General features: G+C 42.8%; 1 long non-coding RNA gene across 1 annotated transcript; it reads left to right on the plus strand.

The window, feature by feature from the left end:
* Window positions 1-18,575: 18,575 nt before the first annotated feature.
* On the plus strand, window positions 18,576-37,164 carry LOC140716679 (uncharacterized). The gene is made up of 3 exons (XR_012096344.1): window positions 18,576-18,732; window positions 31,123-31,233; window positions 36,654-37,164. It is a non-coding gene; the product is annotated as an uncharacterized lncRNA (long non-coding RNA).
* The last annotated feature ends 34,925 nt before the right edge of the window (window positions 37,165-72,089 follow it).

Below are 72,089 nucleotides of genomic sequence, written 5' to 3' on the forward strand. Positions count from 1 at the left end.
TTCCTCTTCTCAGAGAGAGGATGTTACTGACAATATCAGCAACAAAACTGCATCTGAACTGGTTTGTGTGACATTTGTATGCAGTTTTGGGCTTCTTATTTTGGAAAGGATATACTGACATTGGAGAGGGTTCAGAGAAGATTCACGAGAATGATTCCAGGAATGAAAGGGTTACCATATGAGGAACGTCTGGCAGCTCTCGGGGCTGTATTCCCTGGAGTTCAGGAGAATGAATGGGCATCTCATAGAAACATTCCAAATGTTAAAAGGCCTGAACAGATTAGATATGGCAAAGTTATTTCCCATGTTAGGGGATTCTAGGACAAGAGGGCATGACTTCAGGATTGAAGGACGTCCTTGATGCGGAGAAATTACTTTAGTCAGAGAGTGGTAAATCTGTGGAATTTGTTACCATGAACGGCTGTGGAGGCCAAGTCATTGGGTGTATTTAAGGCAGAGATAGATAGGTTCTTGATTAGCCAGGGCATCAAAGGGTAAGGGGAGAAGGCAGGGGAGTGGGGATGACTGGAAGAATTGGATCAGCTCATGATTGAATGGCGGAGTGGACTCGATGAGTCGAATGACCTACTTTTGCTCCTATATCTTATGGTCTTATGACGATTAAAGAAGGGTGCACAGAATCTATAGACCAGTGATGGCAGGACTCCTTCCATGGAGAAAGAAAGCACACAAGTGAAGTATATGGACTTTACTATATCCTGTAGTTTTGTGTCATCATTATCATAGATTCACAGGTGTATATACCATGGAAAAAGGCCCTTCAGCCCAACTTATCCATCCAGCCAGGACATCAACCTACGCTAATGCTATTTGCCTGTGCTTGGCCCATGTCCCTCTATACTAGTGGTCGCCAACCAGTCGATCTTTGAGACTTTCCCAGTAATCCTGAAAAAAAATGAAAAATAAATACACAAATACATTATGCCTGATAAACCTCTTGATGCAAGTATGTAGTAACTTCTACTTTGAAAAAGGACCACTTGACACTTCATGCCCAAAAGGAACAACTTTATCTAGGATGGTAAAACGATATTCGCATACAGAAGTTTTCACTAATACACACCGGACAGAAAAGACCGGAAGGAAAACCCCGCAACCCCGGAAACAATCTCACTTTACAAACAGTTTCTGTAGCGGGAGTATTGTTATATTACCATGATCCTAATTGGTATTAACTTATCTTTATAATACTCACATTACAACCCTTCTCCCCCTTTAAATTCCAACATTCCCCAAATGTACAAGAAATGGGAAACAAAGACAGTGGTGTCATTAGCTTGCGTATCCCTAGTGTCCCAATAAGTTTACCAACACCAGGAAAGTTGAGGAACTGAAATCGGGGTTGAAGGCCCAGCAAACATGCTGCTCAGAGGACATGGATCAACAAGTGTTAAAGGACTTGTCACTCTGTGAATAATTTTTCATGACAGTTCGATGAATCCCTGGATGTAACGCAAACAGCTCAGCTTGTTGTACTTGTCAGAATGGCTTTCCAGGATTTTACAACAGAGGACTTCCTCACTCTTTTGCACTTAAAGGAGAGAACGAGAGGTGAGGATATTTACAATGAGTTAAAAAAAAAGTCCGTGAAAAGGACATCCCCATTCATAAACTGGTGGCAATTACTACTGATGGTGCCCCAGCAATGTGCGGTGTGCGCGTTGGTTTTATAGCACTGTGCCGTAATGACCCTGATTTTCCTGACTTCCTGGATTATCACTGTGTGATTCATCAGCAGGCCATGGCTGGGAAGGTCGTGGACTTTTCTCATGTAATGACACTGGTGGTCAAACTGATAAACTTGATTCGAGCAAAAGCGCTTCAGCACCGCTTATTCAAGGCGTTGTTGGATGAGCTGGATGCCACTATGGCCTGTTCGATATGCTAGTTACAGTGTTTTATTGGTTAGATTAATTTGAAAGTTTGACAAAAGCATTTTATGTAATTCAAATACAATTATCCCAAATAAAGGGCCTCAAGTTGGAAGTACAATCTGAGCTGTTTTTTCTCTAAATGATTTAGTAGGTCGATCTTGCCTTTCACTAAGGTGGAGGTAGGGGATCTTGGGCTTAAAAACTACTCTATACCTTTTCTATCCATGTACCTATTCGAATGTTTATTAAATACTGTAATCTTACTCACCTCTATCACCTCCTCTGGTGACCACCTTCTATGTGAACAAGTTGCCTTTCAGACTTCCGTTAAATATCTCTCCTCTCACTCTGCCCATCTACACTACAGCCTAATAATCTTATAGACCTCTATATCAGGTCAGTTCAATGACCAGCTCTCAATGATGATACAGAAGATTCCAAGTCAGAAACAGCTGCTGTTACTTGGCAACTTCAACGCCAGAGTGGGCGCTGACCACGACTCCTGGCCAAACTGCCTTGAGCAGTATGGGATTGGCAGCATGAATGACAACGGGCAATGACTGTTGAGCTTTGTATGCTCCACGAACTGTGTGTCACCAACACCTACTTCCAGACCAAAGCTCAGCACAAGGTGTCTTGGTGACATCCCTGTTCCAAACTCTGGCACCAGCTAGACCTATTAATCACAAGATGCCGTCACCTGAGAAACATGCTCATGACTCACTCCTTTCAGAATGCTGACTGTGACACGGATCACTCTCTGATCACTCTGCTGCAAGATCAGACTTCGGCCAAAGAAGATGCACTACGCCAAGCCTCCACGCATGCAGCGCATCGATGCCAGTAAGACACAACAGCCAGACAAAGCGGCGGAGTTCATCAAGTCACTGGAGGATGCTTTCCTTGCAGACCCACCAGAAGGAGATGCTCAGCGGAGATGGGACTCTCTCAGGGACACTATCCACAGCACTGCGCTCAAGGCCTTTGGGAAGAAACGGGGCAAGACACAGGACTGGTTTGAAGTGAGCTCAAGTAAGCTCACTGCTGTCATCGGGGTAAAGTGTGGTGCATCACTCCACCCAGGCAACACTGCAAGCGCAAAGGACAGCAAGAAGCAAGGCCCAGGAAACAGCCAGACGCTGTGCAAATGACCACTGGCTACAACAATACGAAGGCACTCAGTCATCATTTGACACAGGCAACATCCGTGGAGTGTACGATCAAGAAAGCCATCGGTCCAACCCAGGGCAAGATAGCTCCACTGAAAACCATAACAGGCGAGACCATCAAAGGCAAATGCAAGCAGATGGAGAGATGGGTGGAGCATTACTCTGAACTCTTCTCCAGAGAAAACAGTATCTCGGACAGCGCGCTAGACGCCGTGGAAGGCCTGCCTGTCATGGAGGAACTGGATGCTTTGCTGACTGCCGAAGAGCTGAGTAAAGCCATCGACAGCCTGCCCACTGGGAAGGCACCAGGACTGGATGGCAGTCCACCAGAGGCCATCAAGTGTGCAAAGGGCGTCCTGCTAAACCACCTGCACGAACTACTGTGCCGGTGCTGGATAGAGGGAGCAGTGTCGCAAGACATGAAACACTGCAACATTGTCACCCTTTATCAGAACAAAGGGGACAGAAGCGACTGTAACAACTACAGGGGAATCTCCTTGCTGAGCATCATTGGAAAGGTCTTCGCCCATGCGGTCTTGAACAGACTGCAGAAAATAAGCAAAAGGGTATATCCCGAGTCTCAGTGCGGTTTCAGGTCAGAGCACTCCACAATCGACATGATCTTCTCCCTTCGACAGCTACAAGAGAAATGCAGAGAGCAAAGACAACCACTCTATGTCGCTTTCAATGACCTCACGAAGGCTTTCGACCTTGTGAGCAGAGACGGCCTGTTCAAAATCCTCGCCAGGATTGGTTGCCCCCCGAGGCTCCTCAGGGTGGTTCAGTCATTCCACACAGACATGAAGGGCATCGTTCAGTTTGACGGCTCTTCGGAGGCCTTCGACATCCACAGCGGTGTGAAGCAAGGCTGTGTGTTTGTCCCCACCCTGCTCGGCATCCTCTTCGCAGTCATGCTGAAGCACGCCTTTGGAACATCAACTGATGGTGTCCACCTCCACACCAGATTGGACGGGAGGCTGCTCAGTCTGTCCCGGCTGAGGGCAAAAACCAAAGTTCGTGAAGTACTCATCAGGGACGTGTTGTTTGCAGACGTCGCGGCACTGGCAACACACTCTGAGGAGCAACTGCAACGCCTCATGGACAGCTTCTCACGAGCCTGTCAGGACTTCAGCTTGACTATCAGCCTGAAGAAGACCAATGTGTTGGGCCAAGGCGTTGAGAACCCCCCCTGCTATTACTATCAACAACTATGAGCTGGAGGTAGTTCACGAGTTTCCATAGCTTGGCTCCACCATCATGGACAGTCACTTCCTAGACCCCGAGATCAACATACGAATTGGACGAGCAGCCTCATCATTCGCCAGGCTGACAAAGAGAGTCTGGGAGAACAGAAAGCTGACGACGCACACCAAGATTGCAGTCTACAGGCCCTGCGTCCTCAGCACAGTGCTTTACGGCAGCGAGACCTGGAGCCTCTACTCCAGACAAGAGCAGCGTCTCAACGCCTTCCACCTTCGCAGCCTGAGACGCATCCTGGACATCAAGTGGATTGACTGAGTCACCAACAATGAGGTCCTGGCCTGCACCCAGATACCCAGCCTCTTCACACTGCTCCAACAACGCCGTCTCCGCTGGCTGGGCCACGTACACCGCATGTCAGACGGGAGGATCCCGAAAGACCTGCTGTGAGGGGAACTGCCCTCTGGCAAGAGAGCACAAGGGCAACCCCATCTTCATTTCAAAGATGTCTGCAAGACGGGCATGAAGTCACTGAACATGAATATCGAGAGCTGGGAGGACATTGCAAGCGATCGCTCTCGCTGGAGGCTGGAACTACACAGAGGCCTAAATGGAGGAGAAGAGAAGCTGAGGCTTGTCACTGAAGAAAAGCACACTCGCCGAAAAAAACAGCACCAGGACAACACCGGAGGACAGCGCCTTCAAGTGCAGTTGCTGCGGCCGAGACTGTCACTCCCGTGTGGGCCTCTACAGCCACAACAGACGCTGCTCTACCAACACAGACTGAAGCAAGACTTTCCAGGCACAGATCCATGGTCTCGCCAGACTAACGGATGCCATCAATCAGGCCACTGCTCAGCCTCCTATGCTCAAATAAGAACAAAAATTTATCAAATCTTTTTTTATAACTGCAGCTCTCCATTCCAGGCAACAACTTGGCCAATCTTTTCTGCACCCCCTCTATTGCTACCATACCCTTCCTATAGTGTAGTGACCAGAAATCTAAGTGCAATCTAATCGGTGTTTTCTATAGCTGTAACATGGCATCCGAAATCTTTACTTCCTAGGGGACAGGTCCCATGCACGGTGTGTGTGTCTTACACACACCAACTCTCTCTGTGGTATATGCCCACACTAATTAATTACCAACTCTCCCTGAGTGATATGTCCAACACACAAACTCTTCCTGGGCGATGTGTCCCACACACACCATCTCTCCCTGGATATGTGTCCCTTGCATATTGGATCTTCTCAGGGACATTTTAGAGGATATGCTATATGGGAAACTATTGAAGTTGCGTTGTAATTACACCCTCCTACCCCCACTCCCCTGAAGAATATTTCCTTTCAGATCTCTTTTGAACACTAAGTTCAGATTCAGTTTCAGGTTTATTTATCACAAGTACATTGAAACATACAGTGAAATGCGTTGTTTGTGTTAACAACCAACACACACAAGGATGCTCTGGGGCAGTTTGCTAGTGTGATCACACATTCCAGCGCCAACACTACATCTCCACAATGTTCAGCAGAACAACACAAAGCAGTGACGACAACAACAGCAAAGTAAGCCCCCTTCCCATGCCAACACCAAACTGGTGTTTCAGAAAGGCTCACATGTCGTCCTTGCTCTTGTACTCTCTGTCTCCATTTCTAAAGCTCAGGATCCTTTTTGCTTTGTTTTTAACCGCTTTCTCTGAGTACTCTGCCATTTTCACTGCAAAATGCACACAAGACCCCTGATCACTCTGTTCTTATAACCTTCTATGAATTGTGACTATATTTATATTTCATCTTGTCATCGCTAATTGCAATACATCATATATCTCATTAAATGTCATCTGCACTTTCCAGATTCATTGAAATCCATGGCCATCCTCCTCACTACATCTCCACATTTTGAGCCACTTGCAAGTTTGGAAACTTAGCTTATCTGTTACCTCTATGAATATATTTCCTGTAAGATCTCTGATCGCCAACCCCCTCCCTTCCTCTCACAACTATTTCCTTTCCACATGCTGAAAGAACATCCTTGGATTCTCCGTTGTACTTACTGCCAGTCTCGTCTCATGCTCCTCTTCCCCTCACTACTTCCACAATATATTCTCTTGAGCTTTCTGTTATCAGCCTGGTTTTGATATGTTAGTAATGTGGCATCTGTCATATGTTTGTTTTTCTCTATTTTATTATCATTTTCATCATCCAGAGAGCTCTGGTTTTAATTTCCCTGATTTTTTTCTCTCTCATGGGAGACTGATGCATCCAGACTGTATCCATATCTAGACTGTAGCTGATGCATCTCAATCTCAAAGGCTCCCATTTTTGAAATATATTTTTATCTAGTCATCTTTGATTCCAATTTACACAGGCCAGGTTTATTATCATTTCCTTGGAACTGGCTCTGCTCCAATTCACTATTTTTACATGTAGTTGATTTCTCCTTTGCTATTCTCATAAGATATTATTCTTGTTGCTTCCTTAGTGCTTCTCCAGTGATTTTCCCTCCACTTGGCACATTTCCAAGAATCAATTCTAGCAATGTTACATTATCTCCAGCGTCCTTCAGAATTTCCTCCTTTTTGGTGCTTACAGTTTATGTCACTGTTATGGAGTTTATATTTGGATGGTTAAAACCCCTCATTTTTTCAATGGTTTTTGCACCCCTCAGTAATTTTCCTGCATATTATTTATTTATTCAGATCTGGGTGTCACTGAGAAAACCATTTATTTCTTATTCCTAATTGTTATGGTTTCTCACATCTGGAGGAGCAGCCACAGCTACCTCCAGCCAGAATGTTCTGATTTTGGACAGAATAATTTCTTGCTGTCCTAGAGCATTGGTTCTCCCTTCTGGTATTTGTCTCATTGATGGAGTGCCAAGTCTATCTTACTGAGAACTCTCTGCCATTCACTCATCTATGCCATCCTCTTCAGCTACCATTGGGCAGAAGGTACAGGAGCCTGAAGTCCCACACCACCAGATTCAAACACAGCTATGTTCTTTCAGCCACTCTTTGTGGTGAAATTGCAAATATCATGTCCAATCTATACACAAGAAAAGACTTTCACTGGTGCCCTCTCTTGCTACCTTGGACAACATTCTGCCAGTGACCTGGGCTAAACACTCTCAGTCTATTAGGTAATAATCTCCCAGTTACCTGGGTAATGCTTTCTAGGTGTCCTAAATTAATCAAAATTAATTTGAGATCCAGAATGTCTGAGACAAGAATTTGTTTTGTCTGGGATATGTGTGGCTCTAAAACGATCTGGCTGACATAAATGGCGATAACCACCAGTCCTAGATTACTATCTTCCAAGTGAGGCCAAATAATTCAACAGGACAGCAGATAATTTCTTTGCCCTCTGTGTGACCTGTTTCCTTTTCCCTCTGGTTTCCCAATCACATATCTTTGAGCATTCTCAGCCAGAACTTGCAGGAAACCACAAGCAGGGAATGTGGTGATCAACTTTAAACTCTTCAATTGCTCAAAAAACTACCCTGGATTTCCATTGTCATTATCTGGTTAGTCTCTGCTCACCGACATAAGGAAAACTCAATGTCCAAGAGATCCTCTTATGAAATTAGCAGTATGATAGTGGTATCTTTCTTGCTTCTGATTTCAAAGTACAAAGTTGTCCCATGGAGCCATCAAGCCATAGAGAACTACAGTATAGAAACAGGCCCACAGTCCATGCCAACCTGATCTTCCGCCTAGTCTCATCTACCTGCACCAGGATCATATCCCTCCATATCCCTCCTATCCATGTCCCTGTCAAAACTTCTCAAACATTACAATTGAACCTGCATCTGCCACTTCCGTGAGCATTTCATTCCACACTCGCACTGAGTGAAGATGTTTCCCCTCAGATTCCCTTTCACCTTTCGCCCAAAACCTATGTCCGCTAGTTCTAGCTTCATCCCTACAACCCTATCTGCCTGAGGCTCTACTTTGAAAGAATTATGGATCTGTATTCCCAGGTCCTTTTGTTCTATGGCACACTGCAGAGCTCCATCATTCACTGTGACAGTCTTAGCAACATGTACAAAACACTGGAGGAACTCAGCAGGCCGGGCAACATCTATGGAAAAAAGTACAGTCGATGTTCTGGCCTGGATTTCCAGCATCTGCGGAGTCCCCCTTGTTTGTGACAGTCTGACCCTGGTTTATCCTCCCAAGGTGCAACACCTCCCACTTGTCTGCATTAAATTCCATCTCCCATTTTTCAGCCCATCTTCCCAGCCGGTCAATATCACGCTGCAAGCTTTGATAGCCTTCCTCGCTGTCCATAATGCCTCAGGTCTTGGTGTCATCCACAAATTTACTGATCCAGTGTACCACGTTATAATCTGGCAGTTCATTTCAGTGATTAACGGAGGGATCGTGTACTGTTGTCTCTCAGGCGAGTCATAAACATGACACCACATCTGTCCACGGTGGTGAACTCTGAAGGTTCCACTGCTGATGCTCCATCCAATATTTAATCAACAACATAGCTTCATAGGCATAAACAGCATAGAAACAAGCCCTTCTGCCCAACCTGTCCATACTGACCAATTTGCTTACCTATGCTATTTGCATTTGCCTGCACATGGCCCATAACTATGTAAACCTCTGCTATCCCTGTTCCTGTCCAAATGTCTTTTACACCTTGTAATTGGTACTCACTTGAGCCTCCTCTTCTGGCAGCTCATTCCATACGTGCACCACCCTTTGTGTGAAAACTTGTCCATTGAATTGATGTATCTGGCCATTTACCTGTTGGCGGAGCTTGCTATGTGGGAATTGTCTGCAATGGTTCCTGCATTACATTGCACTTTATTGGCTGGTATGTTCTTTGATGGTGAAAGCCCTTATATAAAATGCGAGTCGCTACTGCCATACTTTCCGCTTCAGATCCTAGATAAACATTGGCCCCTGAATTGTTCACGCTTCGGAAAACTTTATTTCCTTACAGTGGTATGCATCTTTACAGATGTCCTGATTTAAAAATAAGGCAATTATTGTTTGCAGCATTAGTGGAGAGATGCTGATAAAGACTATGACTAAACAGAAACAGATGAAGCACTTGGGGCATGAAGACATGTCATGGAGCTCAGGAAACCACAGTGCAATTTAGGCACGGAGCAATAAGAGTAGAGCTGATGATGGGAGTTGATGCATGTGATGGCAGAGGTGAAGATGAATACTAAGCACTTCCCTATGACTGACAGACTCCAATGCTCAAGTGTTGCCTTATTAAGCATACTTGTTGATCACACTGACCCAGACTACCAGCTAAGAAAATAACCGATCAAAATCTTTTTGTTTCTCATGGTGGGGTATCAAAAATCAAAGCAAGAAGGCATGGGATTAAGGGGAGGGGAAGGACTTTCAAAAAGGAGTTGAGGGGTAAGTTTTTTACACAGGGAGTGGTTGATATCTGGAACTTGCTGCCGGAGGAGGTGATGGAATCAGGTTTAATTGTGTTTAAGAAACAATCAGACATTTAAATAAGCAGGGCAGAGAAGGATATGGTTGTATGTGGGCTAATAGGTTTAGAGTAGATGGGGAAAGGGTTAGCATGAATGCAGTGGGCTGAAGGGCCTGTTTCTGTGTTGTGCAATTCTATAATTCTACAAGACACTATGGCTAATGCAGTAGATCAAGCAGAAAGCAGCCAAGAAAATTAAATAGGTTCTATCATCAATGTTACTTGGCATGATTAACTTATTATTTAATTATTTATGGTTTTACATTGCTATATGTCTTCACTATTCTTGGTTGGTGCAACTGTAACAAAATCCAATTTCCCTCAGGATCAATAAAGTATGTCTGTCTGTCTGTCTGTCTGTCTGTTGATGCTATGACTGTACCAGGAGGACATTGAAGTTACTTCCAACTTTGTGAGTCACCTGCTCTTGGGCTACTGGCCAGCACCCATGCTCCATCCCTCATGGTGCACTAGAACTTCTCGATACTCAGTTATTTTTCCTCCATAATTAATAGTTTAGTCACTAATAAACTAAAGTATTTGAAGAGGATGAAAGCACACTGTATGTACTTGATAATGTACATAGAGATTTCAGAGTACAGGAACAATCACTTTGTCCTAGTGAGCACACACTAACCAGCAAACATGCATTATTTTATTTTCCCCATGTTCCCATCAATGCTTCCCAGACTCTAACACTTCCCCTTTGCATTAGGGGAAATTTGTAGTGATCAATTAATCTGCAAAATTGCAAATTCTGGGGACAAGGGAGAAAACTGCAGCATACGGAGGAAACCCATACGGTCACAGGGAGAAATTACCAACTCCACACAGATCGTACACGAGGTCAGAATTGAACCCAGCTCACTGGAGGTATGACGCAGCTGCTCTACCAGCTGCGTTGCCTTGCCATTCCTGGTGTGTCCCAGTGACTTTTCTACTGAGGTGCATATTGTAGTGACCAGGAGATTCATCTTTGACTCCTAGAGATTTCAAGGACAGCACTGAAAGATCGATAATTTCATCATGATTATGCTTGAGAGTTGGATTCTTCTGATTGACGTCTGCTTTAAGTCCACGCAGCAATCCTGATATAGGGTCGCAGACTGAAAACAGTAAAATAGTATGGGCTCTTACAGGCACCACCAATCAGCAGTGGAGTGTAAATAGAAATGAGAAAGTTGCATCACATTCTCTGAACTGTTACTATTGCTAAGGGAACATGCAGTTAAGTTACCGAGCAGTAAATTTGGATGGTGGTAAAATATTATCCTGCTTTCTCAAGGCTCTCTGCCTACTGACTGAGTCAGGTCCTGGAGCTCTCTCCTTCCATCCCATGCACTAAGCACCTATGTTATTGACCCTTTCACCGATCATTTGGCCCCTCAGTTTGAGAATGCAAAATCTGAAACTCTTGCAATTATCTTTTCTTCAACAATTCACCATAACCTCACTCTCCCCTCATTTCTGTAACGATCTCCAGCCTTGGACACGATTGAGATCTCTGCGCCTGGTAATTGTCCAAGGTCATTCCACCAATGGCGACCTTCAGTTGACCTGATTACATTTGTCTCTCTCTTTTTGTCTCCTCTTAGGTGTTTCCTGAGCCTATCTCCCTGTCTAAGTTTTAGTCCAATGTCCTAATATCTCCTCATGTGGTTGAGTTTAGTTTACATCCAACAACATTCTTTTACTTTTAGATGAATTGCAAGTTTTTGTCTACACTCATGAGACGGGGCTGTGGCTGCCCCACTCACATAATGAGGGTGAAAGTTAGGTTGCCACCAATAAAGGTGGGGAAAAAAATTTATTGCCCTGAGAGGTCCCAGAAATATGTTAAACATTGAGCCAATAATCCATTTTGCCTCTTTACTGCATCAAATAAAAATGACACTCACATATTTAGACAGGTTCAGGAATAGAAAATGTTTGGAGGGTTATGCAACAATGCAGGCACTTGGAACGAGCTCAGGAAGTAACAGGTCAGTAAGGACCAGTTGGGCTGAAGGGCCTGTTTCTGTGCTTTATAACTCTATGACACTTTGACTCTTTTTCCATGGGGTTCTGCTGAATACGTTCTGATTTAAACATCGTCTTTAATTGCTCCTGTCGCTGCTTTATTGTTTCTACAATTACATGGTGGAATTGAGTGACTTCTTTAAGTACTGCAAACTAAATCGATCAAAAGAAACAGGGGCCAAGGAATGCTTACTGTTGAAATAATGTTTGGAGAGGGGCAGCAGGTTTGCAGCCCCCAGTATTGTTGTGGGCCTCTTTTTCCCCCATCGAGCCTATAAATCTCTGCCCCACAAGGCTCTGATTAACATTTGACCCTGTGAAGTCATGCTATTGAAGTTTGGCAGTGGATTGGTACTATCAAACAGCCAGAACTACAGCCCGACAGGCACATGTAATGCCTGTGACCCCTTGAATTGGAAACAGATTTCTGTTCCTGTTTTCTCTGACATGTAAAGTCCAAATGAAGATTTAACCCTTTCTTTTGATGTCTCACTCCATTTAAGTTCTAGAGATAGAAATAGATTAATACAATTTCAAATAATTCTTGTTCCTCCCATTTATCCTGGGGAGATTGATTCCTTACAGAAGTGCAATCAACATGGAGAACTTTTCTGTTATTTTCTTGGAGTAATGGATTTGTCCCAAGTGGGATATGAGGGACATAATTACAAGGTAAAGGGTAACAATTTAAAACTGGGTTATGTAGGGATTTCTTCTCACTGGATGTGGTGAATCTCTGGAATAAACTACTCCAGAGGTACGAAAGGCTATGGAATTGAGGGCTAGCTGGAGCTGGCACAGAAGAGGAGTTGAGTCCTGGTTATATCAGCCATGATCATATAGAATGGGGAGGCAGGCTTGAGGAGTCCAGTGGCATATTCCTGCTGTGTACCACTGAGAGCATATCAAATGACCATTTGATACGGAGGTACCAATGTGTATGTTCAGAAGCGGCTTCCGAGCTCCATCACGGGCACAAGACCCCCCCCCCCCCACCAAAGTGATGCCTTAAGAAACTGGCATCTATCATTAAAAACCTTCACCACCCGGGGCATGAACTCTTCTCATTACTACCATCAGAGAGAAAGTACAGGAGTCGAAAAAGATCCAAACTCAATGTTTTAGGAGCAGCTTCTTCCCCTCTGTCATGAGACTTCTGTACAGTCCACGAACCCATGAACTATTCCTCTGCAGCCCGTGCGTGAAGCCAAATGATGAGCTGGCTCCATTTCACTCAGCGTCAAGAGAACCTTCAATTTTTATTTCACTTTTCATTAATTTCAGGATATGCAAAACCACTTTCTAGTGCAGTCACCATCAACGCTGCCCTCAGCCACATCTCTTCCATTTTGCACATGTATGCCCTCTCCCCATCCTCCTGCCACCCCACCAGGGATAGGGTTCCTCTTGTCCTCACCTACCACCCTACCAGCCTCTGTGTCTAGCACATAACTCTCCGAAACTTCTGCCACCTCCAATGGGATCCCACCACCAAACACCTGTTCCCCTCCCCCCCCTCCTGCTTTCCACAGGATCACTCCTTACGCGACTCCCTTGTCCATTTGTCCCTCCCCACCGATCTCCCTCCTGCCACTTACCCTTGCAAGTGGAATGAGTGCTCCACCTGCCCCTACACCACCTCCCGCACTACCATTCAGGGCCCCAAACTGTCCTTCCAGGTGAGGTGACACTTCACCTGTGAGTCTGTCGGAGTCATCTATTGTGTCCAGTGCTCCCAGTGTGGCCTCCTGTATATCGGTGAGACCTGACATAGATTGGGAGACCAGTTCGCCGAGCACCTACGCTCCGTCTACCAGAAAGAAAGGATCTCCTGATGACCACCCAGTTTAATTCCACTTCCCATTCCGGCATGCCAGTCCATGGCCTCCCCTACTGTCGTGATGAGGCCACACTTAGGTTGGAGGAGCAACACTTTATACTCCGTCTGGGTAGCCTCTAACCTGATGGTATGAACATCAGTTTCTTGAACTTCTGGTAATGCCCCCGCTTCACCATTTTCCATTCCCTTTTCCCTCTTTCACCTTATCTCTTTACCTGCCCATCGCCTCCCTCTGACCCTCCTCCCACTTTTCTTTCTTCTATGGCCTAATGTCCTCTGTAATCAGATTCCCCCTTCTCCAGCCCTTTATCTCCTTCCCCTCCCTTTTTCACCTACCTACCACCTTGCACTTCTTCCTCCCCTCCCCCCACCTTCTTAATCTGACTCCTCATCTTTTTTCTCCATTCCTGATGAAGTGTCTTGGCTTGAAACGTCCACATGGTTTCTTCTCCACAGATGCTGCCTGGCCTGCTGAGTTCCTCCACCATTTTGTGTGTGTTTCTAGTGCAGTCACCCTTGTAGAAGATGTAATGGCTGATGTGCATAGCAAGATCCCATAAAGAGTATCGCTTTGATTACCAGGTCATCTGTTTATTGATGCTTGGATGAGGTGTGGGGTCCACAGGGGGTAATGGGAGAAAGGGGATAGGATGGGTAATAGAAGAGGGGGTGGTGGTAGGAAGGGGTCTTCAGAGGAGAAAGGGGACAGAGAAGGGTAGAGGGTGGTGTTGAGTCTGGGGTGTGGGAAATAGTCACCTCTGTCTCCAGAGATGCTGCCTGGCCCACTGCATTCCTCCAGCAGTTTACTTCTTGCTCCAGACTCCAGCACCTGCAATCTATTTTGTGTCCTGTCTGTCTATTGATGTGATTGAACGATGACTATTGTTCAGATGTCTATTAAGAAGTCCCTTGAAATTGTGCCATAAAATCTTGCGGCTCCACCTAAGAGCAAATATCAAAAGACAGACATTGAAGACGTTCTTGGTGTTAGCTTTGACTCCCTGTTCACGCCTCAGGAATGGCATTTGAACAGACTACCTTGAGATTCAACAATGAGTTGGCCACACACTGAAGAACATCATTATACAGTGGCCATCCTGATGTAGCCCAGGCCGATCTCCTTTTATCTGGTCAAATGGTATGAGTTGAAATAGAACTCTTCCACAACTGGAATTAACTATCGCAATACAGAGCTGAAACTGGAGCTGGTCTGTGGAAGTCAGTCCACACTGAGCAACTCTGGGTTGAACCACATAACCAATGACTCAAGTAACCAATACTCTAACTTAATCCCGGTAGCAGAGAAACTTTGGTAGTGATCTTCTCAAATGATGGTTCAGCATCAATATGAGGAACTTGCTTAGTGAAATATATTCATATATGAAACCCATAGGCCTTACACATCCAGATTTAACATTCTTGGCTCTGACCTGTGTCCCTTTGAGTGTGGGGTTGCAGAATTGTCTATGAGGTTGGAATTCAGCATGCATTTGGGGTTCAGCCCTTCTGTTTGGGACCCTGTCATGCTAGGAATCTCAGTTAAGGATCCAGTCAGATTGGGACCCTCAGGCTGAGGTCCACAATTTGGGACTTCCATATTGAAATCTTCTCTGATTAGTGGCTACTCTGATCTCACCTGGCCCCCCAATAATTACTGATTAGATGGGACTCAGATGTTAGCTAGGGTGACATCAGGTTTGCACAAAAAAATGGTCAGTGAAGAAAGCCAAATTGATATTGTGGAGTAAATGTAAGCTGTAAAAGTAAGACAGAGATAGGGGCATAAGATCATAAGACATAGGAGCAGAATTGGCCATTCGGTCCATCGAGTCTGCTCTGTCATTCTATCATGGCTGCTTCTGGATCCCACTCAACCCCATACACCTGCCTTCTCGCCATATCCTTCGATGCCCCGACCAATCAGGAAACAATCAACTTAGATATATGCACAGACTAGAAGTTGTGGCAGTCAAGACACTTGTGGGATTTAAGAAGGGAGAGAGGCAGAAGCAAAGAAATTATAGGCCAGTTAGCCTGACTTCAGTGGCCTTTGCCAAGGTATCACTCGTGAGGCTGTTAAACAAGGTAATAGCCCATGATATTCCAGGAAAGATACAAACGTGGATAGAAGATTGGCTGGCTGGCTGGAGGTAAAGAGCAGGTATAAAAGGGGCTTATTCTGGTTGGCTGCCAGTAACTAGTGATGAGCCACAGGCGTCAATAATGGGACTGCTTCATTTCACGTTATATGTCAATGATTTGAATGATGGGATTGATAACTTTGTGGCCAAGTTTGCAGATGGCATAAAGATAGATGGAATGACAGGTAGTGTTGAAGAATCAGGGAGTCTGTAGAATGACTAGGACAGATTGGGAGAATGGGCAAAGAAGTGGCAGCTGTAATATCGTGTAGGGAAGTGTATGGCCATGCACTTTGGTAGAAAGGATAAAGGCATAGACTATTTTCTAAATGGGGAGAAAATTCAAAAATCAGAGGTGCAAAGGGTCTCCGAAGACCTTGTGTAGGATTCACTAAAGGTTAATTTGACGGTTGAGTTGGTGGTAAGGAAAGCAAATGCAATCTTATTCATTCCAAGAGGACTAGAATACAAAAGCAAGAATGTGATGCTGAGGCTTTATAAAGGCATTGGTCAGAACACACGGAGTATTGTGAGCAGTTTTGGGCCTCTTATCTAAGAAAAGATGTGCTGGCATTGGAGAGGCTCCAGAGGAGGCTCATGAGGATGATGCCATGAATGAAAGGGTTAATGTATGAGGAGTGTTTTTTGGCTCTGGGCCTGTACATACTGAAGTATAGAGGAAAAAGGAGGGATCTCATTGAAACCTATTGAATATTGAAAGGCCTAGACAGAGTTGATGTGGAGAGGATATTTCCTATGGTGGGTGAGTCTAGGAATAGAGGGCATGGCCTCAGAATAGAGGGATCTCCATTTAGAACAGAGATGAGGAGGAATTTCTTTATCCAGAGGGTGATGAACCTATGGAATTCATTGCCGTGGACAGCTGTGGGAGCCAAGTCATTGAGTATATTTAAAGCAGAGGTTGATAGGTTCTTTGTTAGTCAGGGTGTTAAAGGTTTTGCCAAGAAGGCAGGAGAATGGGGTTAAGAGGGTTAATAAATCAGCCAACACACACAAAATGCTAGTGGAATGCAGTAGGCCAGGCAACATCTATAGGAAGAAGTACAGTCGACGTTTTGGGCTAAGACTCTGTTCCACCAGCATTTTGTGTGTGTTGCTTGAATTTCCAGCAACGCAGATTTCCTCGTGTTTGCGTTTATAAATCAGCCATGATGGAATGGCGGAGCAGACTAAATGGGCCGAATGGCCTAAATCTACTCTTATGTCTTATGGTTTTATTTCATAGACAAAAGTAAATTGTCACTTAGTTTGAAACCAAATGAAGTTTATTTGAGTTAATTGATGTAAGTATCAGGGTATACCAGAAAGTTGTGAAAAATTGATGAGATGGGTAGCTTTGTATGGACTTTTGGGATTTATAATCCCAACTTTGGTCACGTGAAAAGCAACCTTAAAAGGTTTCGAAGTATTCCCATTGCTGATGGGGCATTAAGATCAGTGCACTTGGAATTCAGAACCGACTTTCAGCCTAATCAAATCAGTGTTCTGGCCAAAGTGAGATCTTTTATTCAAAATCACCACAACAATATAATTTTGCTACCTAGAAGAGTTCCTCTTGACAAGAGTCATTCTGTCACTTTACTGGTTCCTGTCAGAATCATCTTATTCACAGATATTCCTGCACCTATTGTCACTTTATGTACACAAGGTAATTTTATGTGTATATGACCACACTCAAACAGTTATTTGTGAATTGTGCTTTATAGGATTGTTTTTATAATTATATTTATTGTGCTTTTTTAAATTAATTTAAAAAAATTGAGATACAGCCTTCCAGCCTCTTGAGCTGCGCCACCTAGTAACCCCAAATTTAACCCTAGCCTAATCATGGGACAATTTACAATGACCAATTAACCTACCAACCGGTATGTCTTTAGACTGTGGGAGGAAACCAGAAAACCGGGAGGAAACCCATGCGGTTGTGGGGAGAATGTACAAACTCCTTACAGGCAGCTGCAGGAATTGAACCCGGGTCGTTGGAACTGTAAAGTATTGTGCTAACCACTATGCTTTTTTTTTATTGTATTCTTTAAGCTTATTGTTTTTTTACGCTCCATTGGATCTGGAGAAAGCAAGTTTTCATTCTCCTTTACATATGTGTACTATTGAATCATATTAAACAACCTTGAATCTTAAATCTATTGATATTTTGTGCCTGGACTTCTACATGGATGTAGAAGAGATTTTGTTTGGATTGCTATACCCAAAGAAGCTATGGAAGAAGCTTTTGAAATTAATTAAGGAGAGAGATAATTAGGTCTAGATGTTTAAAGGAAGTGTTGCTGAGCCAGTGACTGACAAATAAAAACAAAATGTTGAAATCACTCAGCTGGTCAGGCAGCATGTGTAGAAAGAGAAACTGGTAATGATTAAGGTCTGGAGTAGCTCAGACAAAATGCTGGAGGAACTCAGCAGTTCAGACTGCATTTGTGAAAAGGAATTAAAAAGTTAATGCTTTGGGCGGAGACCCTTCATCAGGATCTTGGCCCAAAATCTCAGCTCTTTGTTCCTTTCTGTCAATGCTTTCTGTCCTGCTGAGTTTCTCCAGCATTTTGTGTGTATTGCTCTGGATTTCCAGCATCTGTAGAATCTCTTGTGTTTAAGTTTAAGGTCTGGAACTCTTCATCAGATTTTTCTTTTAATGTTTATGTACAGTGCTCTAATTAGCGTGAGTGGAAAAAGAGACTTAGTCTTTGAATGGAATTTAAACTCAGCAATGAACCCATTCACAGAAAAGCACTTCTCAGGCAAAACATAGGGTGGAGAGTTGTCTCCGTGGATCACTCTGTGACTAACAAAACTAACTCATGTTAACTGAAGAGATCCCAGCCCTGAGTTCTTGCACAGTGGAGGCACAGTGACCCTGAATCAAAACTGAAGGTTCATCCTCCCTACATCATCACCCAATCATGTGCGTGCCAGTCTTCGAGGGGAGATTTTACTGTCGCCCGAGGTAGCTATAAATGCTTCTGCTGGTAAGAAAAGAAAAGTGGAGAAATTATCTCTGCTATTTTTTCCTCAGTAAACAATGCCAAAATGCTTGGTTGTGTGATTGCAGTTATCTAATTTTGCTGCCACAGTTCTGGCACTGTTACACTTTGACCGTTCCAAGAATGTGAAAGGCAGAGTGGAGACGCTGATTATTTTTTAACTGATCGCAGCTGCTAAGGGCTTAATGCACCAACCTCAGCACAAAGGCCACAGTGATTTTAAAAAGTGCCTCAACACCAGACTGACTGAGAGGAGTGGCGGATTGAGCGCTGAGGTGGGGTGCAAAGGGATGGGGAACAGAGGAGAGAAGTGCCAAGAAAGCAGAGGGTGTTGAAGTGGTGAATGAAGACTGATTATTGGAGGCAAAACTCCCTAACATGAACCACATGTTCTAAAATCACTTGCTATGTAGAAGAGTGGAGAGAGACATTACCATTAATGTGACTGAATATTGCCAGCAGCTCCTGGAATGTTATCCGGATTTTTCAAGCTGATAATCAAGGTATCATTCAGTGGAATTTTTAGCCAGATTCACATCAGCTCAATGAGCCATCTGGAAAAACTCTTCTGGTTTTGGTAAATGGCTCATTATTTGAGTGTCCAATGTCATTATGTGCTAGTATCATCAGGAGCTCAGACATACAGCCCGATTTAATCATCTGTGGCTTCCAGTCAATTTATGCAAAAGCCTTTCATTCACAGATTGAAAACAGGCCTTGTTTATTGGGCCATAAGTGGAGGATGTTGGGGCCTGGTTGTAAATAATCCCAAAGGCACTGGAGTTGCTTCTTACTTTACCTTGTTAACTGGTATAATCAGTTGGTGACTTACTAATAAAACACAGCCATGTGTCAGAACCACTTTGAAGAGTGGTGTTTGTGTGCTATGTATGTGGTGCGCTATGTGTCTGTGTACATGTGTGTATCCTTGTGTCGTGTATGTATATATGTGTGTCTGAGTGTGATTACAAGTGCATGCTTGTTTGCACGTGTGAATGGTGTGTATGTGTGAATGTGTGCATGTGTGGTGCACGTGTGTGTGTGCGGGGGGGAGTGCTGTGTGTGTTATTTGCAGAGCGTGTTCTGTGTAACACTTTCCGTGCCTCTACTTTCTTAGCAGTTTGCAAAGATTTGACATAACATTGAAAACTTTGACAAACTTCTATAGATGTGTGGTGGAGAGTATGAGGGGTGATTGATGGGTTCGTGGCCTAGGGTAGAAGGAGTCAATTTTAGAAAACCTAGCACATTTATTTTTCCTACATTTACACACTTAGTCCAGTGGTCGTGGAGCATACGGATCCCTTCTTTGTAGAAGTCGGTGTCTTGGACCTCTAGAAGTGGTCCACAGCGTGAGGTGATTGATAAGTTTGTGGCCCAAGGTGGAAGGAGATGAGTTATTAACTTCAAACTTTCTGCATTTTCACTCAAAGAGTTGAACTGCATGCACATGTAACGAGAGCTGAATAACTCATCTCCTTCCACCTTAGGCGATGAACTTATCAATCCCCCACTGTGAACCACCTGGAGGTCCAAGACACTCTCATTACATGCACATGCAGTTCAACTCTTTGAGTGGTTATGCAGAAAGTTTGAAGTTAATAACTCATCTCCTTCTACCTTAGGCCACAGACTTATCAATCACCCCTGCAGTGGACCACTTCTACAAAGAAGGGATCCGTATGCTCCACGACCGCTGGACTAAGTGTGTACATGTAGGAGGGGACTATGTTGGAAAATAAACGTGCTAGGTTTTCTAAAATTGACTCCTTCTACCTTAGGCCATGAACTTATCAATCACCCCTCGTATATTGACTGGCTGCATCATGGCCTGGTAAGGAAACATGAAAGCCCTTGAACGGAAAATCCTACAAAGTGGATATGGCCCAGTCCATCACGGGTAAAGCCCTCCCCACCATTGAGCACATTTAGGTGGAGCACTGTTGCAGGAAAGCATCATCTATCATCAGGGAACCCCACCACCCAGATCATGCTCTCTTCTTGCTGCTGTCATACAGGAAGAAGCTACAGGAGCCTCAGGACCCACACAACCAGGTTCAGGAATAGTTATTACCCCTCAACAATCAAGCTCCTGAACCAGAGGCAATAACTTGACTCAACTTCAATAACCCCATCACTGAAATGTTCCCACAACCTATGGACCCATTTTCAAGGACTCTTCATCTCATGTTCTTGGTATTTATTGTTTGCTTGTTTGTTTGTTTGTTTATTTATTTATTTTCTTTCTTTCTATTTCTATTTCTACTGTGTATTGTCTCTTGCACATTGGTTCTGTCCATCCTGTTGGGTGCAGTCTTTCATTGGTCCTATTGCGTTTCTTGTTCTTACTATGAATGCCTGCAAGAAAATGACATATATACTCTGATAACAAATGTGCTTTGAACTGTGAACTTTTTGAATGTATGTGTATTTGTGTGTGCGTGCATGTGTGTGGTATTTGAGTTCATGTGATTCTGTGTGTGGGGGGGGGGGTGTTGTGTGTGTGCAAGAGAGAGAGAGAGAGAGATTGGGAAGTTAAACCTCAGTCGTATCATTGGAGCACTGGAGGCACTCAGCCAGGCACACTGCAGCAGGAAAGGGGAGATTATCCCAGAACAGAAAAAGGTGAAGCCACATACTTCAGCTGTCTCACAAACTGGAAGCAGCGGAGGAACTAATGGGATACAGTTCTCAGTGGCTAATTCAACAGGACAATTCCTGAGGTTCGTCTCCAAGTTCTGCAGGGCTGGGCGGAATTATGAGACTGCTTGAATATGAAAGCTAACAGCTGGTGTCTGGGGACTGTTTGCTGCCTCACAACTCGAGCGATCCCAGTTCAATCCTCACCTCCGGTGCTGTCTTTGTGGTGTTTCCACATTCCTCCTGTGACTGTGTAGGTTTCCTCCAGGTATTCTCATTGCCTCGCACATCCCAAAAACATACAGGGGTGGTGGGTTAACAGGTTGCTGTGAATTGCCTCACGGTTTTAGGTTGGAGCAGGCCGATGGGATGTGGGCGGAATAAAGGAAGATTATGTGTAGGATTAGTGTAATTAATGATGGACTTGATGGGCCAAAGGGCCTGTGTTCCTACAGTAAAGTTATGACTTTATGACTGGGGATTAGAGCTTGTGAAGGAACTAGGATTCAGTCAGAGCTCCAGTTATTAGGCTTTGGTGAAAGACAAAGTAATTGATATGCGATCAAAGGTAGATCTGTTGCCAACTACTGGTGAATTTGTACTCATTTAAGGCCGTAAGAATGATATTTTATCACATTAAACATGCTACAAAATGAGCTTTGAGTCTCAAAGTGTGAGGGAGATGAATTCATTTAAACACTTGGGGAAAAATTGCCCAGAGTGTCCTGTTCAAAAGGAAACAAAAAAAAATCAAATCTGGTAACCAGCACAAGAGTGCTGGAAATCTGAAGCAACACACACACACAATGTTGGAGGAACTAAGTAGGTCAGGCAGCATCTATGGAGGGGAATAAAGAGTCAGTGTTTTGGGGGGAGGGTCTTGGCCCATAACAACAACTCTTTATTTCCCTCCATAGACACTGCCTGACTTACTGAGCTCCACCAGCATTTTGTGTGTTTTGATCAAATCTAGGAAACTGCTTCTCCATTGTAAACTAAAGTGATGGATGGTGTTCTCATCAGGTGATATTCTCCAGTAATCTCCCACTTTTTGTTTCAATGGGACTGCTCAGCTTCTGACCTCATAACAGAAGAGCTATACTTCAGGGGTGAAGTGAGAATGACTGTATTTAATTCCCAGCCAGAAACTGTTCTAGGGAGACACCAAAGACACCCAGTTCAAGAGCTTCCCCGCCAGGTCAGGAGTGACTCTGTTTGCTAATGCTTGCATTGCGTTTAGTTCCATTCACAGCTCTGCAGACAGTGAAGCAAGACCTGATAACACTTCGGCCCAGGACAGAAACTAGGAAGTCATATTTTTGCAACAAAATTTCCAGACAACGACCTGCAACAAGTATGATTCTAGAGCAGGGGTTCCCAACCTTTTCTATGCCATTAGCCAAAGGATCTATGCACCCTACATTGGGAAACCCCATTCTAGAGCATTTTGACACTCAGAGCAATTGCCAAGAACATCCTGAAATCAGAATTGCACTTGGACAAAGCACACCAAAACTCCAGCTACAAAAGCAGGTTAGAGGTGAAGTATCCTGCAGTAATCAACTCATCTCTTCTCGCCTCCAATGATTTATGGCTGTATACAAGATGAAAATCATGAATGGGTTTGAATGCTCTCCATTGAATCCAACCATATTGTACTTTCTCAGTACTTTTATATTTGTGTGCTGTAGCACTTACTTTTTATTCACAGTTATTTTGTAAATAGTAGTATTCTTTGCATTTCTGGTTAGATGCCAACTGTATTTCATTTGGCTTTGTATCTGTACTCGGCACAATGACAATAAAGTTGAATCTAATTTAATTTATCTCGATAAATGTTAGTCCAACAGAACACAAACATTTTAGCACATCTTGGAAAATGGAGCACATTTAATTGAAATTCCATTTGTCACTCATTTACTCCCTCCTCAACAATGTGAGTCAGTGTGGCCACAACTGTGGCCTCACTATGTACCATCTGCAGTATACTGTGGAGCAACTCACCAAAGGCTCCTCGAACAGCACATCTCGACAAAGGCAGCACATGAAGTCACCAGCTCCTTAAGATCCCCTCCAAGTCACAAACTCTTCTGAGCTGGAATAATACCATCATGCTTTCATTACCTCTGGGTCAGAATTCTGTTGCTCCCTGCTTAACACCAATTTGGGCATTCCTTTGATTCAAGGACAATTAGGGATCTGCAGTCATTGGTGGCCTTGCTAATAGCACCCATATCCAGGATTAAAAAATGCTTTTAAAAAATCAGTGCAAGAATTTGCTTGGCTTGAACAATGAGAAGATCAAAACCTCTTGCCATAAACTATTGGCACTGGTAGCATATTATTCAGGAAGGCTTGACAAGATGTACCCAGTGCCAAATTCTCAGTTTATTCGTCTTTTATTTTCTTTTGATATGGATGGATTAGTAAATAATACCTCCATTCAAGGTTCTCCGTCTGATACAGACAGATGGGAGCTCAGCAATCTGTTATGAAGTGACAAGTCAGGTTTAGTCTGTTGATTGCCCTAAGTTACAGAAAACTTCTGTGGGTGAACATTGTTTGGTGACAGGAAAATGCACCATGCCATTCGGGAGTACACTGAAGGGTGATTGGATCTCTCTTCCACCCATCCAAGATATTGCCAATGATCTCTCCCATCAGTCCAACAATCTCTTTGACCCTCTACCATCAGGCAGGAGGTGCTATAGCTTCAGGACAAGGACTGTTAGGATGACAAACGGCTTCTTCCCCAAGGCCGTAAGGCTACTGAGCTCCCTGCCACCACCTAGGTTTCACCATTTATGAAGCATCAGTGGTGTTATTCCATTTACTTTTTAACTTGTGTCATAAATGCACTTTATATTTTGTTAATTTGCTTGTGGTAATATTATTTCATGTGTTGTGTGTGAGTTATATGTACTGTGTTGTGCACCTTGGTCCGGAGGATCAAAGTTCAATGTAACTTTATTATCAAAGTACATATACAACCCTGAAATTTGATTACTTGCGGACTTAGTAAGTCCAAGAAACACAATAGAATCAGTGAAAGACCGCACCCAACAGGACAGACAAGCGTCTAATGTGCAAAAGACAACAACCTGAGCAAATGAAATAATATTAATAAATAAACAAGCAATAGGTATTGAGAACATGAGGTGAAAAGTCCTTGAAATTGAATCCATAGGTTGTGGGAACAGTTCAGAGATGGGACGAGTGAAGTTGAGTGAAGTTATCCCTTTTGGTTCGAGAACTTGATGGTTGAAGGGTGGTAACTGCTCCTGAACCAGGTGGTGTGGGTCCTGAGACTCCTGTACCTTCTTCCTGATAACAGCAGTGAGAAGGGAGCGTGGCCCGGATGATGGGGATCGCTGATGGTGGGTGCTGCTCTCCAGCGACAGTGCTCTGTGCAGATGTGCTCAATGGTGTTGAGGGCTTTACCCATGGGACATAAACAACATGAAAGGTAACAAGGGAATAGCATTTCTAAACTACAAGCAGAAGAATATTTTAGGTAACAAAAGCAGAGGAAATTCTGGGCTTAGATTTAGTTGAGCAGGTGGAAGTAATATCTGTGAGGAAACTTTTACGTGAGGCAGAGAGTGTGGATAGGGCTTTTAACACGAACTTTCTGAACACTTTTATAAAAGAAGTAGACAATGTCTATATTATAATTAAGGCAGATGAATGTGAAATATTGGATGAGATAAACATAGTTACAGTAGCATTAAGGGGTTTACTATCATTGAAAGGAGATGAGTTCCCAGGCTCAGATTAACTAGATACCAAGCTATTAAAGGAAGCAAGGTAGGACATTGAAGATAGTTGGGCAGCTACAGTATACTGCAGCTGTATCTGATGGAATAGTACCCGAAGGTTGAGGGACTGGTCATGTTGTACAATTACTTGAGAAAGGAGGAGTGAACAATCTAGACTGGTTAGCAACTTGGGCAGTTGACAAATAATTGGAATTCATTGAAAGAAGCAGCATTTATAAAGGTAAAATTATTCAGAGAATCAGCCTTGACCTACTGAGGGAAAACTGTGCTGAACTAACAAATTTGGCAAAGCCCAGGCAATTTTCAGCAAAGGTTTCGATGACCACTTCACAAACTAACTACTGAGGAAGTGGTGGCAAGGAAGGAGGGGTAGGAATGGAGAGTTATAGGGAGAGGAGAAAGAATGGGAGTCAAACAATGGAAGAGAGCAATGGGGAGACAGTGAAGTGGGAAAGGGAGAGAGAAGCAAAGAGTGCTACCCCTGTGCTTAAATGGAAAATGGGTTCCTTGCACAATAGCAGTTGAGGATGCTCACTTCTCAACATGAGCAGCAGCGAGTCGGGGTTGGGTTGAGAGTTGTGTGACTCCAGGCTTCCCCTGAGAGATGCAAGTGCCCAGGGTTGATAGGAGTGCTAAGGTGTCACTGAATTCAGTGAAACACGTTCCTTCCACTGTTTATCTCTGGAAAGTAGGATCTCATCCGGTCCCACCCACTAGCTACAGATGATACACACAGAGTGTCCTCTCTCAGACAAATATCTTCAGCATGAAAGCCTCAGGCTCACTCAGTCCAGATAGTTTGTAGTCCTGATATCAGACACGCTGTTCCAAGCTCTGTCACAGGAAGAAATCACCAAGTGTACAGAGAAAGACCTCTTGATGAAATGCAATAATCCGACTCCCAGGAATCCTAGGCCCATGACCTCTCAATGGAGTGGAAGTTAGAACCTCAAGTGCAGTGGAGCATGCAAATCCCTATATAAACACTTTCACTGTAACTATCACATTACATTCCGCATTCTGCTTTCCTTTTTACTGCCTCAATGTGCTAATGTGTGGAATGATCTGTGTGGATTGCACGTGAAACTGAAGCTTTTCACTACATCTTAGTACATGTGACAACAATAAACAAATACCATTGTGCTCATGAAGCTTAAACCATCATGAAATGTGTTATTTTGTGGCAGCAGTACAAGACATAAAAATCACTATAGGTTACCACAATAAATAAATAAATATATAGATTCTGCTGACAATAGTTGTCTCAATGGCGAATTTATAGATGGCATTTGAGCTGTGTCTAGCCACACAGTCATGAGTGTAGAGAGTAGAGCAGTGGCCCAAGCACATATCCCTGACGCCTATCTGTGTTGATTGTCAGCGAGGAAGAGATATTATTGTTGATCCACACTGATCGTGTTCTCCCGATGAGGAAGTCAAGGATCCACTTGCAGAGGGAGATACAGAAGCCTAGGCTTTGAAGCTTGTTGACTAGTACGGAAGGGACGATGGTGTTGAACACCAAGCTGTAAGTATGGACAGCAGCATGAAATAGACACTGCTATTGTCTAGGTGGTCCCAGGCCGAGTGGAGAGCCGGTGAGTTTGTGTCTGCTGTTGACCTGTTGGGCATGCAGATACACATAGAAACATGTGCTTTATGCTTTTATATCTTCTGCTCAATGGTAAAGGGGAGAAGGGGGAATGACTGGGGTGGGAGAGGGTCCTTGATTATGTTGTCTGTTTTCCCAAAGGCACTGGGAAGTGCAGACAGAATCACACTCCAGAATCCCTCAAGCAGTACATTCTAGTTTTCAACCACCTTCTGGGTGAAAAGAAGATCTCAGATCCTTTTGGAACCGCTTACCGTTCAACATAAGCCTAAGCCACCGCTTGGACTACCATGGACTTGTTTCTGATTGTGTTTTTTTCATTAATCTCTTGTTCTTTATTGGCTTATTTTTCTTCAGTCTTATATAATACATGTATATTTTATGTGTAAGTTATGTTAGCATGCTGTATGACCTGTTGCATCTCATTCATCATACTTGTACCTTATTCATTATATTTGACTTGATGCCTTTAGTTTCAGACAGCTCTGCTGTGAGGAAAGGTTTCCATCTATCTTCAATATCTTCTGTGTCTATGACCCTCATTGGGCAGTGTTCTCATAGTCTCACTTCTGAGTTTAGAAAATTTTCAACAAACACAACTTTCTCAAACAGCCTGCTTTCCCTTACCCCTGCACAGAGAATACAATTACAACAGGAACAGAAAACTCTTCCTCCTAATGCCTTCATGTTGTGCTTTATTGGCTTAAAATGATGGCGTGCACAGAGACTTTTCAGTCTGTATGGAGCTGCCCCATCCTTTCACCAGATCCACCTACCTCCGTATGTCCATTTAGAAAGTTTGCTAAGATTCTGCACAAGTCCTATGAGGACTGATGTCTTTTCACGGAAAATGAAAGCCAACAGTTATTGGGAGTAAATAAATGTGAAAGGAGTCCACGTCTGGCATGAGACGTTGCCTCTGTTTCTCTCTTCACAGATGCTACCTGACCTGCTGAGAATTTTCAGTACGTTCTGCTTTCCTTACATTTTCCAGCTTCTGCAGTTTATTTGATTTTCAAAGGTGAAAACAACTTTCATTTGAAGGTCATCGCACTGCAGAAGGACATTCCCCTTTTGTTTGCTTCATTTCCCCTCAGGTCCCCGAATCTTAGCGTCTCAGCAGGATGACTAGTTAAAGACTGACACCTTCTGATGTCCCCTCCTCCTATCAATGCCTATCTCCAACAGACTGTAATGTGTATAATATCACATTGCAAAACACAAGGGCAAGGATTTTCCACATGCTCCTACACTCCAGCTTCCAGCTCACCACAAATGCTATTCCAGCTCGATTCAATACAGCTTACTGGATGTTAACATATTAGATATCCTGTTCTTGGCCCAGCATATAGATGCAATCACAAGAAAGGAATGCCAGCATCTTTACTTTCTTAGAGGGCTAAGGAAGTTCAGCTTATCACCAAATACTTCAACAACATTCTGCAGATGTACTGTGGTTTCATCATGGTCTGGTTCGGAAATTCAAAAACACAGACAGCAGTGGAATCAGCTTTCCCACCACTATCTACTAATTATCTCCAGTAGAAGCTGCCTCAAGAAGGGAACATCCATCATCAAAGATTCCCACCATCCAGTCCATACCATTTTCTCGCAGCTACCATCAAGCAGGAGGTACAAAAGCCTGAAGTCCCACACTACCAGGGACAAGGACAGTTATTTTCCCTTCAACCATTTGGTCCTTGAACCAACTGGCAGTACCCTAATCCCTACAATTTACCAGCACTACGAGCACTTTGATCACTTTGCTGTACAACAAACTGTTTTCTTTGTTCTAATTGTGTTCTTTCTCATGTAATTTGCATAATTTATGTTTAAGTTACGTTTTTCTTGTGTCTGTAATGCTATGTGCCCGAGATGCCGATGCAGGTCAATCTTTCATTGCACCTGGCAAGGACCTGATGAGCTGAATGTTTGGTCAAGTTGGCACTGGGCTGCAGTCTCTGTAAGGGTCGTGGCTCAGACTTACAGGCCTGTGCAAAAGTCTTAGACTAGTATATATAGCTAGGGTGCCTAAGACTTTCCAAAGTTCAAAGTAAATTTATTATCAAAGTACATATATGTCACCATATATAACCCACAGATTCATTTCTTTCCGCTTCATGTATTGCAGTGTACTGCTGCCGTAAAAAAACACACATTTCATGACGTATGTGAGTGATGATAAACCTGATTCTGATATGGGTCTCTATTGTGGACTGAGAGTGGGAAGGGGCCATGGAGAGGGGAATCATGGTTGGGAAAAGGGGAAGGGAGAGGAGAGGGAGCGGGAAGCACCAGAGAGACGTTCTGTAATGATCAATAAACAAATTGTTTGGAATCAAATGACCTTGCCTGGTGTGTCAGGGTTGCGTGTGACTGCACCCTCACCACCCCTGCCCCTGGCACTCCTTCTCTGCCATCTGTCCTACGCCTCTCCTGCAGTGCTCCACATTTGCCATTCCCAACATCGTTTGCTTCTGCCATATTTACAAACTCGCTCTCATAAGAACATAAGAAATAGGAATAGGAGTCGGCCATCTGGCCCGTTGAGCCTGCTCCGCCATTCAATAAGATCATGGCTGATCTGGTCATCTCCACCTACCTGTCTTTTCCCCATAACCCTTAATTTCCCTAATATGCAAAAATATATCCAACCTTGTCTAATTATATTTACTGAGGTAGCCTCCACTGCTTCATTGGGCAGAGAATTCCACAGATTCACCACCCTTGGGGAAAAGCAGTTCCTCCTCATCTCCGTCCGAAATCTACTCCCCTGAATCTTGAGGCTATGATTCGTGTTGACAAGTACAATACTGAGCAAAAGTCTTAAACGCCTGAGCTACAGTATCTGTATGTGCCTAAGACTTTTGCACAATACTGCTGTTGTTTTTTAGGTTCATAAGGATGGTTTTGGGATCAAAGAGGGGATGTACGGGTCAGATTAGGGTTCAAGGACAGGTATGGGAGGGAATTAGAATTTAAGTTAGACCTAAGCCTCTGCTCCATGTTTTGTACTCGAATCCTGTGGATAGATATTGGGCCAGAAAGTGCTATGGATGATGACCAGCGATAATGAAGGCTGATGGACACCCCCACCCCCCACCACCATTAAGTCTGCGAGTATTTGAGTCTGAAGTCGGCAAGTCCGGAAGTCGTTGCTCAAAGGCCGAAGCCCTGGCTCTGTGAGTCTGTGAGTCCACTGAGGAAGTCACAGGCACAATGCTTGTGGGCCCACTGCAGGCTGGTGTCCCAAAGACGGCCTGTCCTGGAGTAGGAGGCCTGTCTGTGTGTGTCAGTGGGTGGCAGGGAAGGAAAGGGCTTGTCTTGCTGTTGCTATTTTATTGTTGTTCTGTTGTTTTTGTTGTTGCTGATGCTTGTGCTGCTCTGCTGAACGTTATGGGCATGCTATATTGACACTGGCAAGCTGCCCCTAGCACGTCCTTAGGTTGAGTTGGTTGTTAACGCAAGTAACACATCTCATTGTTTCGATGTGTATGTGATAGACAAATAAATAAATAGAGAGACAAATAATTAAAGAAATAAATCAAAAGATGCGGAGCAGGCTCGATGGGCCTCTGTCTTATGTCTTATAATTGGCTCTGATGTCTTTGGTGTTCCTCTAATCACAGCTGAATCTCTTATAGGCATAGAATGACACAGTTTATGAAGGTGAATCTTCTACCCGATGAGGCCCACATCTCCCTGGTCACTCTGCCTTGCATTTTCCTTTCAAATACTCACCCAATTCATCCTTTTTTTTCAAACCCTACATTTGGCACACATTTCCCTGTAACACCATCTACTGGTTGAGATAATAAACAAGTGCAGTCAGAATTCTGACCTCTGAACAGTCAAAAGCACTTTGCAGCCAATTAATTGCAGCGTGCTGTCCAAATGTACTGCAGACTGGGTGATCACTCTAAATATTTTCTCTGCAAACGCGACCTTGAGTTTCCAGCTTCTTGCCATCTTTCTTCTCCACTCCAATTCTGCTGTGACCTTTCTCTCCTTGACCTCCTATCATGTTCCAATGAAAATAACATATTCTACTTATTTTTCGATTCGATGTAATCAGCCCACTAGAGTTATCTCTACATTCAGCAATTTCAGAGAGACCCTGCTTTTCCCATTTGTTCCACTATCAGACACATACTTCATTTATTCCCTACCCCGTTCTGTCTCACACCATCACTTGTCACCCAATTTTTCTCACCTTCCATTCTGTTGCCTGCATTTTGCTCCTTTCTCTTTCCCCGACCATATCTCTGTTGTGCACCTGTTTACGACTTGTCAGTCTCTCATTTTTACAGCCAACAGTTTGAAATCTTTCTTCTTTCTCCTCAGGTTCTGCTGAATGTTAACTGGAGTGTGGTAACATTGTAGAAAACGTTTCAACCAACTGCATGTGCAATCTCCCACAAACAGCAATGCTCATTGGTTGATAACCACACCCAGGTGAGTGGCCTCTATGTCTTTGGGTGAACAATCCCATTCTCCCATTCCACACAGCACAAGTCAGAACTGAGTATAGAATGGCCCCTTTGAAGTAGAAGATGGCTTCACTGAAATTGGGCTGAACAGAGACACTCTGGGAAAGACCTGTAATTACTAACCTCTGGGCAAAGCAAGGAATCAGCTGCCTCATAGGAGCCGACAAGTCTTGGCAATTGAGAAGATGATTGAGAAGGAACCAACTAGTGTTTCAAAACAGTCATTTCCTTGAGTAAAAACAGAAAATGCTGGAAACACTCAGCAGGTCAGGTAGTATCTGTGGAAAAAGAAACAGAGTTAACGTTTCAGATCAATGAACAGCCTCAATGTTTCAGTTTGATGAAAGATCTTTGACCTAAATTGCTAGCTCTGTTTCTCTTCAGTCAGGTAACAGTGCAGGTCCCAAACCTCTTGCCAGGTTCTCATAACCTCATTTCAAATGTGCTTTGAGGTCAGAACATCGTGGAGCACAGCCAATGAGAAACAACTCCCTGCAATGGAAGCCCGGGCACTGGATCTGTGTCGCAGCTGAGTGATATAGGTTTAGCAATTCCCTTCATTGCCATGAAGAGGAATAACTCCAAGGGAGAGAAATAAGTTTCAAGCTCTTTGCGTTTTAAGAATTAATTACCTACAAATTAAAATACATTTTTGAAATAATATATTTAATTGTTCTGGTATTTTAAACATACTAAATTTCAGTGTCTTGCTTTAACTTAAAAATATGAATATTTAATATTTAAAACATTATTTTCAAGTAGTACTTTGATTATATCTTAAGAGTATTTGAGTATTTTTCTAATATTTATGGAACATTCCAAGCTCAGAACTCTATTGTGCTTGGCTTGGATGTCAAAGATTCGCTGAGGGCACTTAAGGTCAATGCCTCATGTATCGAAAGGAGCCTGACTGTCCAGGGCCTTGCTCCAGTTCCCTGTGGCTGTGAGAGCTTGCCTTTCCTAGAGGGGAACTGAACTGAATCATAACATGAGGGCATGAGGCCCAAAGGACACATTCTTTGCTATTGGTGGAGGAGGCTGGACATGAGTTTGAAGGAGAAACAAAATGATTGTTCAGATAATAAGAGCTGAAGGAGTGGTGCCAGGATGTGTAGGGTAAACACCCGAGTAGTTTGTGGACGATGTCAGCTAACTTTGATCTGAGCTCCACCCACAGATCTGATTGACAGCCCTACATTAGGGCCATGCACACAAATGCTGGAGGAGCTGAAGAAGGGTTTCAACACGTAACCTAGACTATTCATTTCCCTCCATAGATTCTGCGTGACCTGCTGACAGCATTTTGTGTATGTTGCTCCAAATTTTCAGCATCTGAACTCCCTCTTGTATCCATGTTTTGGCTAAAGTGGGAGAATGGATGAAATTTTGAGAAGGGAGAATAGAAAGAAAGATGAATATATATTCAGATGGCATCCTCCTTTTACTATATTTCAACCACTTTTGATGCTGAGCCACTGTTTGCTGCCGGAAATGCAGCAGTTAGTTTGTTGCTCAGCAACATCCCACAATGCAATGATATGGAAGTGGCAAGGCAGTTGTTCTGAATCTCCCTCTAATGGATTGCGTTGGATAGGTCATGTGGGATTGGGATGACTGACACTGGGCTTGTGGTTTACAGTTTGCTGCACTTGGCAATGGGCCAGCTTTTCATGGGTCCCATAAGTGTCTGCCTTTTGGGTTCTTGCCTTTTTTATACATATGACAGATTTACATTACTGTGCAAAAGTCTTTGGCACCCTTAGGCATGTGCCAAAGACCTTGGCACAGTATCGTGACAAAATCCCTGGTATAATGTAAGTTATTTGTGTAATATCGTATGGCTTATTTCAATACATCTAGCCCTTTTACTTCAATGCCCTTGACTTTTATTAGCCTCCAAAGGTACGTAGCAAAGCACAATTGTGTCAAGCCACTTCAAGAATCATGAGCTGGGCAGTAAGTTTCTTGCAGTACTTATTACCACAAAATTACATTATACTGTATATCAAGATGGATCATATGCAATTACTGACTACAGAATAATTCTTTCCATCATCCAATAAATGTTCAGGCCTTTTGAAGATGTTCGTTTGGAGATACAAGAAATTGCAGATGCTGGAATACATAAGATGCTGGAGGAACTTAGTGGGTCAGGCAGCATCTATACAGGGAAGTGGACAGTCAACGTTTTGGGTGATTGATGGATTGATCTAAAATTTCAGCTGTTCATTTGCCCTCATTGATACCGCCTGACCGTTGAGTTCCTCCAGCATCTTGTGAGATATTTATTTATTCCAATGCTGCAATGCACTGAGCAGGACAGACTCAGGGCCCATTCCCAGGACAGCATGCTTGGTTCAGGGGCACACCACAGTCAAATCCCCTAACACTTGTTCGTTCTGCATGTTTTTTGGGAATGGAGCCTAATCCCCTGACTTCTCCAAGGATGCAGCTGAGAGAATCTCTCTGATCTCTTAAGGTGCTGATTCGGGTAACGAGGCATCTAAAGAAAGAATCTTTAAGTTATTTATTGGATGGGGAGGCCTTTTGGGGTGTGTTAATCACATCAAACATCTCAGCAACCCGAAGACTCTCTCTCCAAGCAGAAAATTGACAGTCATCAGGAAGAGGGTGAATGTTAGTGAGGCATTCTTTGGTCTGCCAAGCTGATCTAATCTGTCTCCTCCCTGGAGGTTGCAAAACAATTGGAGAACTGTAGGCTTAGCCTGCCTCTGTCAGCAACACAGCTGTCATCTACCATAACAGAGCTCCAAGACACCGAAACACTTTGAGAAATGCACCAGGGCAAAATGTGCCCACAAAATAATCCCCTGCTTTAATCACGCATACTTTTGGACAAACTGATGAAACTATTTGGCCAGCATCCTGTTTGGAAATAATTTTGGGAGGGGGATGGGGTGGGAACAGGTGTAAGGTCTGGAAGCACTGGCCTCCATTACAAAGTGACACTTTATCCCAAGGCTCCGACCCAGCACGATATGTCACAATCACTCATTCTTTTCCCAGGGTTCGAGCTCTGGGGAGAAGGAGGCTCACTGTTAGCTTTCAGTGGTGGGCAGAATCCTTTCACACACTCCCCCGCTGTTTGCAATCAGATCACTTTACACACTGGCTGCCTGTGAGCAGAGAGCTCCAGCCCATGACTGTGAGACAGGACAGCCGTGCTTGGGCCTCTGGTTATTAATGGCAGCAGCTTGCTTCGTGATCTGGCCATTAACCCTTACTGCACAAACACTGCTAAGGTCCCAGTAGCAAGGCCAGCAATCTCTGCCGGGTAAGGCATGAAGAGAAACAGTCCGCTGCACCTCACACGGAGGGAGCTGATTACAGTGGGATCACAACATCTCTTAAAGAAACTTCTCTCAACAAGGATCACTGCATTGCTTTCCCTCCAGAAGGCAGATGAAAGTTAAATACACAGCAAAACTACTTAAAAATTCCAGGTTCAACCTATCAACCTGCAAATTAGACCATCCAGGTAATGTTTAAACACCACCAATGGATGGAAACATTTTTCTTTCAAATGGGAAAACCAAGAAAAACAACACCTCATCTACATTTGATGTGATTTGCACTTTCTGGCTCAACATTGAATGACACCACTGTAGGGAATTCATATTCTGTCGGGATCAGAACTGACCACTTCCATTCTCCATCCATGATACTGATTGGAACTTGCTCTCTGCATTAGCACAGTGTAATTAAATTAGATTAATTAATTATTACAACTTGCTTGGTCTGCATTTTACAGCATTTTATGCTTCTTCGTCTCAAGCACAACTTATCCCCTCTACAACCCTAGACTGACTCTGTCATTGACAATCCCTTTGTCCTATTCAACAATCCCACTGCCTCTTAAACCTAACACTTTTCCTTTCATTCTCAAATATGATGAAGGATCTTTGACCTGAAACATTAAGCCTGTCACTCTTCCAATAGATGCTGCTCAGCCTGCTGAGTGCTTGCAATATTTTTCACTTTTCTTTCTCCCTGTCCTGTTGACCCAGTGAGCTTCTGTGGCAGGTGAGGAAGTGGCTGATCCAATAATCTGTGCCCCGTCCATTTGGTGACTCTGACATGCAATGTCACAGGTGGATTTGTGCAAAATGGTCGGCAAGTGAGACAACACCCGTTGAGAGAGAAACACAGTCAATATTCCAGTTGATAACTTTTAACTAGAACAGTGCCTCTTTTATTTCTCCCTCTACAGATGTCACCTGGCATGATGAAAATTCCAGGGATTTTTCTGTTTTTGTTTTAATTTACAGAATCTGGAGTTTTTGCTCTCAGATTTCTGGACTTAAGAATTTATGTACGCTATATGGAAGTTCCCACAAAAACTGCTTTCATCCACTTTTGCATCTACAGTGATCATAATCACTTTTCCCAGAAATGGACTTGCAATCTGCACATGTATTCAGGTTCACCAAAGGCCCAGAGCTGATGGGAGCTCTGAGTAATTTAAGTCATAAAGTCAGAGTTATACAGCATGGAAACAAGCCCTTTGTCCCATCGTGACCATACTAAGCAAGGTTCTTAGCTAAGCTAGTTCTATCTGCCTAAGTTTGGTCTGTATCCCTCTAAACCTTGTGAGATCCATGCGAGGTTGTTAATATTATCTTCCTTCAGTGTCTTCCAACTGCTACTCATGCTCAGACACGACTAACAAACACTGCTTTTCTCTAACTGCTCCCAACTTGCTTAAAATGGGATAAACTTCAGTAACCTTTGTGCCTGCTTCAGATACCGGTTCTGCAGCATGGTGGAAATTCCCTGGATCTCCAAAGATAACACAATTATGGGTTTTGAATTCACGCCTTTTCCTGGAATCTGGTGTCAATCTCTCATCTTTCTATCTGTGCTGGACACCCAGAAAACAGCAGGGTCACTGCTTGTCATCGTAACAAATTATTCGGCAATGATCGAAAAGCTGCCAATCTGGTATAGTACCTATATGAAGGCTACCAATTGACAGGCAATTTATTCTCCACCTGTACACTACAGGTGTCTCTGAAGTACCCCTTGTAATCACTAAAAGTAACCCACTGGGGTTTGTGTTTCTCCAGAAACATAAATGTCTGACTGTACAGGTACTTGTGGAAGTTCATCACTCTGTAGATATTAGCCAAACTCTCGTCATAACTAAGGGACGGGTGAGTCCTGGGCTGGATGCCCTGCTCACTTAACCCACTCCTTTCTAGGTGTAGTGATCACTGCAGGACCACTGTTTGGCTATCCCAATTTTCCTGATTACCTTGGAGGGGCAGAGCGAAGCTATGATGGCGCTAAACAGCGACTCCTTTGCTTGCATCTTTGGAAACAGCTCTATTTCTATCTTTAATATCTTTTTTTTCCCTTTTCAAGGTTCTTTTGAAGACCCAGACCTGGATTTACACTCTGACTTTGGTTCTTTACGGGGATGGGACCCACTCTCAGGGCCTCACGACCGGCCGCTTTTTGATACCCCAAGGACGCGGCCTGGATGGCGAGCGCGCCTTCGGGGTTCCAGATTTTGTAGATCTGGAGACGGGCTGATTCCAGTCTGGTGCCCCCGACTGAGGCATCGCGGGAGAACACGAAACATCGGGAGCAGTGGGTTAGCTGCCAGGGGTTGTGTGTCCAGAGACCTGAGCCCTGGGTGACTCTGGGTCAGAGCTTGGGAAAAGCGCAGACTTTTAACATCGTAAATCAGTGAGTTGTTTGTTATGTCCCCCTCTCGTTGTGAAATGGGGACACCTTTTTTTCCCTTTATTAGGGAGAGAAAGCAAGCCTGTGGTATGTCAAATTACCGGGTGAACGAGTAGTTTTTGGTGTATTGCAAGTTTGTGTCTTTATTGATGCATTGCTGCATGCTTGACTTCTTAGTGGAGGGTGCTGTTGCTTTTTAGCTGGTGGGGGAGGGGACTTGTGCGTGGGAGGGGGGAGCTGGGGGGGCTTTGGGGTTCTAACATTTAACTGTCATTCATTCTTTGGGGAACTCCTCTGTTTTCATGGATGTTTGCGAAGAAAAAGAATTTCAGGATTATATTGTACGCATTTCTCTGACATTAAATGTACCTATGGAAATACCTTGTAGCCAGGAATCTTTCTTTTCACATCTGACCATCACCCATTCCCTCTCTTGAGCTGCGGGCTGACTATTTCCTGAAACGCGTGAGCCATGAAATAGCCAGTCTCACGGTTGGACGTACTGAAAGCAACTGCCTCTCAAACTTTAAAACCCAGAGCTTGGCCTCGTTCTCATGATGACATTTCCTCCATTTTTGGCTGTGAAGGACATGCAACGATTCCCAGAATCCCCAGCTGGCACAGAATGTGCATCCCACAGACCCGGGATAACCTACCTTAACTCTAGTTATTAGATTAACCTAATCAAGAGAGGAAGAGTATACGTAAAATTCTATCCCCGCTGAAGTATTTATTATTATTTTACTTACCTCAAACAAACAACACGAATTCCCATCTTTGCTTAAACTGAACACTCACGGTCTGCTCCAACGCTCCTTTTAAACTCGCTGATAATTGGGAATTAGTTTATTATTGTGACATGTACTAAGATACAGTATGTTTGCATGTCATCCAGTCAGATCATTCCATACTAAATAGATTGAAGTAGCACAAAAAGGAGAAAAAAAGGGCTCTTTTCATTTGAGAAAAAGAAATTTCCAATAACTGAAACAAAAGAGGAGCAGGAATATATCACTACCCCCAGACTCTGTCCTGCTGTTTAGTGAGATCATAGGTGGTCTGGCTTCTTGTTTGATCCTCTAATGTCTAAAAGTCCATTGATCTGAGCCATCAGTATAACCAATACCCGAGCATCCATAGTCTTAAGGCCAAGAATTTCGGAGATGTATGACTCACTGTGTAAAGAAATTGCTCCTCGGGCCACTTCTAAATGGCTGACCCGAGACATAGACTATCCACTGAAGAGGAAATAGCCACTGGCACATCTACTCTGTCAGTCTGTTTGGTATTGTGTATGCATCAGTGAGGTCAGGTCTCATTCAAATCTCATTCTGTGACAAGAGCTTTCCAATAGTACTTTTCATAAGATAGCCCCTTTATCTCTGGAATCAATCTTGCACATCAACTTCTTGTGAACTTAAAGGCCAGTTTATCCATCCCCAGGAACTAAAACTGCACTGAGTACTACAAAAAAAAACAAGTACAAAAGCTGAGATAGTGTGTTTTTTTTGTAAATATGAATATGAACAAGCAATTAGGAAGGCATATGATTTACTTCTCACACTTAAACCCAGCACACGAAGATGTCATTTTGTACAGTACTTCTTGGCATTTAAAATACATTCTGCTTTTTAATTCTATTTTCCAGAATGGACGCACCTTGCATTTTCCACCCGATACACCATCTGTCACTTTCTTGACCCTTGCTTTACGAGTCAGTGCCCTTTAGTGTCCTCCCCACAGCTCACATTCCACCTGGATTTCAATTGTCAGCAAATGTGGACATCCTACTTTCTACCTTTTCTTCTATGAATTTATTGCAATTTATGAACAACTAGAGCCAATTTTGATCCCTGTGCAAATCCTCATTAATAGGTCATGTAACCGGAAAAAGATACTTTAGCTCTTACTCTTTTTTGATGTTTTTAAACCTATCCACAATTGATGCTGATGTGTTATTCCAAATGCAGCGGGCCCTTATTTTACATTACCATTTTTTACAGGGTACCTGAGCAGTTTCCTTCTGGATATCTATACACAGTGGCCTTTTTACTTGTTACCTCCTGTACCTCATAAAGTGGCCACAGAGTTTATGTTTTCTGCTGCTGTAGCCCATCCACTTCAAGGTTCAATGTGCTTTGTGTTCAGAGATGCTCCACTGCTCACTACTGTTGTAACGTGTGGTTATTTGAGTTACCGTCGCCTTCCTGTCAGCTTGAACCAGTCTGGCCATTCTCCTCTGACCTCTCTCATTAACAAGGCGTTTTCACCCACAGAACTGCCGCTCACTGGGTGGTTTTTGCTTTTCGCACCACTTTCTGTAAATTTGAGAGTCTACTATGTGTCAAAATCCCAGGAGATGACCAGATTCTGAGTTTTTGATATACTCATATCACCCAGTCAAAGTCACTTAGATCACATTTCTGATGTTTGGTCAGAAGAACAATTGAACCTCTTGACCGTGTCTGCATGTTTTTATGCATTGAGTTGCTGCCACATGACTGGCTGATTAGATATTTGTATTAATGAGCAGGTGTACAGGTGTACCTAATAAAGTGGCCGCTGACTGATTGAGTTGCTCAGCAGGGAAACAGGGCCTTTGTCCCACCAAGTATGCATTGATCATCAATCACAAATCCCATTTTATTTTCCCATCAGCTGCTTCCAAATTCTATCACTGGCCACACTAGGAGAAATTTGTGCCCGCCAATTAGCCTACCAACCCACACATCTTTGAGATCTGTGAGAACAGAACATCCCAGGGGAACTTGGGTGCTTTGACACCTTAATTTTTCCACAGGTACCTTCACACATTTAAGGATGACCTCGACAAGAACTTGAACTGGCAAAGATACAGAATAAGTGCTGGCAAATGGGGATAGCAGTCCAAGTTGAGTTTATCATCTATGCTCATGCACACATATGCACAGGCACAATGAAAAACTTACTTGCATCAGTATTGCAGGCACATAGTCTCAGATATACAACATTCATTATACTTCACAGTATAGGTAGGTATGATGGTCAGCGTGGGTATGGGTCTGTGCTGTATGGTAATATGACTTTCTCTTTAGTGATCTTTTCTAAACAGGGAGGAAACTCAAAAATCTGATGTGCAAAGGGACTTGGGAGCCCTCGTGCAGGATTCCCTAAAGGTTAATTTGTAGGTTGTGTAAGTGATAAGGAAGGCCAATGCAATGTTAGTATTCATTCTGGGAGGACTATGATATAAAAACAAGACTGTAATGCTGAGGCCTTTTCAAGGCATCGGTCAGACCACACCTGGAGCATTGTGAGCTGTTCTGGGCCCCTTTATCTAAATGAGGATGTGCTGGCATTGGAGAAGTTCCAGAGGAGGTTCATGAGAATGATCCCAGGAATAAAGGGTTAACTTTTAAGCCCATTTGATGGCTTTGGGTCTGTACTTAGGGTGGATCTCAGTAAAATCTATCGAATATTGAAAGGCCTAGACAGAGTGGATATGGAGAGGGTGTTTCCTGTAGTGGGGGAGTGTAGGATCAGAGGGCACCGCCTCAGACTAGAGGGATGTCCCTGCAGACAGAGATGAAGAGGAATTTCTTTAGCCAGAGGGTGGTGAATCTGTGGAATTTATTGCCACAGACAGCTCTGGAGGTCAAGTAATTGAGTATATTTAAGGTGGAGGTTAATAGGATCTTGATTAGTAAGTTTACGGGGAGAAGGCAGGAAAATGGGGTTGAGAGGGATAACAAATCAGCTGTGATAGAATGGTGTAGCAGATTCAATGGGCTGAGTGGCCTAATTCTGCTCCTATGTCTTATGGTCTATATTACTTAACTTAAATTCTTCACTATGAGTGTGTCCTTCGAGTCATAGGGCTGTACAGCATAAAAGCAGGCCCAAGTCATCCATCCAGACCAAGATGCCCCATTTTCTAGTGTTTCACGATTATCCTTCTTGGTCTTTCCTATCTGTGTACCCGCCCAAATGTCTTTTAAACATTATAAATGTATCTGCTGCTACAGCTTCATCTGGCAGCTTGTTCCAGAGGATCTTTGTTTCAGGGATCTTGCAAATGAATTAATATGGTTTGAACGTTAGCAAGCACAGGGATGCATCCATAAACCTCCATGATGCGCGCATTCTGGATCCTCTATTTCCGATGTCTCAGTTAGGCTCAAAATTGGAAAAAAGCTAAGTATTTAACAGTTTATCAAATGTTCAAAGTACAAAGTAAATTTATTATGAAAGTACGTAGATGTTACCATAAACACCCTCAGATTCATTTTCTTGAGGGCATACTCAATAAATCCATAATAGAATAATAACATATAATAACATATGAAAGACCACACCAACTTGAGCGTTTAGCCAGTGTGCAAAAGACAACAAACTGTGCAAATAGAAAAGGAAAGTTAATAGTTAATAAATCATCAGGGTGATTGATAAGTTTGTGGCCCAAGGTAGAAGGAGCTGAGTTAATAACCTCAAACTTTCTGCATAATCACTCGAAGAGTTGAACTGCACGTGCATGTAACGAGAGCTGTATAACTCATCTCCTTCTACCTCAGGCCACAAACTTATCAATCACCCCTGCTGTGGACACTTTCTGGAGGTCCAAGATCTGTATGCTCCACGACCGCTGGACTAAGTGTGTAAATGTAGGAGGGGACTATGTTGAAAAATAAATGCGCTAGGTTTTCTAAAATTGACTCCTTCTACCTTAGGCCATGAACTTATCAATCACCCCTCGTATTCTGATGTGTTGTTCTGAGGTCATAAAAGGCACCATACAAACAGCATAGAGATGGCAATTTGTCCAATTGTGTTTATGCTGGAATATGTCCTTTCCTTTTCTTTTGTGTCCTACGGTGTTCTTGGGTAACATTCCTCAGTGCCTTTAATATATTACTGTATTAATGTTGCATTTGAAAAGACTCTGAGGCTCCTGCAGTTTCCCACAAAAGGGCTGAGTGACAATTTCATTCAACACCAGAATCCTACATTGGATCTGTGTCAGACCTGCTATTAACACAGTACATAGAACATAGAACATGGAACATAGAACAGTACAGCACAGTACATGCCTGTGATGTTGTGCTGATCTCTTAAACTATTCCAAGATCAATCTAATGCCTCCCCCCTGCATAGCCCTCCATTTTACTTTCTTCCAAGTGCCTGTCTAAAAATCTCTTAAATATTCCTAATGTATCAGCACCACTGGTAGTGCATTCCATGTATTCACCACTCACTGTGTATAAGTAAAACCTACCTCTGATATCACCCCTATATTTTTCTCCAATCACCTTAAAATTATGCCCTCTTATGTTAGCCATTTGTGCCCTGGGAAAAAGGCTGTCCACTCTATCTGTGCCTCTTATCATCTTGTACACCTCTATCTAGATAGACATTCTCCATCAAGGAATCCAAATATGACAATGAAATGTCCATATACTCATGACTACAAGGCCAGATTTTGGTCTAGCTTCATCTCTAAGTGCTCAGATGACACCACCTTTGTGGGCCGATTCTCAAACAATGATGAGATAGACTACAGGAAGGATATATAGAACATGGTGTCAAGACCCCCTTTCCCTCAATGTGATTAAACATAAGAGCTGGTCATTGACTTCTGGTGGAGCACAGTTGTATGTATCAATAATGCTGCGGCAGAGGTGGCTGAGAGCTTCCAGTTCCAATAGCTTGTCTTGGTCCAACAATGTAGATGCTATGGCAAAGAAAGCAAACCAGTACCTCAGAAGGCTAAGGGAAATTTGATATGTCCCCATTGAGCTTCTCCAATGTTTAGAGATGAACCATAGAAAGTATCCTATCTGGATGAATAGCAACTTCTCTGCTCAGGACTGATGCAGCTCAGTCCATTATGAAACCTAGCTTCCCCTCCATGGACTCCGTACATCTCCCTGCCTTGGGAAAGCAGTCAACATAATCACAGAATGCTCATGACCCAATCATTCTCTCTTCTCTTCCATTCTTTTGAGCAGAATATTCAAAACACGCACAAGCAGGCTTAAGGGCAGATTCTATCCAGCTGTTATGTGGCTCTTGAATGGATCTTGCATGATAACGGTGAACTCCTGCCCTCACAATCGTCATGACCCTTGCACCTTATTGCCTACTGCACTGCACTTTCTCTGTAATTGCAACTAACACCATATTCTGCATTCTGTATTACCTTGATGCGCTTCAGTTTTGAAATGATCTGGGTGGCTGGCATGCCAAACAAAGTTTTTCATTGTGTCTCAATATATGTGATATTAATCGCCAATTATCTATTACCAACAGAATACTGCACCTTGACATTGAACACAAAGTACACTGCAGGTGCTGTGGTCAAATCAAGACGTACAAACAAGCTGGATGAACTCAGCAGGTCAGGCAGCATCCGTTGAAAGGAGCAGTCAACGTTTTGGGCCAAGACCCTTCGTCAGGACTGACGAAGATCCCCACAGATCTCCCACCTAGTACTTATCCCTGCAAGCGTAAGTGCTACACCTGTCCCTGCACCTCATCTCTTACCACCATTCAGGGCCCCAAACAGTCCTTATGAGTCTGTTGGGGTAATCTATTGCATCCGGTGCTCCCGGTACGGCCTCCTCTACATCAGCGAGACCCGTCGCAGATTGGGGGACCGCTTCGTCGAGCACCTCCGCTCCTTCCGCCACAACAGACAGGATCTCCCGGTTGCCACCCACTTCAACTCTCCTTCACATTCCCATTCAGATATGTCCATACATGGCCTCCTCTACTGCCATGATGAGGCCAAACTCAGGTTGGAGGAGCAACACCTCATCTACCGTCTGGGTAGTCTCCAGCCCCTTGGTATGAACATCGAATTCTCCAGCTTGCGGTAATTCCCTCCCTCTCTCTTCACCATCCCACTTTCACTCTGCCTCCTCTTCCAGCTGCCTATCACCTCTCATGACTCTGCCTTCTTCTACTACCCATAGTGCTTTCCCTTTACATTCCTTCTTCACCTCTCCTGCCTATCCCCTCCCTGCTTCCCCTCCCCCACCCCTTGATCTTTCCTCTGATTGGTTTTCCACCCTCCCCCCACCTTCTTTATAGGTCACCTGCCCCCTCCTTCTTCAGTCCTGACGAAGGGTCTCAGCCCGAAACGTTGACTGCTCATTTCAACGGATGTTGCCCGACCTGCTGAGTTCACCCAGCTTGTTTGTACCTCGACATTGAAGTTCAGGTGAGCATGGTTCTGGAGGGGGGTCATGGGGTTTTGAATAACTTCCCATTGGCTCTGCAGATTATCTCCACTCCTGTTGGAGGTTTGTTGGAACTGTGATGCAACCTTGTGGCAAGAACATTCGAGCAGAATGTTGCGGTGATATCCTTTCAGTAATCACCATCAATTCTTTTAGAGCAAAGAGATAAACGGGTGCAAACATCCCACCCTTTCCCACAAGAAAGGTTGATTCCTCCCTTTGTCACACTCAGTGTTTGCTCTACAGTCAACATAATTAACTTTCTGGTCACTTAACAAGGTTCCATAAATGACATAATATTTGCAAAATGTAGCTGCTGTGTCTGTTTATTTAGTACCAGTGACTGCATTTCAAGCGTTATTAAATGGGTGCCTTCAAAATATGATGAATTGCAAAACGTCTTCTTCTGTGTCTAAATGGGCTATCTTTAAAATCTTTTAATAAAATATCTCCCCTTGCTCCCCTCCTTTACTAACAGGAATATTGTCATTCAGAAGTGCCAGTTCTAATGGATTTTATATGCGACAGTTTGGAACATACAGGGGAAGTGATATGGCCCTGTAAAACATTCTTTCCTTAATTGGCAGCCGCCCGACATTAATGGACACATATTCCCAGTTGATCCCATGCGTAATTTTGTCCTAAACTTCCTCAAAACACTAAATATTACTCTGAGTAAGTTGATTTTTATGTTGGGCTTTACTCTCCCACCAACCCATAGAAACAGTACTTTGGAGAGGCCAAGAAACATCAAATCCAGCATGCTCTTCAGTAATAGTGAATGCAATTTTCTGTGCATTGAGGTTATGCTGTGGGCTTTGACTCTCTACCAGTCTTTGCCTTGCTCCTCCGGCTGTGGCTGTCTCGTTGGTAGCTTTGGGTAGGAGGGAACTGGAGGAATGAGAAAGGGAGTTAATTCTGGCTTCTGACAGCAGGGGGCGCTGTGTCCAAACCTGGCCTCCCATCTGCACATCTGCCAAAGCAATTTCTGCACCTCTGATGCATAATGATGCCTGTGAATAATGGGATGAAATGGGAACTAGTTCATATCTGGGAGAAAACTGGGAAAATGTTGGTTCAGGAATGTTGGCAATTGTTTCAGCCCTGGATAAGTTTTAGTTTTCGTTTATCTTACTCTGGCAAAGCTATTTCACTGTGAAAATGAGTTTGCGTTGAGAACTTTTTACGATGTTTCCCGTTTTCCACAGTAATGACTGGGAGTTGATGGCTGGTTCAGAACAAATTCAACATTCTTCAAACACTGAATGGACACTCAGCCATCGTTTGCACCTGTTTTCCCAATACATTCCCATCGTTGCTCCCAGTGTCCAAGTGAGGCAGACTTGGATGGATGTAGCGGGCAAGTGATTTAGCTTCTCTTTCATTATCAGGTCCTGTAGTGAGTTGACAGAATGGCTCACTAACCCAGCATCATCTTGGCTTCTCCCTCCCAGTTATTCAAGAAGGTAGGATGGAGATAGATAAATACTTGAAAGATCGTGAGATTGAGGGGAACTGGCATAGAAGCAGAACAGAGGCCAGCGTGGATTATACTGAACAGTGGGACTGACCCCTGGGTCTAACTAGCACCTCCTTCTAGTTTCACTTCCATATGCCTTTTATACACCTTCTTATGGATAAGCTCATCGTCTCTTTCAATCCTACTCTAAGAAACTATACACCAGATCTTTAGCCTTACATTCAGTAAACCACCCCATCTCCAACCTCGCTTTCCCCTCCATAGCCCTTATACAGTTCATAGGCTCTGAAACCAGATATTCATCCTTCTAACTTTGGAGACAGTTTAGTCATTGAGTCAAGGCCAGCAATCAGAGCATTCCCAACTGTGCTATTCCCTAATTATGTTTCTGGAACCTATTTATTCTCACGTTCCTACAGATTGCCCCAAAACTACATACACTAGGAGCTATGAGGCAGCAGCAATAGCTGCTTCCATTTGCAGGCCTGTTTTACCCAGCAATAAAAGCAGAACATGCTGGAAGAACTCAGCCTGTCAAGCAGCCTCTGCGGAAGGAGAGCCAGTCAACATTTTGGATTATCGACCCTTCCACAGGACTGGAGGAGAACTCCAGTTGAGGTTCTGAAGAAGGGTCTCTGACCGGAAATGTTGGCCAGTTCACTTTCCACAGATGCTGCTTGACTGACTGAGTTCTTTTGGCATTTCTGCCTATTCTTCAGATTCCAGTATCTGTAGTTTTATTTGTTCTCCATTTTAGCCAGGTTAAAGTGCCAAACCAGCTCTAATCAAGTTACAAACAACATCCTAAGTTACTGTGACAAAGATGACCTTTCACCCTTCCCCACCACCTGACCCTCCTGACCTTTCTGAAGGCGATCGTGTCAAGCACCCTTGTTACCTGGTCTAGCAAGGTGACGCTGGTTCCATTCTTACCCATCCAACAGTCACAGAGAGTTAACATCAGAGGCCTATCTTGCTGTAGTTGAACTCAGTTGTGGAATTATAGAACCACATACCACAGAATCAGGTCCTTCAACCCATTATATTCTTGCCAACCATCAAGTACCCACCTGAACTGTTATCTGTCCATGTCAATCCTGTCCCAGCACTGCCATCTCTTGCTTGTCTGCCTGCCCTTGGTAAAACCATTCAGGACACAGCTTCGAGGAATGGTCATTGACCTGAAATTTTGGCTGTTTCTTCCTCTTCACATGCTACCTGACCTACTGTGTTTAATGCTTTCTGCTTTCTCCTTAGTATTATTTTTTTCATTCTGTATGTAATATGCAAACACAATCAGTATGTTTATCAGCATTTGTTATGCCACCAATTCAGTACCATCTCTTGAACGTGCAAAACCGCTCACTTTTCCTCTATAAACAGTGCACTCCTGTAGCATTTGAGAGACGTGCACGCCAGTGTTCTGGAGTATGTCAGTTAGGAAAATTCGCTTGCAGCTATCTCCTTACACTGAATACCAGCAAGCTTTAGATAGATAAAGTGTATCTTTCACCACATTAGTAATCTTCCAGAGCAGTTTATGTCTGTCTTGGTATACATTTCAGCAGGTGACCAAGGAGATTGATTAGGGTAATGCAGTGGATTTTAATAAACTGTTTAGCAAGGTCCCTCATGGTAGATTGATCAAGAAGATTAAGTTGCAAGAGATCCATGGTGACTTGACAGCTTAAATTCAGAATTGGCATGCCCATAGAAGACAGGGGATAGTGATGGAAGAGCGTTATTTTGGCCAGTGCAGTTCTGCAGGGTTCACTACAGGGACTTCTGTACAAAATAGAAACTAGTTCATATCTGGGAGAAAACTGGGGAAGTGTTGGTTTAGGAATGTTGGCAATTGCTTCAGTATTGTTTAGTATGTTTGCAGGTGACACAAAAGTTGGTGGAGTTGGGGTTAGTGCAACAGTATTATAGCTCAGGGCATCGGAGTTCAGAGTTCAATTCCAACACGGTCTCTGAGTCCTCGCTGTGGAACGCATAAGATATCTCCGGGTGCTCTAGTTTCCTTCCACAGTCCAAAAGCATACCACTGGGTAGGTTAATTGGTCAATGTAAATTGTCCCGTGGTTAGGTTAGGATTAGTTGGGGTTGTCAGGGGTTTGCTAGGGCAGTGTGGCTCAAAGGGCCGGAAAGACCTTCTCCGCACTGTATCGTTAAAATAAATAAACAAACAAATAAATAAATAATGAACAAGGTCACCAAAAGATATAGTAGGAGATATGTATATCAGTTACAATTATGGCCAGAGAAATGACAGATGGAGTTTAATTTGGGTGAGTGTCAGCTGTTGCGCTTTGCAAGGTCAAGTGCAGGGGAAAATCTTCTTCCTCTTCGTGCAGGATCCTTAACTGTGTTGATATACAGAGGGATTTTGAGGTCCAATTCTGAGGCTTCCTAAAAGCGCCAATGCAAACAGATAGAATGGTAAAGAAGGTAAACAGCAGCCTTGTTTTCATCAGGAAGTCATGATGCAGCTTTATAAAACTAACTTAGCACACACTTGGAATATTGTGTACACTTCTAGGTACCCCATTACAGAAAAGATGTTAGAGACTGGAAAGTCTTTTACCAGAATGCTGCCCAGATTAGAATGTAATAGCTATAAAGAAGGTTGGACAGACTTCAATTGTTTTTTTTCCAGCAAGGTCAGAGACTGAGGGAAAATCTGATAGAAGTTTACAAAATTATGAGACATGTAGATAGGGTGGACAGTCAGAATCTTTTCCCCAGGGTAGAAATGTCAAGTACTGGAGGGTATAGTTTTAAGGTGGAAGGGGGAAAGTTTAAAGGAATGGGCAAGACAAGTGCTTGTACACAGGGTGTGGTGAGTACCAGGAACTTGCTGTCAGAGTTGGTAATGGAAGCAGATATAACTGTGACATTCATGAGCTTTTTAGATGAGCACATGAAGATGCAGGGAATGGGGGTGGGGTGTTATGGATCATGTGCAGCAGAAGCGATTAAGTTAGGAGTTCCAAACCTGGGGTCCGTGGCATAAAAAAAGGTTGGGAACCCTTGGATTGGGTTAATTTGGCATCATGCCCAGCACCAACACTGTGGGCTGAAAGTCCAGCTCCTTTGCTACCACTCGTTGCACCTCATTCATATAATCCACCCCTGTCAAAATCACTCCCAAATTCAATAGGAAATTCAAGAGACATGTTCTGACTCAGAATGTGGAGCTCATTACTACAGATGACTGCATGTTGTATAAGTGGAAATTAGGTTCCAGCACAGTAAACTGGAAAGGTGAAAAATTAACAAGGATGGAGCATTAACTGTTCTGATTGCTTGCCATCTTATGCAAAGAAAGCTAAGCCATGTTTAAGGTAAAATATGAGGAATGTTCTCTGGAATTGAATGATAATCGGTCTTATTCCTTCAATACAAAAAAAAGGAACTTCAGTGATAGCTTGTTTTACATAACCTGTAATGGGACATGACACCATGTTTTATTCTGACATTGTTTTTCAGCTTTAGAATACTAACCCTTACTTACAAATCTTTCAATAATTACCTTTTCCTACTACACAGTTCACTAGCTCCTATAATCCCCCATTTCTGCCCTTCTTTTGATCCATGAAGCCCATTTTAAACATTAACAACATCTCCAGAATGCCGTCCTAATTTCTAGAATTCTCTTCTCATAATATATCTCCCTGTGCCTGGAAATTGATGGAATTTGTTCTTTAGAAAGGAAGAAAAAATTTTGCCCAGACACTGTGGAAGAATTTGCCTGCTCTACCAAGATTACAGGAAGTTTAGCATCCACCTGAGTGGCAATTGGGCTTCCTATCTGGTGTCTCAATCATAACACAAGAAGATAGGGGCAGGCCACTCGGCCCCTCAAAGCTGCTCTGCTATTTAATATGACTATGGCCACCTGATGGTGGCCTCAGCTCCTCTTCTTTGCTAGTTCTCCATAATCCTCAATTCTCTGATCTTCTCATCCCATTGGCTCTTCACTCAACCCTGGAACACCCAGACATCAAAGGTGCATACATCAGGATGCTCTTTATCGACTACTCCTCAGCATTCAATACCATCATTCCCTGAAAACTAATCAATAAGCACGAAGACCTTGGCCTCAATGACTCCTTGTGCAATTGGATCCTTGATTTCCTCACTTGCAGACATCAGTCAGTTCAGATTGGCAACACCATCTCCTCCACAATCTCTATCAGCACAGGTGCACCACGAGACTGTGTGCTTAACCCCCGCTCTACTCACTTTACACTTATGACTGTGCGGCTAAGCACAGCTCCAATGTCATATTCAAATTTGTTGACAACACCACTGTCGTAGGCTGAATGAAAGGTGGTGAAGAATCAGCATATAGGAGGGAGATTGAAGATCTGGCTGAGTGGTGCCACAGTAACAACCTCTTATTCAATGTCAGCACGACCAAGGAGCTGATTATAGACTTCAGGTGATGGAAACCAGAAGTCCATGAGACAGTCCTTATTGGAGGATCAGAGGTGGAGAGGGTCAGCAACTTTAAGTTTCTTGGTGTTATTATTTCGGAGGACCTGTCCCGGGTACAGCACAGAAGTGCAGTTATGAAAAAAAAACATGGCAGTGCCTCTACTTCCTTAGGAGCTTGCAAAGATTCAGCATGACATCTAAAACCTTCACAAACTTCTATAGGTGTGTGGTGGAGAGTATATTGACTGGCTGCATCACAGCCTGGTATGGAAACACCAATGTCCTTGAATGGAAAATCCTGCAAAAAGTAGTGGATATGGCCCAGTCCATCGTGGGTAAAGCCCTCCCCACCATTGAGCACATCTACATGAACTGCTGTCGCAGGGAAGCAGCAACTATCATCAGGGACTCCCCACCAATCTGGACATGCTCTCTTCTCACTGCTGCCATCAGGAAAAAAGTACAGGACCCTCAGAACTCTGATCACCAGGTTCAGGAACAGTTATTACCCCTCAACCATCAGGCTCTTGAACCAAAGGGGATCACTCATCTTCACTCACCCCATCATTGAAATGTTCCCACAACCTATGGACTCACTTTCAAGGACATTTCATCTCATGTTTTCAATATTTATTGCTTATTTATTTATTATTATTTTTTCTTTCTTGTTGTTGTCTTTTGCACTCTAGTTGAATGTCCAAGTTGGTGCAGTCTTTCATTGATTTTGTTATGATCATTATTCTATAGATGTATTGAGTATGTCTACAAGAAAAATGAATCTCAGGGTTGCATATGGTGACATATATGTACTTTGATAATAAATTTACTTTGAACTTTGAATATACTTATTTCTTCTATAAATATGACAATGATATAGCCTCCACAGTACACTGGAATGGAGAGTTCCAGAGATTTACCATCAGTCCAAGAAGAGTTCCCACACAACTCAGGTTTAAGTGATTATGCTAGTTGTGTAGCTGTCTCCTTGTTCAAGGTTATGCCAGTGGTGGAAGCTAGTTAAGGTGAAGTTCATCATGAGTTGAACTGCTTGCCTAATTCTGGTGCTGAATCTTACGTGTTGGAATCTGAACCAATGATCTTCCAAAATACGGAGGAGATTATTAGCCACTATATGTACTTGACATTTGCAATTTTGCAATGATGATTTAAAAAAATGCAAGCTCTGAAAACTTCATGCTTCTCTAACTGCCCTATAGCTTTAAACATACACTATCACTTCCCAGCAAGGGCTTCTCAATCCACACCAGGATCTTAGTGATCGGCTAGGCTGTTACTCACTAAGTTTGTTTAAGCACAATGATGACAGCTGAGTCACAGCTACTGTAAGTTGTTACAGTAGCCAATTAGAGGATTGGAGTGGGGTGTTTCCTCGGGGGGGGGGGGAGGCATTGCATTAGCCCTCTTGGTGACTGGTTAATGTAAGCTGTGGCTAGCCTCGCTTCATATAACTGAGTGAGCATTAAATAAACAAGGCCATATGTTGCATCGCTACTATTAAGTGGAGGCTGGGGAAGGTTTTGCCCTTGTGTTTGGTTCCCTGGAGAGTTACTGGTTCTAGCTGTGTTTTAAAAATACAGTTTATTTTAGCGTTAAATGATAGCCCTCACACAAAAAGCTAGTTAAGACTGACAGAGTAATTGAAAGGCTCAGGTTGCAGGTAATGGGCTGGTGCAGTGAAAGAGCTGGCTTGTATTATGTTTGGACATGGATAAAGGAAAGCCCATGTAATCCTAATAAGGATGATTCCAGATTGTGTCCTCCATGCCTTAAGTTCAGGGGAGCAGATGAGAAAGGTTTAATTCCATCCTGATCAAGGAAATAAAGGCTTATGAAAATACAGAGAAACTGCAGTTGCTGGAAATCTGAAATAAAAACAGTTAATGCTGGAAACACTAAGCAGTTCAGGCAGGATCTGTGGAGAGAGACCTGTGTCTCTGCTTTACTGAAAATGTCAGTTTAAATATGCCACCAGCAATGGTAACCTTTTGGACACAGACACCACAGGCCGAGTTTTCCACAACAGCGAAAGGCCAGGCAGAAAGCTACACTGCTGCCATACTGCCTGTGGCTTGGCAGGACTGGGGCAATTGCCCAGTCTGTATTCTGAATTACCACCTTCCCATGTCAATTCATTACATAAACCACCTCATGATTCCTCCCCAAACATCTCCCAAGCAATGGCATTTAAATGACTCTTGAACAGTTCCATGGATAGGGAAGGTATAGGGGGATATGGATCGAGAGCGTGCAGATGGGATGAGCTCAGTTAGGCAACCTGGTCAGCACAGGTGAGTTGGTCCTACTTATGCCTGATGACTGTATAATCTACACCTGCATTTCTATTCACATTCTCCTCCATCTAATCTCTCCTGTGGCCTCCATCCACGATCTCGCAGAAGCAACCTCCTTTGTCCCCTCTGATAGCTTCTCCTGACTCTTCCAGGAGTTCATCCCACACTCCATTGATTTTCCAAGGCCAACCTTTGACCTTTCCTTCCTCAGAATTCTGGGATAAACTTCCACCTCCTGCTTTCCCTTTATTGGTCCTCCACAATGGAACATGCCCTGCTGCCGAACAGCCATTCCACTGGACACTGGCGTCAGGAAATGGAGATGGGGATTCTAACATATATACAGTGGGTTCTGGTTAATTGAAACACATTGGGACCAATACGTTTTGGCCCAATTAAGTGGCTGCCCCAATTAGCAGAAGTTTCATGGAAATAGTTAAAAAGGTATAAAAAAAACTATCTTTTAACAAATTATGTAACAAATTATGTATTTAAATGAAAAACAGAACACAGTAGAACACTATCAATGCTACTATAGATAGATATCTAAGGAGGATTTAATCCAGTGTACACTGTGGTGTTCTTTTGATTGAATCAGCGCAGACACCTAGTGTAGATAACGGACTGCTTTCATACAATGCTATCGGTGACTTCATCCTCTAAATCTTCATTTTCATTGTGACATTCAAGATGATTGGTCATACTTACAAATTCTTCATAGATCCTAGTTTGTGGAAGTAGTGAAATTGTTTCATTTTCACTCCCAACTGTTTCTGGCATCTCCAAGCCTGAATGCTTGAAACCGCAGTGAGCAAAACAGTTCTGAATTGTCTTACTCTGATTTCTCACCAACTGTCAGTGACAAAAATCACTGGATTTTGAACACAAGCACACACAACTGACGCTAGCTAGAAAATGTTCAGCAGCAGTCCCCTGCCCCAGTTAAGTGGTAGAATGTCCCAAATAAATGGAGAGAATCCTGGCTATTTTCTCAATTAGTTTCTGTTCTTTAAGATTTGGCCCAAACAGGTGGCTGCTCCGATTAACTGACAGCCCAATTTACCAGAAGTGTGTGTGTGTGTGTGTGTGTGTGTGTGTGTGTGTGTGTGTGTGTGTGTGTGTGTGTGTGTGTGTGTGTGTGTGTGTGTGTGTGTGTGAGTGTGAGTGTGAGTGTGTGTGTGTGTGTGTGTGTGTGTGTGTGTGAGTGTGAGTGTGAGTGTGTGTGTGTGTGTGTGTGTGTGTGTGTGTGTGTGTGTGTGTGTGTGTGTGTATAGCTAGGGTGCCTAAGACTTTTGCACAGTACTGTAGTAATTTTATGTATTACACTGGAATGCTACCGGGAAAAAAATCACGACATATGTGAGTGATGATAAACCTGATTCTGATATGGGTCTTTATTGTGGACTGAGAGTGGGAAGGGGGCAGGGAGATGGGAATCACGTTTGGGAAAAGGGGAAGGGAGAGGGGAGTGAGTGGGAAGCACCAGAGTGACGTTCTGTAATGATCAATAAGCTAATTGTCTGGAACCAAATGACCTCGCCTGGTGTGTCAAGGCTAGGTGTGAATGCATCCATGCCACCCCACCCTGCTGCTGGCACTTCTTCTCTGCCACCTGACCTACACCCCTCCCATGATGCTCCACCCTCACCATTCCCAGCATCCATTGCTCCTGCCAGATTTACAAACTCGCTGTCTGCTCCACATTGACAAATACAGTACTGTGCAAAAATCTTAGGCACCCTAGCTTATACATATATATATATATAAAGAGAAGGGAAACATAGGGAGGTAGTGTACATGGGTTCATTGTCCATTCAGAAATCTGATGGTGGAGGGGAGGAAGCTGTTCCTAAAATGCTGAGTGTGTGTCTTCAGGCTCCTGTACCTCCTCCTTAATGGTAGCCATGAGAAGAGGGCATGTTCTGGGTGATGGGGGATCTTAACCCCACTCAAATACTTAATTACTTTTACAGCAATTTTCCAGCCAGCTTTTGCCTTCACTTGGGCATCTCTGACTTTTCACTTTCTTTTCTGGATGTCTATATCTCTATCTCCAGAGGCAGACCCACTGCAAGTATATACTACAGGTCCATAAGCTCCCATGACTTCCTTGACTATACTTCCTCCACCCTGCCTCCTGTAAGAAATCCATTCAATTCTGCTAGGTCCTCCACCTTCTTCACATTTCCTTCATTGATGAGATTCTTCCTACAGATGACTCCAAAATATCTTCTATTTTCCTGATTCATGGCTTCACCAGTACCATAACGGAGAACTCCGCAATGTACGCAGGAGAATACCTTTAGTGCAGATATAATAAGCTCAATGTGAGTGTGGTGATTTAATTTTAAGGAGTGATGCTGTGCAGGCAAAGGAGTGTCAGTGGGAGAACTTCTTGCGATAGTTCAGCTTAGTATAGTTATGGAGGGATGCAAAGTAAATAAGATGAAGATATGAATAACATTCAACTGGGGGATAGGCAATTTACCATAATGAGAAATAATTTTGCAAAAGTGAACTGCAAACAGCTACACGAAGGTCAGTCAGTCTCAGAGCAGAGGTAGTTATTTCAGAAGGAGATCCAAAGGGCTCAGTAGAACCATCACGTACAAACAAGCTGGATGAACTCAGCAGGTCGGGCAGCATCCGTTGAAATGAGCAGTCAATGTTTCGGGCCGAGACCTTTCGTCAGGACTGAAGTCTGAAGTCAGAGACTTTGTCTCTGTCCTGACGAAGGGTCTCGGCCCGAAACGTTGACTGCTCATTTCAACGGATGCTGCCCGATCTGCTGAGTTCATCCAGCTTGTTTGTACGTGTTGATCTGACCACAGCATCTGCAGTGTACTTTGTGTTCAGTAGAACCATGTTCCCACAAAGGGTGAAACAACAAACAATGTATTGGAGAAACTCAAGGGCTCAAGCAGCATCTGTAGGAGAAAGGAATTGTCGATGTTTTGGGTCAAAACTGATGCAAGGTTTCATGGAAGAAAATCATAGATGACAGAAAAATGGAGGGTTATTCCAAAGGGAAGTGTTAGATTGATCTTGGCGTAGGATAAAAGGTTGGGACAAAAGTTCCATAAGAACATAAGACTATTCAGCCTATCAAGTCTTCTCCACCATTCAATAATGGCTGATTTATTACCCTTCTCAACCCCATTCTCCTGCTCTCTCCCCGTAACCTTTGATGCCCTGACTAACCAAGAGTCTATTAACCTGTGCTTTAAATACTCATGACTTGGACTCAACAGCCGTCCATGACAATGAATTCCACAGATTTACTACCCTCTGGCTAAAGAACTTCCTTTTCATCTCTGTTCTAGGTGGATGTCCCTCTATTCCGAGGCTGTGCCCTTTGGTCCTAACCTCACCCACTTTAGGAAACTTCCTCTCCAAATCCAGTGTGTCTTAGCCTTTCAATATTCGATAGGTTTCAATGAGATTTCCCCCCTCATTCTCCTAAACTCCAGCAAGTACAGCCCAGAGCCATCAAAATGCTCCTCATTTGTTAACCCTTTCATTTCCGGAATCATTCTCATGAACCTCCTCTGGCCCCTCCCCAATGCCAGCACAATCTTTTATTAGATAAGAGGCCCAAAACTGCTCACAATATTCCAAGTGTGATCTGAGCAATGTCTTATAAAACCTCAGCATCATATCCTTGCTCTCATATTCTAGTCCTCTTGAAATGAATGCTAACATTGTATTTGCCTTCCTTACCATTGATTCAACCTCAAAGGACTCCCAAGTCCCTATACACCTCTGATTTATGAATTTTCTCCCCGTTTAGAAAACAGTCTATGTCTTTATTCCTTCTACCAGAGTGCATGACCTTACAGCCAACCAGAACAGGTCCCTTTTATTCTGACTCTGCCTCCTGCCAATCAGCTAATCTTCTATCCATGCTAATATCTTTCCTGTAATACCATGCACTCTTATCTTGTTAAACAGCCCAATCTGCAGTACCATGTCAAAAGCCTTCTGAAAATCGAAATAAACAACATCCATTGACTCTCCTTTGTCTATCCTGCCTGTTACTTCCTCAAAGGGTTCTAACAGTTTTGTCAGGCAAGATTTCCCCTTAAGGAAACCATGCTGACTTTGGCCTATTTTATCATGTGCCTCCAAGTACCCTAAAACATCACCCTTAATAATTAACTCCAACATCTTTCCGACCACTGAAGTCAGGCTAATTGGCCTATAATTCCCTTTCTACTGCCTTCCTCTCTTCTTAAAGAGAGGAGTGACATATGAAATTTTCCAGTCCTCTGGAACCATTCCAGATCTAGTGATTCTTGAAAGATCATTATTAATGCCTCCACAATCTCTTTAGCTACCTCTTTCAGAAAGTCGGCCGAAGAACCTATACTAACTAACAAACCAAGATATTAACAATTCCTCTCCTCTCCACAGATGCTGCTCCAGCAGATTGTGAGTTGCTCCACATTCCAGCATCTGCAGTCTCTGGTGTCTACAAAGAAAAGCCTGGGATCTGCCCTCGAGTGACAAAACGCATATGCTGTAGGATAAGGCAGAAAAGAGTAGTTTATGTCAATCACTGAGTGCTTAATGTAGCAGAAAGCTTGGAAAATGGAGCAGTGACATCTGGAGAGAAATTAGAAAAGCAAAGAAACTGTATGAAAGCTAAATACAATTAAATGAATGCAAACAAGGAGCAAGAGGATGATTAAGGAAAGGATAGGGTCTACCAAAGTCCAAAACTGTAACTGATGTGTGCAAATGGACACTACCATGTTTCTCAGTGAATATCTTATGACTGTCTTCATAAGGGAGGAATTTAAGTGTGAAAAAACAATGTTAATGATGCATCTCTGCTCCTGGGTGTTTACCACCACAGCATTTTCTGATGCAGTGATGCTGGCTTTTGCCATAGTGTAACTTTATTGTTCGAAGATCATAATCCTGCCCTTGATGGTCAGCCAACAGTAATACAATTCAATGGTTTTTCCAGGCCCACATTATTTGAATACCATACATGGGTTCAATACTTTCCATGATAATGGATTTCTCAGAATAGGTCATGCTAATTTGCAGAAGAATCATAGCCATGGCAACTTCAACCTTACCTTTCTCTTCCCTCTTAAATGATCTCCAACATCAATCCATGGCTTCCTCCAAATTTATCTTCAAATTCTATTAACTGCTCTTAGATTATTCAATTTTACCCAAAGCACATTAGTTATGGGAAACATCCTCCAAAAGGCATTGGAACTGCATCAAATGATGGAGAGACACTGAAGAACCTTAGAAAATGTTGTGCCATTAAAGGATATTTGGATTTTTAAGGGTGAATCTAAAAAGGAGAAAACTGAACGGTTAATTTTTAAATTGATGCTGAGTGGATCAGTCCTGATCTTATTGAATGATGGAGCAGACTTCTACTTCATAACTTCTTGTGCTATAGTTAGTCAGAATTGTTAAATAACAAATGCTCAAGCATTTTCCCCAATTAGATATCTTATCAAGTAGTCCATAATTTGGACCTCAAATTCTAAGATGTTCTTAAACAGTTAGATGTGGCATGATTTGATGATCTATACTCCATCTGAATATTTTTTCCAAAGCTTAAAATTTATGTTTTGCAGTTTAATAAGAAAAATGGGCTTTGATCATTCACATCTGTAGTCCGCTATTCCAAAACTGCTAAATTTGGTCACAATTAAATACCTAATTATGCTGTATGAAATAATTGGCCCTTGGCAGATTCAACAACAATTAATCTATGAATTAACAATTCCTGGAACAGAGAGCCCCATGACAGGAAGACCATAGGGAGCTTGAAGGTGGCCAGTATGCCATGATCAACTGAAGCAATGTTTGTCCTGAGAATTAAAGCTTAGAACATTTATCAGCTATGTGGTAACCCTGTGCAAGGCACAAAATTCTACATCAGTCTACGATGCTCAAAAGTTTTTTTAAATAATCCAATTGACTTTAATATCCATCTCTGAAAGTTAAAGAGAATTTGCTTTTCCTCTATCTCTTATGGCAATGCTCACTTGAGGTGGTGCTCCATAATAATGGAATGTTCCTCCAAGTGAGACCAAAAACTGAGCCAAATCTAAAAGCTTGTTAAAACTTTTTTTAAAAATTTTGCAAATCTAAAAGCTAATTTAATTTCTGTGGCTGAGAGAAAAAAAAAAGAGAATTGGCAGGCACTTGTGCATCTCTGGCTGTGTGTCAGAAGAAAACATGTGTAGTTTTCTTTATTCAAATATTCGACGCTGGGGAGGCATGGCATGTGAAGAATGAACTGTGAAGTTTTGTGGAGATGGACAGGATGGAACACAAGACCATAAGAAAATGGAGCAAAAGAGGCCAGCTGTCCTGTTGAAACTACTCTATCTTTTAAGTAGATCAAAACTGATAGGATCCATGGATTTAATTCCTTACAAGGAAATCTATACACTTATACAAAGGAAAGAGAATTTCATTGACTGGGCAGACGGTGGGAGAGTCTAGAATGAGAAAATATTGTATCAAGGTAAGGGACTACAGGTCCTCGAGTCTAGTGATTTTTGTTGCAACACATCAAAATCAAACAAATCATGGTGGCATAGCAGCTAGCACAACACCTTAAAAGCGCCAGTTTGCACATTCTCCCTGTAGCCACATGGGTTTCCTCCAGGTGCTCCATTTTCGTCCCACATTCCAAAGACATACGGGTTAGTAGGTTAATTGGTCACAAGCTCATTGGGCCAGAAGGTTCGCTCACTGTGCTCTATCCCTAAATAAAAATAAAATAAAAGATCATAACTCCATGACATAATCCATGTGGGCCTCATCAAAATCCTGTCCAGTTACAGCAATTCTTCCTTAATGTTGTTCTCCATCCCGCTTGCAATAAGCCAACATTCCATTTGACAAGGCCAGTTACTTGCTTGTACCTACACGTCACCTTTCTCAGTTTATGTATGAACAGACCCAGGAGAAATTTCAGAGTTCTTAATGCAGTCCAGTCCATCACATAAATCAACCACTCCTCCAATGACTCTGTCTACACTTCCAGCTGTTTCAAGAAAGCAACCAACATAATCAAGGACCTTGTCCCACCCGAGTGACTTTCTCTTCCCTCTCTCATCAAGCAGAAGATATAAAAGTTGAGACAATGGACCACCAGACTCAAGGAGAGCTTCTATCCCACTGTTAGCAGACATTTGGATGGACCTCTCATATGCTAAAGTCTAAGCTCTCGATCTTCCAAACTACCTCATTGTGGCCCTTGCACTTTGGTTTTTTACCTGTACTGCACTTTGCTCATTATTTCAACTCTATATTCTGCATCCTGTGTTCTTTTGACTACCTCGATGTACATATGTAAGGCATGATCTGTCTTCATGGCAGACAAAACAAAAGCTTTTTATTGTATCTCAGTACATGTGCCAAAAATAAGCCAACACCTATGCCCTGATTTCCCTGATCACCAAATTTTAATAATTTCCCATGATTTAAAAATGAACTATTTTGCTACTTTTCCTGTTAAATCGGATAAGCACCCATTTGCACCCATTGCATTTCATCTGCCATCTTTTTGCTCACTCAATTAAACTGATCATATCTGTCCACATACTCTTAGTGTCACTCTCCCAATTTACCATTTATGTTCATCAACAAACCTAGAGGTAGTACACTGGGAAAATTAATCAAAGTCATTTAACAGACTTGAGGCCCCAGCTCTGATTCTGGAGGATGAGACCTGGTGTGCCCAATCAAACCCATTGTGAAATGGAAGGTTTATGCATTTTAATGAACAAAACAAAGTGATCAAGGTCTCTATTTAAATATGGCCAGTGTTAACCGCTTTATGGAGTAAATCGGTTGTTGACTATCTGTAACCCAAAACAGGATGAACTAGTCAGTTATGTATTCAAACTCATTACAGTCATGCCCACCTCTTAAACCAAAGATCTCAAATGAATTTGAGAGAATAATTAAAGAATATATAATTATTATTGTAACTTAATCTTCTGAAGATCTGTGTCTTTAAGAAATTGCACTACCTCTTGAGATTTGAGGGATTTTTACAGACATGTGAGAAATATCTTTCCACTGCTTCCAAACCTCTCATCCAATAGAGCCAAGAAATGGTAACAACACAAGTTAGCATTTGACCACACACGCATTCTGCTTTGGGCTGGAGCCAGCTTTGGAATGAGCTGTGTACTTGTAAGGGAGCCCTTGGAAGGGTGTAGTTTTCAGACTCCAGAGCATTGTAAGCTGCTCAACAGCAGCTGGCAACAGAACAGATGGGCTGAGTTGCCAAAACAACTCTTTCCACTGAGTGTAGCCCACTTGCATGAACCTGGTTTCCCAATGCTAGCTCCTAATTTACTACACATTCTTTTCTTTGGCGTGATATGTTTTATATGAAAGTTCATATATACAATGGCCACAAAACCAGGTCAGAGACAGGGTGTCTTGCCACAAGTGATTAACCTCTTGAGACTCACCTCTTACGATGGTGCTAAGAGATTTCTTCATTCTTTGAGGGGTAGACAGAGGTGCGTGGATCTGAGTTTGCCAGGCCAAACTAAATTTTTTGAATATTTTTACAATAAGTTTTCAACAAATTGAAAAAAAGGTTGTTCTTTTAGGTTGTAGGTGTCACCATCAAGTCAATCCCTAAATATTGCTGAGGTATGAGTGGTAAGCCATTTACTTGAACCACTACAGTACTTCTGGTGAAGTTACCCCAAAGCAACAATGCAAGGTCTATCTCCATAAAGTGATATGGTTCTAAGTTAGGATAGTGTTTACCTGAAAGTGCTAGTGTATTTACCCACTGCTGACCTTCTCATTCTTTCCAGTAAAGGTCATGGGTTTGGGAGGTGGTGTTGAAGAAACGCAGGAGAGTATTTTGTAAATGGTGCCCACTGGAACTACTGTGCGTTGGTGATGGAGGACATGAATATTTAGGTGGTGAATGGAGTGTCAATCAACTCCTGCTTTGTTCTTTTGAGTGTCATAGCAGTGCATTCATCCAGCAATTAGAGAGAGTACTGCATTGAAACAGTCCATGTCCGCATGCAGAAAGACCTGGATAACAATCAGGTATGGCACGCTGCCAGTGACAATCTGCAAAAAGAGAGAGTCTGCCTCCTCTTGGAATTCCCTGGCGTTGCCATTGCTGGATCTGTCACTTGGTTGGGGGAAAGCGGTATGGGAGTTTTTGGGAGGGTATCATTGGCCATAAATGCAATTGGACCAGCTACAACATTCTAGTGATTATAAGAGCAGGCCAGGTACAGAGGCAGATTAACCATTTATATTATCTCCAAGGCTTGTCAAGAGCATAGAGTCAAAGGGTAATGCAGCACAGAAGCAGTCTTTTCGGCCCAGCTCATCCATGTTGACCAATGAGATCATCTAAACTCGACCCATGTTTGGCTTGGATGCCCCTAAGCCTTTCCTATCCTCACTTGATAAGCAGTCCATTCACCACCATAATGTCATGTCTTGACTCTAGGGTTATTGTACTCCAACAACCATAGCAACCATAACCATCCGCCATTGTGACAAACATGACGAGCCATTAGGGTGTTCTACAAGCTCTCCCTGTTGTTAGGGACAGCCATTCTTAACTCATATCTGGAATTTGGCTCTTTGCTCTATATTTGGATCAAGGTTAAGATGAAATGTGGAACCCTATGGTCTTAGGGTACTCTCACTTATCAGGATATCAGTGCATAAGTGTCATTAGATAGCAGTGTTCCCAGCTCCCCCCATCACTCTAATGCAGAATCTGACAATAATTAAACAGAATTTGTCCTGCTTTTATGAACCAGACATGCCTAGGCATTATTTATATTACTGAGTAAGCTCCCTGTGTAACTGTGTTGGTTTGTTCCAAACGGCTAGTTCTGCATCCAATTTGCTCATTAAAAGATTGTCAGCACAAATCTGAACAGGAGGTCTGTGCCTTTAACCTTTAAGTAACTAATTTTTCTATGGTTTGCTGCCTTACTCTGTAGAATATTTACTAGCTGTTGCCATAGGTCAAATTGCAGAAGAAACTAGCTCCAGAAAAATCTCCGCTGTGTTTGGACATCCATTGTGCTTCTGACACGCACTCTTCCAAATGACAGCATTATCTTACATTAATGATGGTTGAATATCCCCTGCCACCTCAAGTACCACCCACCAACCAACCCCTTCATCCACACAACCGGCAATGTTGACAGATATCATTGCTTGCTAAACAAGAGAAGTTCCAGTGTTGATGCATGTTAAGCCATGTCTCAGAATTTACATTCTCAGATTGAAAGACTGTCACAAAGGATAGTTATAGTTATAAATATTTTACCCTTGTGTGGACTGGGCAAATCAAATCTGTAAATACTGCCCTGAGAATAAGTTCATAGAATATCTTTAAGACAGTTTGCTAGAAGAAAATGTAGTGGACTCAAACAGGGAACAGGTTACTTGGATGTGTGTAATGAAACTGGATTGGAATCTCATAGCAGAGCTCTCTGGGTCAGATGACAGAAGTTATTATTTGACAGAATTTCACATTCAATTTGAGACTGACAAACTGAAATCCAGGATCAAAGTTTTAATCTTAAACAGAGTTAATGATGTAGGTAGAAGGTAGGAGTTAACTGAAGCAGACAGATTGGAAAATTAGATAAAAGCTATGAGAATGAACTCTTAATGAAATGTATTTAAAACAATACATCAAATTTTCAATGAATAAATGAGAGATAGAGACTTTATGGGCTATGTGAAAAAGTCAAAGATGGTGCTGGAATGAAGAGTCTTATAAAGTTGCAAAGTAGTCACAGATTTAAAAACCCCTTAGTCCTCATGGTGTGCATCGTAGGGTTCTAAGAGTGGATGCATTGTTTATTATCTTCCAAAATTCCTTAGATTTTTGGAAGGATCCAGCAGGTTGGAAAACATCACATCCTACAGTAGTGTTCAATAAAGGAGGGAGACAGCATATAGGGAATTACAAATAGGGAACTACAAGCCAGTGAGCCAAACATCAATTATCAAGGAACTATTGGAATGCATTAATAGGGCTGTTTTGTGCAAAGGAAATAGTACTTAATGCATTTATTGGAGTTTTTAAGGAGGTTACTTGTAGAATCGATAATGGAAAGCCAAAGCATATGTAACAGACATGCAATATTATCCCACTATATCACAATACAAAACTGGAAGTTTGTGGTATTGAGGGTAGAATGGATAGCCACTTGGGCAACAGGCGGAAAGAAAAGGGTGGGGAGATTATTTTCAAGTTAACAAGTTGTAATTAATGAGGTGCTTCAGGGCTCAGTGCTAAGGCCTCAGTTTATTTACACTCTGTATTAGTAATTTAAGAGAGATGAAATACAATAATAATGAAATATGGAGCTTACTGATGATAAATAGATCAGGAAAAAAAAGCAAGTTGCCAAAAAAAACACAACTTATTTGCTGTCATATTAAGAGCTTGTTTTGTATGGCATGGCCAGGGAGGGGCTGAGGCGAGTCTGTCTGTTTGGGAGCTGGGGTTGGATCAATATTCGTCTGGCATCTCGTCTACAGCCGTCCCAATGTGGGTGGCCTTGAGTTGCCATCGCCTGATAGAGTCCTCGAAGCACACAAGCCTCCACACGATGTCAACATGTTGATCCAGGTCGTGGAGGACATAAAGAGGTTATAAGTGGATAAAATAAATTGCTGACATACAATGAGAGAAAACATGAAGTTTTTCATTTGATAAGGAACATAGAAGAGCACAGGATCCTCAGGGCTTACACCACCAGGTTCAGGAACAATTACTACCCCTCAACCATCAGGCTCTTGAACCAAAGGGGACAGCTTCACTCAAATTCACTTGTCCTATCATTGAAATGTTCTCATAACATATGGATTCATTTTTAGAGATTCTTCATCTCATGTTTGCAACATTTATTGCTAATTTATTTATTATTATTATTATTTCTTTAATTTTGTATATGCACAGTTTGTGTCTTTTGCACACTGGTTGAATGCCCAAGTTGGTGCAGTCTTTCATTGATTCTATAAAGGTTGTTATTTTATTTTAGATTTATTGAGTATGCCCACAAGAAAATGAATCTCAGGGTTGTATATAGTGACAGAAATGTACTTTGATAATAAATTTACTTTGAACTTTGAAATTATTTAAATGTTGAACTGGTCTTAAGCATAGATGTCCTTGTTTAAGAAGCACAGGGTATTGATGCACTGACACAGAAATTGTGAAGTAGGTAAATAGATGTTGGCCTTCATTGAAAGGGATGGTCCACAATTGGATCAAAATCTTCCTGCAATTGAACTGAGGCCATGTTGGGAGTGCTGAGCGCAATTCTAAATCTGTGTGTTAATGGAGAGATACGTTTGGAATGTAGTGGAGTGGACATTTATTAGATTGAGAAAGAGGTTATCCATGCGTAAAGGTTGAACAGATGATGTTACATAAAGAACCAGAGGAGATTTGATTGAAGCATTCCGATTCTGAGATGGTCAGAGGATGTTCTCCCAGGTGGGATCCCCAGAACTAGGATGCAGAGTTTCAGGAGAAACAATTGACCATTTAAGTATGGTATGATCAGTTCTCATGGAAAACTGACAATTTAGAGGGCTGTCTATCCCAGAGAGCTGTGGATTCTGAGTCATTAAGGCTGAGACTGATCGTTGAACTGCAGGGGCATCAAAGCTCTTGGACTCAGGCAAGATATTGGAGTTAAGAGCAAAGATCAGAAGCTATTGAGCAGCAGTAAAAACACAAGCTCAGCCATAACATGGCCTATTCCTATTCCATTTTATATGCTTCCAATCCCCATTCAGTAGTTAGCTTCATTGGGGCAGTAAACACCTTACTGACAGGATCACTTCTCATCAGTGATATGTTATCCCTTTCCACACAGTGCAATCTCTTTAAAGAGCTCTCGACATACTAATAGTTCTGAATTTCGATGTGCTTGAAGAGTTTACATAGGTGCAAAGCAACACTTTTACTTGGCAACAACACAGTCATTCATTTTTAGAACTATGTATTTCAAGTCTTTGAACTTTTATCAGCAGACCTGAGGGGATATGAGTGTTGCATAACTATGATATATGACTGAACTAAAGACAACTGCTCCAAGGCAAGATTTAATGTGATGCAATTCTAACATGGGTGTACTTGGTGCTGTGCCAGGAGAGGAAGATATTTAGCATTAGAAGTGCTCTGCTGATGAAAGGCAGAGAGCTACACCGTTGGTTGGCCTGATTTATTCACTTCACCTTTTGATCTGCATGCATATTAATAAAATAGAATTTAAGAGAATATGGCAAATCTTTCCAGATATATCAGATGAAATTTCAAGGATAAAAGGCATCAAATCACAGAGAAATTCAACATAGAACTGGTCCCTTTGGTTTACTGGGCCCATGTTGACCATAAACCACAGCCCCCCCCCATTTTAACTCCAATCTGACTCTAACCCATTTTAGCCTCCCTACATTTCTTATCCATTCTCTCACTATCTCCTTAGTTGGTGCAATTCCCAGTGGCCACTTACCCTAAAAAATCACACACTTGGGATGTGAAACAAAATGCATGTGATTACAGGGAGGACTTGAAGTCAGGATTAAACCTGGATCTCGGGATCTGTGAACTATCAGCTCTATGACCTGTGCCTCTGTACTACCTGCAAGGTGCTGGATCTTTTGCAAAACTATATCACTTGACATAATGAGTCTTACAGTAAATTTCCATAATCTATAATTCCATTGTTTATGATGATATGGAAAAAGGAAGATTTGCATAATGTCCATTTTATGAGGATCTTTATTGTCTTCATAGGATCCTGTAGTGGTAACATAATCATTCAGTGAAGATCCATTAAATACAAAGAGCCAAGAGTTAGAGATGAAAAGGGCCAAAGTTAGGACAGCAGTGAAGAGGGGGGGTTGGTGAAAAAGGGAGGCAAAGAGCAAGGAGAGTGTGGAGGGAGGGGAAAAGAAGGAATGGGACACAGGAAATGGAATGAGGAAAGAGACAAGAGGACTGATGGTTAAGGTAGGGGAGATAAGGGGGAATCTTCAGCTGGGCACTCTCCAGTATCATGGAATCATAGAATCATTGATCACACGCTCACACAGGCCAACCTTTTAACCTACTCAAAGATGAATCTAACTTTCCCCTCCCATATAGCCCTCCTATTTCTTTCATCTGTGTGCCTGTCTAAGAGTCTTTTAAATGTCCCTAATGCATCTGCCTCTACCACCACCCCTAGGTGTGTGTCCCATACATCCGTGTAAAAATCTAACTCCGACACACGATCTATACTTTCTTCCAATCACCTTAAAAGTATGCCCTCTCATATCAGTCATTGCCACCTGGGGCAAAAGGCTCTGGTGTTCACTCTATCTCTGTCTCTTATCATCTTATACATCTCCATCAAGTCTCTTTTCATCATCCTTCTCACCAGAGAAATCATATGTATGAATCTAAAAGCATGTAAAAAGAGCATCTCTACAGCATATAAAAAGCATTTCTGTGCTGCATTATACAGATTTATACAGCACAGAAATGGGCCTGCAGACTGTAATCCCATTTACTTTAATCCTATGAGGCCCATATCCCCCTTTCTTATCTAAGTACCTGTTCAAATGCCTTTTAAACATCATTTCAGCCAGCTACCACGCTCGTATGAAAAACTTACCCCTCAGATCTCCTTTAAATTTCTCCCCTCTCAACTTAAAACTGTGTCCTCTGGTTCTGGACTCCTCTACCCTCAGACATGAACCCGATTATCTACGCCGTCTGGAAATAATGCCTAACAAAGGTGCTCAATAGTTCTTTTCATGCACTGAGGACTGGAGGCTGTTTATTCTCTGTAACGGGTGCGCATGGTGGTGACCTGAGTTTTCCACTGAGCACATGGATGAAATAACGCCTCTTCCTTAAGTGGCAGAGTGGTTTTTTTGCCAACAATTACCTGACATCTGGGTAGAGCAATGAACTGTCACCGTCCCTGTGATGCATGTAATGAGGCTAAACAACGTCTGTGCCAAGTGAATGGGAGTTTGCTGTAGGTCTCCTGTAGTCTGTTTGTAGTTCCTTTTTGGACACTGGGTAAGTTGCAGGGACTGTTTGTTACAGATGATAACTGTTAAACACTTTTCTAGACTGAATTCTAGACCATGAAACTGTATCATTCTATATATTGAGCTACATATTTCTATTTTCCTGATTTTCTGCCATGGTTTCTCAAGATTAGATAGAATTAGCAACATGATCAAGGGAAACAACATCTGTAGATGGCACAGATTAGTAGTTATTTTGCTTCCTCTTCCTAGTTGAGGAATCATGGTGGTATGTCACACCTCGACAACAACGAGTTATTTTACATAGTAACACATACAAAATGAAGCCCCCTTCATCCCCACTCCTCCCCCCCCCCACCAACCCGGCTTAACCTATCACCTTCTAGCATGTTCTCCTTCCCTTTCCCCCCACCTTATTATTCTGGTATCTTCCTCCTTCCTTTCCAGACCCGATGAAAGGTCTTAGCCCAAAATGTTGAATCTTTATTCATTTTCAAAGATGCTGACTGACTTGCTGAGACCCTTCAGCATTTTGTGTGTGTTGTCTGGATTTCCGGCGTCTGTACAATCTCTTGAATTGATTTTGCACGACATCTTCAAAGTTGTAGCATGCTAACTGATCATGGTCTTTCTTGGGGACTTTGTTATTGCTTGCTTGGTGGGTAGAGGACACTGATATACTTTTTGCTGAAGTAAATGGGGAAGGGGGAGGACCGTTGCTTTGCTGCTGCTTGTTCGTGGGAGAGGGGAATGGGGGGGCTTTGGGGTTCTGAGGAGACTGAGGTCCTTTAACATCTGCCAGACGATACTGAGGATGTTCTACGAGACTGTGGTGGCCAGTGCTATCATGTTTGCTGTTGTGTGCTGGGGCAGCAGGCTGAGTGTAGCAGACACCAACAGAATCAACAAACTCATTCGTAAGGCCAGTGATGTTGTGGGGGTGGAACTGGACTCTCTGATGGTGGTGTCTGAAAAGAGGATGCTGTCCAAGTTGCATGCCATCTTGGACAATGACTCCCATCCACTCCATAATGTACTGGTTAGGCACAGGAGTGCATTCAGCCAGAGACTCATTCCACCGAGATGTAACACTGAGCGGCATAGGAAGTCATTCCTACCTGTGGCCATCAAACTTTACAACTCCTCCCTCGGAGTGTCAGACACCCTGAGCCAATAGGCTGGTCCTGGACTTATTTCCACTTGGCATGATTAACTTATTATTATTTAATTATTTATGGTTTCATATTGCTGTATTTCTATACTATTCTTGGTTGGTGCGGCTGTAACAAAACCCAATTTCCCCCTGGATCGATAAAGTATGTCTGTCTGTCTAATGTTTTTACTGTTACTCATTCTTTGTGGCATTTGTCTGTTTTTGTGGGTGTCTGCAAAGAACAAGAATTTCAGGATGTACAAAGTATATTGTATACATTCTCTGATATTAAATGGAAATATTGAATAACTTGATGCCGAGCTACTTAGGAAGGCTGATCAAAGAACCAGTTATAAGGGAGCCATTTAAGGGAGGATGGAGAGGCAGAGAAGTGGATAGAGGGAATCCCAGAGCACAGAGATATGCAGCAGTTGTGGATAACAGGAGGCCAGGGTCTGATGAACATAACGCTGCACGCTTAGGTGAAATAGATTGAACTCACAGTTGAATATAGCATTAAACAGCTTGAAAGGCCCCACCCCTGCAATATGAAGTGGTTGTCAATTACTTATATATTAATTACTTAATTATTTCAGATGACAGTTCTGACATGGTGCTTTCCAGGGATGTGGACTCATACAGGTCTGCATCTTCATATGCTATTGCTGAAGATTTGGACAACAGCTCCTGGTCTGAAGTCCAATGGGGACATCACTGAAATAGGAAGAGGAGTGGAAATTGTCTGCGTAATGGGATCCCAAACTTGATGAACAAGAACAACATATAGGACCTTAGCTTTGCTATGATCCTAGCTTTCCCCTCAAAATATAAAAGAGAAAAAAACACAAATCACACACTTCGATCTCACACCATATTTTATTGTTTCATATTAAACAAAAGTAATGGGATTCCTCAATGGCCGATTATTATTCTCCTTTATTTCTCCTCATGCCTCTGTACAGTGCTACCTCAGTGAATATTAACCTTCAGTGGAATAAAATACAAAAAGCCATGGAATTAGCTTTGGGAAACTCTGGATCTAGAAGACCCCACTATGGATGAAAACATCTTGACAATCACTTCACAACACCCTGGCAGTTTGGCCCCAAGAGGTTAGTGCCGGCTGGCTGACAACAAGAACACTGGCAGTGAGGCAGGCTTGTGGGGGATGAATGTTGCCTTCAGAGTCATAGTTTTTTGCTCCATGGAGCCTCTCCATGGAAGAGTGAAATCCTAATAATTTGGATGACTGTGTACTGGAGTGCTGAATCATGCTTCAAGCCCTTTTGGTATCCAAGACTATCGTGGCAACCAGCTGGTCTTGTGTGAATGTATGGTGGCTTCAATGAAGACACAGCCACTAAGTGAAGACACTGATTCTGCAATGATGCAAGCTGTGATATTGGCTCATCATTTACAGTATGTTTGGTTCAACAAGTATGTTGATGGAATTGGTTGCAAACGGAAGGTCTTCAAGCTCAGTACAACATTCTGTGCCAAGTGGGTACCAGGTTCCTCAATTCATGTTAACAATGAGGACATTCTGCCAGGACTTCCAATCCACTATGATTTTATTGTGGAAACCCATTACCCTGATGCTACTCATAAATCTCCCACATCAGAGATGGTGTATGACCTCCCTACCAAAGTCAGGTTCAATGAAAGCCCATTCACTTTTATGCTTCTGTGACCAACTCATTGATGACTTGGGGGTTGGACTTTGAAGATATGCAAGTACAAACATTGTCTGCATATGGCAGCACATTGACTGAAGTCAGAATAGCCTTGGTTTTGAAGTGGAGGTGATGTAGATTGAACAGTTTCTCATTGCTAATGTTAGTTTCAGTGCAATGTCACATAAACCATTCTGTGAACTTGAAAATAAGTTCTCCATGGTGTTCTCCACTCCATGTCTTGAAAGGGTCATACACACAACAGACAGTAAAGTCAATTAGAAGTCCAACAATCTAAATTGAAGAAAGCAAGGGGTTGCTGGAAGATATATTTCAGGTCAATGGAATGAACAGATTGGCTTAATCAGCCCAGATATCTCTTGATATAAGATGGCGCCAGTGAACAATGCTACCACAGGCGACGTCATCAAGATGGGTCACAAAGCAAATCCTTTCACTACTTTTACATCTTCTTTTTATTTCCAGTGTGGTTCTGCTACTGTTATAGCCTGTTGTCTACATTCTGGTGGTGTGATTTTGGGCCGATCAGATGTTCTGGTGCTTTGCTCTCTCCGAGTGTTCCATGAGGCTGCAACCAAAGCATTTAGTATGGAGGCCAGGAAGCTTGGAGATGGGGTGCAGGCCTGTAATCGACCCATCTCTTACTGATCAAAGAGCCGAGGAAGATTGAAATCATCGAGGCGAGTGCAGAAGATGAGCGAGTGTCCAGCACTGTCTGCCATCCTCTCGCTCACTGCCGCCACAGAAGGTGTCTACATGTGGCAGTCTCTCTCTCGCTCCTGTTCGCTGCTTCCGAGGAAAGGGCCTTGCATTTGAGTGATCCCTCTCTCATTTGATGCTGACATAGGATGGGGCTGGAGCACAGTTTAATCAACGTGGGTTTAAGATTTGGACTCTAGTTCAGTTTTATGATGCTGTGTTCTAGCTTCTAGTTCCAGTTCCGGTCACTCTTTTTTGATCCTACTTTTGGGGGATTTTTGAATCTGGATGGGCTGCAGATAATGAACACTAAGCTGAATTATACTGAAATATGCCTTTTGATTTTGTGTTTTATATTCTGTGTTTTTGCTAATTTTTTTTGTTGTCGTTTGTATGGTTTTTTTGCATGTGGTGGGAAGGGAGGTTGATGTTTGTTTTCTTGAACAGGTTCCATAGTTCTTCTTTGTTTCGTGGCTGTCTGTGGGAAGACAAATCTCAGGGGTGTGTACGACATGCATGCTTTGATAATAAATGTACTTTGAATCTTTGAATACTGCAACAAGAAAGTTCTGTGCCAAACCTACATCAATGAACAATAAGCACCTTAAGGTAATTTCTTAAATAACATGCATTAGTTGAAGTTACACTGGATGAAATGCATCATGGAAACCTATTGAAGAAAAATGTGTTGAAGATAATATGGAAATTGCTCTTAAATAATACAGTCACTCACAGTTTGATGTCAAGATTAGTAATCCATTGAATGGCTTCAAATGAGGCAGTGGTTCTTTCAGAAATGGGCAGGGCTGCAGTAGCTGGAGGATGTTCTCAATTGAAATACAAATAGAAACTGATGGAAGCACTCACCAGGTCAGGCAGTATCTGTGGAGAAAGAAATAGAATGGATGTTTCAGGTCCTTCAGCAGAACTGTTTCCCTTTTCACTGTCTGATCTGCTAAATGTATCCAACATTTGCTCTTTTATTCCAGATCTCCAGCACAGAGTCAGCAGTGATTGAAAAGATAACTTCTCAATGGAAATATCATTT

Source organism: Hemitrygon akajei, chromosome 26, assembly GCF_048418815.1.
Source record: "Hemitrygon akajei chromosome 26, sHemAka1.3, whole genome shotgun sequence".
Lineage (NCBI taxonomy): Eukaryota > Metazoa > Chordata > Chondrichthyes > Myliobatiformes > Dasyatidae > Hemitrygon > Hemitrygon akajei.